The sequence below is a fragment of the Lampetra fluviatilis genome, chromosome 47 (genome assembly GCF_964198595.1).
Source record: "Lampetra fluviatilis chromosome 47, kcLamFluv1.1, whole genome shotgun sequence".
NCBI classification, from domain to species: Eukaryota; Metazoa; Chordata; class Hyperoartia; order Petromyzontiformes; family Petromyzontidae; genus Lampetra; species Lampetra fluviatilis.
This window is the reverse complement of record NC_136321.1, coordinates 9585234-9657322: the sequence shown is the minus strand read 5'-3', so window position 1 is coordinate 9657322 and position 72089 is coordinate 9585234. Positions and strand designations below refer to the sequence as shown.

The 72089-nt window shown below is 49.7% G+C and overlaps 1 protein-coding gene across 4 annotated transcripts; it reads right to left on the bottom strand.

Annotated features, from left to right (window-relative positions):
* Window positions 1-17321: 17321 nt before the first annotated feature.
* On the bottom strand, window positions 17322-66312 carry LOC144947945 (uncharacterized). Of its 4 annotated transcripts, none has more exons than XM_078877370.1 (15): window positions 65971-66312; window positions 57357-57449; window positions 55116-55279; window positions 41055-41175; window positions 39202-39309; window positions 33175-33305; window positions 32564-32691; window positions 32122-32384; window positions 30716-30842; window positions 29987-30167; window positions 28876-28980; window positions 28195-28251; window positions 27541-27628; window positions 25526-25739; window positions 17322-23838 (listed from the first exon to the last, which is right to left on the bottom strand). In XM_078877370.1, exons 1-15 carry the CDS (start codon window positions 65972-65974, stop codon window positions 23469-23471), a joined length of 2154 nt encoding a protein of 717 aa, XP_078733496.1. In that variant the 5' UTR covers window positions 65975-66312; the 3' UTR covers window positions 17322-23468. The 4 variants fall into 4 exon arrangements, with proteins under 4 accessions (XP_078733496.1, XP_078733497.1, XP_078733499.1 ...); XM_078877372.1 differs by having other exon boundaries at window positions 23650-23825; XM_078877371.1 differs by lacking the exon at window positions 39202-39309.
* Between the last annotated feature and the right edge of the window lie 5777 nt (window positions 66313-72089).

Sequence of the window (72089 nt, the reverse complement as noted above, 5' to 3'; positions counted from 1 at the left end):
TGATGGGTGGGACGAGTGGTGTGCAGGGTGGTGGAGGTGGTGATGGGTGGGACGCGTGGTGTGCAGGGTGGTGAAGGTGGTGATGGGTGGGACGAGTGGTGTGCAGGGTGGTGAAGGTGGTGATGATGGGTGGGACGAGTGGTGTGCAGGGTGGTGGAGGTAGTGATCGGTGGGACGCGTGGTGTGCAGGGTGGTGGAGGAGGTGATGATGGGTGGGACGAGTGGTGTGCAGGGTGGTGGAGGAGGTAGTGATGGGTGGGACGAGTGGTGTGCAGGGTGGTGGAGGTGGTGATGGGTGGGACGAGTGGTGTGCAGGGTGGTGAAGGTGGTGATGGGTGGGACGAGTGGTGTGCAGGGTGGTGGAGGTGGTGATGGGTGGGACGAGTGGTGTGCAGGGTGGTGGAGGAGGTAGTGATGGGTGGGACGAGTGGTGTGCAGGGTGGTGGAGGTGGTGATGGGTGGGACGCGTGGTGTGCAGGGTGGTGAAGGTGGTGATGGGTGGGACGAGTGGTGTGCAGGGTGGTGAAGGTGGTGATGATGGGTGGGACGAGTGGTGTGCAGGGTGGTGGAGGTAGTGATCGGTGGGACGCGTGGTGTGCAGGGTGGTGGAGGAGGTGATGATGGGTGGGACGAGTGGTGTGCAGGGTGGTGGAGGTGGTGATGGGTGGGACGAGTGGTGTGCAGGGTGGAGGAGGTGGTGATGGGTGGGACGAGTGGTGTGCAGGGTGGTGGAGGTGGTGATGGGTGGGACGAGTGGTGTGCAGGGTGGTGGAGGTGGTGATGGTTGGGACGAATGGTGTGCAGGGTGGAGGAGGAGGTGGTGATGGGTGGGACGAGTGGTGTGCAGGGTGGAGGAGGTGGTAATGAGTGGGACGAGTGGTGTGCAGGGTGGTGGAGGTGGTGATGGGTGGGACGAGTGGTGTGCAGGGTGGAGGAGGTGGTAATGAGTGGGACGAGTGGTGTACAGGGTGGACGAGGTGGTGACCTCCTCATTGTGTGATCTGCCGCGCCGGGAGATCGACCGAGCCACCGAAGCGGTCGTGCGAGTGGGGAACGCGTTCGACCCTCTCGCAAATGATGATTTGAATTCGCACACCAACGAGATGTCACGTGACGAACGGGCATCGCGACGAAGCAAATCTCGAATGTTCGAGCGGGGGGCGGGGAAGGCGTAGAGTTTGGATCACAAAAGCTCTCTAATCTGTTATGTATTTAAAAAATAAACGTATAAGATTATGACAAGCACATACACATTCATGTACCCACAAAGACAACGAGCCATCGATGTAGCCTTCACGGGCTGTTGTGGCAAGTGCTGTTGCGGAGCACCTGTGAAGGATGGCACGGCACACCAGGGAGCGACCACAGCACCACGCCCGACCGCCTTTGTCTCCCCTGTGGTGATGTTTACGCAACGCAGCAGGCACTCATTTAAGGCTGAGTCGACCATGCACACGACCTAACGCACGCACGCACACAAACAAGGAAGCAACAAGAACACGCTCACATGCGCGCGGACACAAAAACAATTCTCGCAAATGCACAACTGGACATCAGTGAAAAAAAGAGCTTTATGGCTCATCGGATTCCTCCGGTATAAATATTCTGATTCTGATGCATGTGCGATACAAATGAGGATTCTTCCGATGTCCGTGTTCATGCACAGTACAATGTCATTATTTTTTGCTTCGACAGGGAGAAAAAAAATCCCATCTGCAAAAAGCCGCGCATCCAAAACCAGGGCAGCCCACGTCCCCATTTGTGCAAAAAAATGAGAGGGCATCACCACCACCACCACCACCTCCACCACCTCCACCACCACCACCACCCAAAGTGGTTCCGATATATTTTTAGCCCAAGCAGATGGGCACACACACACACGCGCGCCCTCTCTCACACACCAGTGCACGCTGACAGGCATATAAATAAACACACACACACACATCACATCCCCACAGAAGCACCACACAAAAACCTCACCCCCTCCTCCACCTCCTGGAGCCTTCACAGACTGAATAGGGCAAGTGCTGTTAGCGAGCAGCACCTATGAAGGCCGGCACGGCGCACGAGGGGTTGGGTGTCCAACACCACGCTCAGCCGCCTTTGTCTCTCCAGTGGCGATGTTTTACACCGCACCAGGTACTCATTTGAGGCTGAGTCGACCTAGGGATGGCCCATGATCGGTTCAAATAATCGTCACCGGTGTAGTCCGTGAGCGATAAATCGAACTCTCGTGTCCAGGTTCGTGGCGCAGCAGCGCCGCTAACCACTACGCTACCGGCTCCCCCCCCCCCACACGCTCGCTCGCTCGCTCTTCAGACTGTAGTTTTCTTTCCCTGGGCCATCTTTCAGCTTAATTAATTGCCTGCCACAATCACTACAGCGGCCGCGACGCTGGCAGAGAAACTTGCCACACACAACATCCTTGGGCTGTCGGGCGTGAGACACATTCAGCTGAACAGGGGCACGCTCTCTCTCCACCCACCCAACACTCACTCACCACTCGTGCACACGCGTCTCTCTCGCGTGCGCGTGTGTGTGTCCTGTCCGTGTGACTGATGACAGGCAGACAGAGATGCACGTGGCAGGCAGCCAGCCGAAGCAAACAGACACGCAGAAATACAGTCAGACAGGCAGGTGTGCAGGCATACATACCTAAAAACGCATAAACGCTCACATGCAGACAGACAGACATACGGGTTAACAGAGAAGCTGGCAGACAGGCAGATGGGTGGACAGGCATACATCGATTAGCACGATTGGCTACGTACGGTGCGATAGAAGTTCCACATGCTCATAGGCAGAGAGACATACAGCTACTGGCAGGCAGGCAGGCAGGTAGCAGATAGGAAGACAGATACAGAGACGCATGCAGAGAACAGTGATTGAGAGACAGACACACACACGTGAACACATAAACAAAGAAACAACAAAGACCCCCCGTATAGCCTTAACAGACCGTTGGGGAAAGTGCTGTTAGCGAGCACCTATGAAGGACGGAACGGCACACCAGTAGGTGAGTGGCCAGAACCACGCCCGGCCGCCTTTGTCTCCCCAGTGGCGATGTTTACACACTGCACTAGGTAGTCAATTGAGGCTGAGTCGACCTAGGGGACGCCCAGGACCGTTTTAAATAATCTTCACCGGTGTTGGCCGTGTGCGCTAATCACTGCGCCACCGCTCCCCGCGCGCGCCCACGCGCGCGCGCACGTGCAGGCTTTGTTCATCTTTAGGGTGCTATTGATTAAAACCCAAAAGCCATTTAGTTTTACACAAAAGATTGATTTTTATTTTTCACATCGCTACATTGAAGCGCCTTCCCTTCCAGAGCTCATTGATTGCATTTTGAATAAGGACAGAAAACAGCAAGCTGGGCAAACCCAGGGTGTGTCGAGCCTCATGCCCTTGTAAACATGCAACGTTGTAGTAATCCACGAATGCCAGCGGACGGGTCTTCATATTGTTTATATGTTTTCATATATATGCTTTTTTCTTCCAGATGAGGTCCACTGAGTTGGTATGTAGGTGTTCTTCAGTGAGCCTCCTGGCCCATGCCAAATGACAGCTCAACGAAGCGGGCTCATCATCATCATCACGTGGACATTTACAGCGGACAAAAATTCTGAAACTGCGTGGTGACGCTTATTCTGAATGTGGAGGGGAAACCGGAGGACCCGGAGAAACATTCAAGCGGCCACGAGGAAGAGAGACACGCAGGCTCCAAATATAATACCGTAGCATATTACAGCAATAAATATGTTTTGCTATTACGATCAATGATAATTAATCTCGGATTGAAGCTTTCGTGACTGCAGGAATTACTATACTCATTGGTTCTTTCGGTAAAGTCACGTATGTAGAAATAAAATACAAAATATAATAGATCACGACGTTTTGACCGCAACTCAAGCGCTCGTCCTCAGGTGAAAATGGCGTGAACCACACAGCGAGGGAACACACGGAGAGACATCACACACAGCACGCAGAGGGACATCGCACACAGCACACAGACATCACACACAGAGGGACATCACACACAGAGGGACATCACACACAGAGCACACCGAGCACGGCAAACTGCACAGAGGCAAATACAGCAAGAAGATGGGAGACGCGAACTCAACAAACCTTAGAAACATAACGCGATGCAAACCAGTCGGCCAACAACACAGTTAGACACTAACCTGGTTGACCACGTATTTCAAAAGACTGCTAAATCTTGTGTTCATCTTCTAATGATAATTATCGTATCGTCCGTTTTTGAAACTATCGTCACACTGCGAATATCGCTGCATATTTCATGTTTACAAAATAATGTCCCAGAAATGATGATTACGAAATAAATAAACAATCATCAAAGGTGTTACAAAAATAAAAGATACTCAATTAATAACAATGCCAACTCGTAAATACTGCGTCCTTGCCGTGCGGAATCCGCTCCTCGCTCTCGAAGAGAGAGAAAGGAGATGACTCGGAGAGAGGACGACTCAGAAAGAGAGGACGACTCAGAGAGAGAGAGAGGACGACTCAGAGAGAAATGGGACGACTCAGAGAGAGAGGACGACTCAGAGAGAGAGAGGACGACTCAAAGAGAGAGAGGACGACTCAGAGAGAGAGAGGACAACTCAGAGAGAGAGAGGACGACTCAAAGAGAGAGGACGACTCAGAGAGAGAGGACGACTCAGAGAGAGAGGACGACTCTGAGAGAGAGAGAGAGAGAGAGGACGACTTGGAGGCGCCAGGAGGAAGAACCACGGACGAGGAGCGGGAAGGCAGCAGCAGCCCCCAAGCTCTGTGGTCCTCTACATATTAAGATGCTTTCAGCCAATTAATGAGTATCTATACAGGTGGGAGGAAACCACAATAGCCGGAGACAACCCACGCCTGCGAGGGGGAAACACTGTATCCCATACAGACGGAGTCCGCATTTTAGATGTACTGCCTGCCTCTGGCCCAAAATTAAATGATGAAGTCACTAACCATGTGTATTTATTTAGTTAGGTAAAATTTACGAAAAAAATCCACGCGAGGTAATTTAATCAAATATAAATGACTTACTTGCACTAATTTCTTTAACTATAATTAGTTTTTTTTTTATAGAAGCTTTAGCTGCTGTGGCAAAGCCACGAATGCTGTCACGGTCAATTTGAAGACGAAGAATGTGGCGATGGTCGGGCTACTTTACCGTGCAACGGAGGGCCTAGAGGAGGTTTCCGAGCGGTGGATCCGGCCCTGCTCAGCAGGAGTAGAGACTCAACAACGAGTTAAAAACTATCTTTGTGTGACCAGGCAAGGCCTACCAAGCTGGGTAGCTCTTCAGAAGCGAGCTGGTCATGGACGATAACTCAACCAAGTGGCTGATCACGTGGGAAATGGAGAGCAGCCACATACTCTAAAAGGCACGTTCATTCTAAATGTCGAGGGAAAACAACCGAAGGACCCGGAGAAAAATCCACACGACCAGGGAGAGAGACACGCAAACTCCAAATATACAGCAGCAGGTGTCAGGGTCGGGATCAAACCCACGACCTCCTGCATACCGGGCGAGGGAGTTAACATCTCCTAGCCACCGTGGCACCCACAGTGAGCGGTTCACAATCGGGGAGTTCCGAGTTCACATCTTGGTTTGGGGGGGGGGGGACTCGGCCCATCATCCCTCACTTCCGTGATCGATAAAGCGAGTACCAACTTCGTGGAGACGCCAACAGTGGTCGACCTGAGTGCACAGATTCAACAACGCGACTGGGAGTGTCGTCGTGAGTACACACAGATGCAAATTGTTGAGTACCAAATCATGTTCAAATGACATACAATCAACTCTTTAACTTGACATCCATGAGACAATTTAGGTGATCTGGCAAATCGTGGCTAATTCAAATGTTATGTCGTCTGGAAAGTGACTTCCATAGGACATTAAAACCATTATAAAATCAAGTGTTATTTGCGTAATTGTCGCCAGCCAAGCGTGTCATTCGGCACGTGTCGTTGGTGTACGTTCACAATAATGAGTGGTGAGCCCTGACAATTAATATATTAACGAGCATAGCAATTCACAGCTCTGTCAGCATGTGTGTGTGTGCGTGTGAAAATGTGCCTGCAATATAATGTCCTGCGATGACTCATTTGCAGACTATCCGAAAAATGTTAACAAATTCGAATCGTCCATAATAGAGTTTTTTGGGTTAGATCGCGTAAATATATAAATGTGTCGTTAAAACCTGCCACCACCCGACACAGCCAACTAGCAAGGGTTGTTACGTAAACAGAACATGCCAATTCGTCACTAGTACAGCAACACCGGTGTGTTGGAGAGCAAAGCCACAACATTTACAATCTGAGTCCTCGAATCGTCCAAGATATTTCGGTTCAATCCGAGCTAAAAAAAAGAATGACAAAAAAACCACACTCCGACTATAAACATCAGTTGTGCTCGCGAAAGAAATCAAAAAGCGTTCCATTGCGGCCAAAAACTCCACGTTGAACCGTTCAGCCACTTAATATCCGCTCTCAATGTGTTACGGGGTTTTCCTTGGTGTTAATTCAGTCAAGCGTGTGGGTGCAAATGAATGGGTCATGTCTGGGTGTTAATGGGGGAAGCGAGAGGCTCACTTCAGCCACTGGTTTTTCTCGGACAGAGTCTCATTTCAGTTTTCTCCCCCCCCCCCACTCAATCTTCATTTAAACCCCAAGCCCGCGCACCGCGAGAACACGATTTCTCAATTAGGAGAAGGTGAAATAATTGGAGAATTGATACGTGTGCAATCAAGGTACAGCGAGCGAGTGTGAGGATTGTGTACGCGTGTGACTGCGGTTGGCGCGGGGAGCGGTGGGCGCAGCGGGCAGGAGCGCGGCCACGCCATGGAACCACGAAGTCGGTGGCACGAAATTCAATTCCCGGCCTCCGCAGCGAACATCGCCGGTGATTATCCGCACCGGGCCCGGGCATCGCTAAAGGTCAACTCAGCCCAAACGAGAGTGCATGGCGCGGTGCGTCCTCGTCGGCGTGGTGGCGCTGGCTGCACCAACCCGCCACCCACTTTGGTGCGCCGACAGCCTAGGCCACGTCTACCGGACTGGGCCAGGTCTGTCGGACTGGGCCACGTCTACCGGACTGGGCCAGGTCTGCCGGACTGGGCCACGTCTACCGGACTGGGCCAGGTCTGCCTGCCTGGGCCAGGTCTACCGGACTGGGCCAGGTCTGCCTGCCTGGGCCACGTCTGCCGGTGAATTTGCCACTGGCGGTCCACGAGCATTGACACGATTGCGAGCGTTGACACAATGAGAGACACGATGATTCCGCCAGTCATCATCGCAGTGACATCTGGCACCGTCCGTTCTTCGCTCTCTTGCTTTTCCCCACTAAGGCTCGTGAACGTTTATATTCACACATTTCTATGAATGCCACCGTAGCCCAACGTGTCACTCGCCGCACACTAACTACACTAACCACAGAGTAACCACACACTAACCACACTAACCACACACTAACCACACACTAACCACACTAACCATACACTAACCACACACTAACCACAGAGTAACCACACACTAACCACAACACTAACCACACACTAACCACACACGAACCTCTTGATTAATATCTCGCCGAGATGTTAACTTCCTCGCCTGGTACACAGGAGGTCGTGGGTTCGATCCCGACCCAGATGACGCCTGCTGCTGCTGCTGTATATATGGAGTTTGCGTCTCTCTCTCCCCGTGGTCGCATGAATTTATCTCCGGGTCCTCAAGGGTTTCCCCTCCACATTTAGAATCGACATCACGCGTATAGAGTATTTGGCTGCTATACATTCAACGTGATAAGCCACTTCGGTGAGTTATCATTTGTGGCCAGGTCGCTTCTGAAAAAGAGCTGTATAGCTCAGTGGGCCTTACCTGGTAAAAAATAAAAGGAAGTTTTTTGTTACATAGTTTACATGTTTACTGGGACGGAAGCCAGACAAGCCTTGGCTTGCACAGCTTGCTGTGTTCTGTCCTTATTCAAAATGCAAAGTATGGCTCTGGATGGGAAGGTGCTTCAGTGCGGCAATGTGAAAATACGTATTTTGTGTAAAAACTAAATGATACACATTTCATGATCTACGCATATTGTTTTTTACGTGTGACGAAACGTTGCCTGTCATGTATTGTTTTTATTTTAAGGCCGTAGTGTTATTGATGAATGTGTGGACTTACTAAAAATATACATTAGCGATGTCGTTTTCTTGGCTTTCGGATCATTCCCAAACATCGCTACATTCTGATCGTCCGATATTTCCTAAATATCAAGACCCTGATTTTCTTAGCTTCTTCGGACTAATCCCAAAATCAGGAGCACATCGCGGCGATTCCAAGCGCCGGCACACACCGGCACACATCGCCCACACGACGCTGCAGACAAAGTGTCGGCTCTGAGTCCAGCAGTCGCTGCAATTTAGGCCACACGGCATCTGCCAAAATCCATATCCCTGTTGATTCTCTCGCCATTCACCTGTCCACCCGTGGCAATATGCCACAGTGTGGTTGGTGCGGTGGGGGGGGCGGGGGGCAGAATTGGGGGGGGGGGGGGGGTTGAGGGCACGATGAGCGGGCAAGGGTCAGGAGGAATAGACAAAGTGGTGGAGCGCATGGCCCAAGACGAGCAGCAGCAGCAGCAGCAGGAAGGAGGAGGAGAAGCACCGGGCAGGAGGGGAGGAGAAGGAATGACCGGGCCAAGCCATCGGGGATGAACAGAGCGGGTTGGTGGTGGTGATGGTGATGATGATGAGAGCGTGATAGAAGGGAGGGAGGGAGGGTGAGGATAGAGAGGAGCGAGCACAAGTCAAGCTGCACGGGGAGGGGGCAGCCACTCTGTGTTCCTGCCGGAGCGGGCAACGGGGGCTGAGCAGAGCGATTCAGAGCGGGGGTGGTCACGTGCTTTACCGGAGGCTTGAGCTGATGACGTCACTGAGCGGTGGTGCCGCTGCTGCTGCTGCCCGGATGGATTAGGGGGCAGCAGCAGCAGCAGCGGCAGCAATGCCACCTGCTGGGCACGACCGGCTACAGTAGACGGGCGACAGCGCCAGGGGCCACCCAAGCCTCTGCTGTTAATGGGTTGGCGGTGACCATTGAGTGGGGAAGAGGCCTTCATCCAGCAGTGAAATGACAAAGGGACGTGTACATCTAGGAAGGCTTTCGCAGTCAGGGGGAGATTTTGTTGCTGCTGCTGTTGTGTGATCCCTGGGGATATTTCACCGGTTCCATTGTGTGTGTTGAGTGCAGTGGTTCTTCACCCTGACTTGCTGCCTTGCACCCCGATGGTTCTTGATCGTTACAAAGTACAATGTTAACACACGCTAAGGGTTTGATGAAACAAAGTGAGTTGTCACTACGTGCCCGTGCTTGGTTTGTGTTTGCGATGATTTACCTTCTAAGACAAACCTCTCCGTGTCTCGCACCCCCCAGAGAGGACATCCCGCACCCCCAGGGAGTGCGGCGTGTCACCCCCAGGGAGTTCGCGGTGGCACCCCCCCAGGCGAAGAGCCGCTGGTCTCGTGCGCTAGCGGTGACGGTGACAATCCCTTGAGACAGACGCGTAGAGAATTTGGCGGCTTCGCAAGACGCCTGATAACGCGCTCGGCTCACAGCGCAGCGTCGCGACCCGCTGCGCCGTCACTCCACCACCCCAGAACACCCGTCAGTTCATCTTCTTGGTTCTTTCGGTAAAGTCACGTAGAAGGGAAATAATAAAATAATAAAAATAAAACATCATAAAATAATTCTCACGACGTTTCGGCCACAACGCAAGCAGCCGTCCTGCTTGCGTTGTGGCCGAAACGTCGTGAGAATAACTTTATTGTTTTATTTTCATTATTTTATTACTTCCATTCTACGTGACTTTACCGAAAGAACCAAGAAGATGAATCCCTGCAGTCACCAAAGCTTTAAATCGAAATTCACCCGTCAGTTGTAGATTTGGTGCTGGGGTCACTCTCCAACACACAGCCCGTGTGCTGAACGAAGTCACAAATTGACACGTTTTGTGTTACGTGACAGACCTTCCTAGTTGGCCGTGTCGGGTGGTGGCGGGTTTAACGACACATTTATATTCACGCGATCTAACCCCCCCCCTCTCCCCCAATACAAAAACCTCGATAATCAATCCACCTTCATTTCACACGCGGGCCTTTCCCGACCAACGTGGTCGTGATCCATCGCTGCGTTTCTACTGGGGTTAAACCGTCGCAGTCGGCTTTGACTATAACCACCCAACAGCCGACGCTGCCAATCAGACGAAGTCACCACGGTGTGGGAAAACACGCAAATCGATTCTGTGTATCAGCAAAACTCGGAATGTTGGAAAGCAAACTGTTTAACGCCAGAGCTGAGCTTCCGTTAAATCGGCATTTTATATTGAGCTTAATAATGCATTCCACTCAATAATAAATGACAACAAAGTAATAATGAATTAGAACATAATTAAAACGAGGATTATTTAACAACCGGGATATTTACAACCTCCACCGATCGCTTTAGTGGCTAGCACCGTTGCCTTTGCAGCAGTTGACCTGGGTTCAAATCCCACACTTTATATCATTATATTAAGTGATTTATAGAATACCTAATGCCAAAATTAGCGATGATGATGATGATGATGTTCTGTGAGTGATGATGTTGGCTAGGATACACGAGTGATGATGGGAGTGATGGTGATCACGTTCATGATATGCGAGCGGCCAGTTATTTTTTCTGTTCCTAGCTGGTAAACACCAACCACCTCCACAACATCATTTCCCTGCAGCATTTCTGCATTCAGCCGACTTCCACCAAACGAGGCCCTTGGCTAACCTCGGCTGAGAACAATCACAATAATGGAGCTCACATTGCCCATAAGGGCATCATAGACTTTGGAAATGAGACGCTGGCAAGTTCGTCGGGCGGAAGAGAGGCTTGCGGTCATTTGGCGCCGACGCAAAACGGTGTCTCTCACAGACTATTCAATGGCCAACGATATCCTGGGAAAACCCTGACAATTGCGAATGAGAGGATGAGTCAAGTGATTCGCTCGTAGCCCTTTAATATGTTTGGCATGAAAATAATATTGCTAATAAAGAGGGCTGCTTAGGGGAATGTGTGTTGGTGTTCGTGGTGGGGGAGCCGTGGCGCGGCGGTTAGCGCGCCACCGCTAAAGGAACCGAGTTTGATTCCCGGCCACGGCCACCATGAATATCTGAACCGGCTCTAGGTCAACTCAGCCCTAAATGCTGCGTATACACAGCAGTACTGGGGGAGAGAAACGGTGGCCGGGCGTGGCACTGGTCACAACATCGCCCCTCGTGTGCATTCACGAGTGCCTGCTGACGCCACTTGCCCCTAACAGCCTGACAAAGGCCTTACGAGGGCACCTTTGTCTTTGTAGTGATATGTGCAGTGGAATCGGATCCCAAGTGACCTGGGCTCAGTGCACGATGTGTTGGAGCCTGGTCCGAGCGTCTCTTGGGTAAACGCCGGCGCAGGAGCAGCCGCGCAGGTGGCAATTGACAATATAGATATAGATATGCTGCCAGACGGGGAGAGGAATCCCTGCAGAGGGTCACTGGGGCCTCCTCTGCCACGCGGGCCAGACGTCTTGCGAGATGCGGGGGAGTACACCGATACTTGAGCCCTCGCCGCACAGACGTGCCCATCAACAGTGATGCTAACCCATTCATACAGTGGACTCTAGATTATCCGCGCTAATGACGGTGAGGGCGGCCGCAGATATGCACGTTTTCCACGGATCTCTATGCCAAAAACCACTAATATAGGTATACATTATGTTTGAGTTAAGAAAATGTAGGCTATTTAAAGGTCTAAATTATGTTTAAGTTCAGACAATTGACAATATATATAGATATAAATTATGTTTAAGTTCAGAAAATACGAATACTAACGATCGACTGATGGCTGCACGTGCCCAGCGATAATAGCATGTCCCTGCTCCCATGCAGAAGACTCTGCCCACTAAGTGGATAGCAGCCACGCCAATCAACATCAATCAAACTCCGCCCACTGTTGTAAATATTTGCAACTACTGTACTGTAGAGGCGATCACGTGGATTTCTGACTAACCGGAGCAACACATTTGTTCGGTTTAAGCACGTGACCTGTAATAAACATTTCCAAGAATAACAAAGCATCACTGATTTTAGATGATTAATTTGGGCTCGAGGGAAAATCCACGAGTTTATTAATTTACGTCAAAATCTCGGGTGCGCGGTTAATCAGCAAATCGAATAAACCGCACGCGGATAATCGAGAGTCAAATGTACCTCTGGGTGGACAGAGGCTTTGATGTACAAAACCGTTCCAATCGTTTCAGCCGCCGCTCCGGTTTGGTCGTGTGCTGGGCCGTCAACACAAACGGTAGCTACCACTACTACCCACGCGGAACCAGGCCCTGTGTTTCTGCACGTCGTGTTTAGTGATCACGGGTACCCGGGCCATCCTTGAATTATGTCACTTTACATCTCAATAAAATGTTGAGAAGAATCGATGGTAGGGTTATTTATTTATTTAATTCCCTCGCATCAGCATAACGACAACAGCCCAGCGCCGCATTCATAACGCGTGCTGCGTTCCGGCAATCGATGGAAAATACGAAGCCATCATTGGATGTAACTTGTCACTGCGAATTCATTTCCCATGCCATTCTGCCACCTACATCAGCAATGCAATATTCCACCAAGGTTAATAAGATTTCCATGCTACGTCGATGCTTCAATGAAAAGCAGTAAGGGTCAAATGGAACGAACGATGGTTAGAAACGTGGTTATCGCGAAATGTCCTTGAGCGAGTTTTAAAATGGATATTTAGACAAAAGATGTCAAATCCCATCTCCCTGCGCGGAAGTTGGAATATTGCGCAAAGTTTGTGATGCGCCCCCTCCCACCAGTAGGAATTAATACCAGCACAGTAGCAGGAATTGATACCACCACAGTTGAATCGATCGGAAGGTCTCGCGTGGTGGGGTCAAGTGTGGGTGCTCACACCTCTTCCAAAGAAGGTGTGGGCATCTTCTTGGTTCTTTCGGTAAAGTCATGTAGAAGGGAAGTAATAAAATAATAAAAATAAAACATAATAAAATAATTCTCACGACATTTTGGCCACAACGCAAGCAGACGCTGTCTCCCCGACAGACCTGGTCTTCACCTGAGGACGGCTGCTTGCGTTGTGGCCGAAACGTCGTGAGAATTATTTTATCATGTTTTATTTTTATTATTTTATTACTTCCCTTCTACGTGACTTTACCGAAAGAACCAAGAAGATGAATCCCTGCAGTCATGAAAGATTTAAATCGAAATTTAAGGTGTGGGCAGCGCGAGAAGAGGAGGCCAAGTGGCCACCTCGACTTCCCCTCTCGCGGATTCCTCGCCACCAAGCGGCGGCGTTGAGCGAGCGATTTGCAGGGGTCCCGGCGCCTTCGGCCTCCATCCGAAGCGAGACCCATCGACGATAAGCGAGACACCTTGAAGCCCGCGGAGCCGGTGGAGTGGCTCCACAGAGCGCCCTCGCGGAAGCAAAATAAATAATTGCGTTCACGTGAAGTGGATGGGCGCGCCGTCTGCCACGGCTAAATCATTCTCCTTTGCAGAAAGAAACAAGATTCCAAGAGCTCCTTAATGCGATTGAATCGCTGTTGATCACCGTCGGTCATGATCTATCCACCGCCGGATGAAAGGCTTCCCATGCGAGCCGCCTGCGACGCAGTAATCCACCCGGCAACCTCACCGCACGCGAGCTGGTTTCGTCGCTCCGCCTCCTCCGTGGACGTGGTCTCTCTCCGACGCGTCCCGTCGCCTCTGACTGCCACTCCGTCACGATTCCTGACCGTCGTAGGGCCATCATCGCTTCTGGCCCGTGCCGCGTCCGGCCCAAGTCAAAACTCCCCCAACAGTCTGAATGATGATGACATGAACCCGAGCAATTTTCTCTGAGCCACGTGTTCCTCGTCGATCGGTGTCATTTCTTGGTGCACTTTCCAGTTTTTTTTGCAAACCTGCACGGGTGAAATATCGTCAGAATTCTAATATTTATTTAAACTGGGGGAATCCGATGAGCTATAAAGCTCTTTTTCACAAGAACGTTACAACAACTAGCAATACAAAACAAGATATAACAGCCAAGTACAATAAAGGTAAACAGATTACCCAAACACATACACCATACACATCACGCGAAACTATCCCCTGACCGACGTAACTCACCCAAAAGATACGAACATCATCACATAGTCTCTACTTTTTCTAAACCTTTGTTCTCTGTATTTGTCAACAGTGAGCACACGGAGGCATGCTCCCACTGGGCCAGCTATCGGCTTTGTGCCAATTTGCCTAAAGGCTTGGATCACGAGGCAGCTTGGAGCCAGCCTCTGATGATTTATTTTCCTGGGCAGAATTGGACTGAGAAAGCACGTTGACTGGCACGGGTAACATTAAGGATCTGTTGGCTATGGGACCTGGTGTTGGCTATGGTCCTACGTTGGTCTATGGGTCCGGTGTTGGTCTATGGGTCCGGTGTTAGACTGTGGGTCTCATGTATTTATTTGGGCCCGTGTTGGATATTCGAAATGCGCAGAACACCCCGTTATGGGCAGACAGAAGGGACAGACGGACAGCGAATGCATGAAGGCATCCAATCTTAATTGAAAGAGAGGAAAAAGAAAACTCGACACATTCGTCAATAACACGGCCCTAATTGATTAAACATTAACAAACAACCTGAAAGCGGGAACCCATTGCCTCCGCACAAATGCGTTCACAAATTTCGCCCGGCGATACGATTCGCTTGGGGTTAGACGGAAGATAGACGGACTGCCTCTCCTCTCTGTTGACATCGGGGACCATCCGTCGTCGGTCCACACAGGGCCGCCTACAGCCCGACAGCCCACGACTCTCTACGCGTCACCGTGCCCACAGCGAGAGGGCAGTTTGACCCCCCCCCCCCCCCCCCGTTCTCTCTCAGTCTAAAACACAGGAATCTCATTCCATCTCCGCTTCCGTCGCTTGCGCGTACGTACGGCCGACTTTCGATCATGCGCGCTAATGACGGGGAGGACCGACGCGGATAATTGAAAATAGCGGATCATGAAAAAATATGAATTTTCCGCGGATCTCTATGCCAAAAACCAGGAATATAGGTGTTAATTAAAGCTCACGAAATAAATGATCGTATAAATCACTCAAAATGAAGCACAACTGAAGATGTTGACTATTACTCTTTCAATTTGGAGCGGATACTAACGATCACAGCGATCGATGAGCGTGCTCAGTGATAGTAACGCTTCCCTGGTCCCGATCAGAAGACTCGGCCAGCTAAGGGGATAGCAAAGGCACGCCAATCAACATCAAACTCCGCCCACTGTTGTAAATATGTGCAACTACTGTACTGTAGAGGCGATCGCGTGGATTTCTGATTAACCGGAGCAACACATTTGTTCGGGTGGGGTGGGGGGAGCACCCCCATTCCTGCACGTACTGCAGGGATGGGGCATGGCAGCCCCCCACAAAGGGGGACGCGTGGCCTCGCCTTTGGCCTCTCGCGGGGATGGTAGGAACGGGGGGGGGGGGGGGGCAGCCTCGTGTCGACAACCCGAACCTACCGACTCCAGGCCATGGCACGACTTCAGTGAAATCGTCCGGAGCTTCGCGCATGAACCGTTCCAACGTTTATTGTGGAGCGCGAGACCAAGCTTGTGCCTTTTCAGTGTGATTTTTTGTCATTGAACTTTCACATATTTTGTGTGCCCTCGTTTTATTTATTTAAAATGTTCTTGCCTCGGGAGGGCGGCCGAGACCTCGTGGAGGGAGAATCCCTCCACGAGGTCCTCGCCGCAACTCCCCACGATTCATCGTGCCAGAAACTGTTAATAATTGTACTTTGTAAAAAATGAAAATTAATTTAGTATATGAACCTTATGGATACCATCGTACCCCGGCTCTCGCACAATGTCCGTGATGCAGTCACTTTGAGTCTCTGTTGATGGTGGGCGATGCAGCAATCGACTCATTTCGCGACGAGCTGTGCACGATCAGCACGATTCAAAGTTGAATTTTTCGAGAACGGATTTTGTTCTGCTGATGTTTGGCGTTTCGACATCAGGAAGTGGCACCGATTTGGGATTGATTGGTACCCCAGTCACGGAGTGAAGTACGACCCTGGAAAAAAATAGTGTCCCAGAAATAAAATGTTGAATTGCTTCGGCCATTTTGTATTGTTTAGTACCCCGGGGTACCGCCATAACGATCATATAATTAAAGATGTTTTAAATGAAGGCTTTGTCTGTTACGCAACTCCCCACAATGCAATGAGCCGGCAATAATATAATTATACTTTTAATGTAAATTAGTTAAATTAGTATATACAAAAAGTGTTTTATGTTACGCAACAGCTAACTATTTATGTGCCTGTTAAAAAAAAACTAATCATAAAATGTTTTTTTTAATGACGTCTCACGGTGATTGTTGCCGTCTCCAAACCACGAGGGCCTCGTTCAACCCCCGCGAGTGCCATTGTATTTTGCTCGCCACACTTGAGCGAGGCGCGCCACCCCATGGCTGGGAGCGCACATTCACTTCACCTGCACATCGCTCTCGGGGCCGCCCGCCCACAAACTCCGCAGCCGCGTGCGGCTCTTCGCGACGTCGCTCACCAAGGGGCCGCCGTTCCGGTGTTCACCGCTGCAGTTTCACAGCGGCTCCTAATAAACAATTATAATTACGAGTTTTGTTACCAAATTCGAGATAATAGAAATGTCCCTTCTCGTTATTTCAGTTTGCCGACCGCCCTGGCGACATGGTAGGGCGACAGCCTCTCCCTGGGCAGGACGACTCGCGCGGTGGGGCCGACTTGCACGTCCATGCTCCCGTCTTCAACCAAGCCACGCCGCCCATCGTGTGCGGTCACAGAGACCACGCAAACCAGTTGGCGTGTACCCGCTAAACAAGACGCATTGTTTCATCGTATCGCACGAAACCCTCAAGAGCGAACACCCATTTAGAACACATTCCTGCGGAGGGAGCTGGTAGGAACGTTGGGTTGCTCGGTCAATGGCCAGGGTCAACGGCGGCGTGGTGTATTCCGCAAATATGCCCGACTGTGAGGGCGGGCACAAGCCGGCGTGAGTAGGTTAAACGTTGAGTTTTATAAGGGCACGACGGGGTGACCAGCCCCTCCCCACCCTCCCCCTCTGAACCCAGCCCCACCCCTCCCCTTTTTGGATGCACGACGGACGGACAGAATAATCCCCTGTGGGCTGGTGTAACCAGGAGGCTCCTACCAGTATGAGAGAGACTGAGAACGTCAGCTTGAGTGGGTATATTTATTCACATGGGGAAAGTGACCGTACAACCTTCCATACATAACCACAAGGACTTAAACCACATTACCTGCGTAAACAACGTGGTTTCCATTGCATTGCTATATTGCGCAATGCTTTTCCCCACTCGTATTTTTCAGTGTAGCAAGGGACAAAGCTGTAACACACACACACATGTTATAATTGTTGCTATTTGTATTGCAGTAGTTTGACATTTCAAACATTCAATGCAATTTAAGCTCAGTTTTGATGCACATTAATTATATTGTCTCGATAGCGGTGTAACCAAGTTTGCTCGATCTCTTCAAGTTTCGCAACACTAAACATACGATATTGTCCAACGTATTAGACACACCACTTCCCCCCCCCCCCCTTCTATTTTAAAGCAAAACCTGCGGGCGTGTCTTGCAATCCAGAGATGACGTTCTCCATACTCTCTAGTTCTTTCGGTAAAGTCGCGTAGGTAGAAAAATAAAATTAATAAATCACTTATTTTATTTTTCTACCTACGTGACTTTACCGAAAGAACCAACGAGTATGGATTCCTGCGGTCACAAAAGCTTCAAATCAAGATCACGTTCTCCGTTAAGATGTCGTGTTTTAATCCAGTTGTTCAGACTCATCTACTGGAAGACCGTTCGTTCTCCGTAGCCGTACGTGAGCAGAAGACCAATCAAGCCATTTTGCTGCCTCTCAAGAACCACCTTCCAGAAGACAACTCTAATCATCTTCTGGGAGACGTTGGTGGTGGTGGTGGCTCTCCGCCAGCAATACCGAATTCTCCAAGATGGTAAAACACGTGGTTTATTTTGTTTGCAAAATGTCCCCAAAGTTTCGGAGCGTCTCACAGTCTTGAGTACGCGGTTTACTTGTTCCGCATTTGGGGGGGGGGGGGGGCACGTAAAATTAGTTTCCATGCCGCGTCCTGCCAACATTACGAATTCAATGGCAGTGCTCACAGTCAACCCCGAATGTCAATGCGAGACATCGTGGGGGGGGGGGGGGGTCGCGGCAGCGTCACGACCGGCCGCTTCCGATCACACGGACGAAATTCTCCCAATCGCTACAGTATTTCAATTGTTCCATCGGCATCGACGCTGTCGCGGCACGCACTAAAATGATATTCGTATGCCAGAATGGCCAGAATGACCCTAATAGCGCGCTGGAGGAGGGGGAGGGTGTCACAGATGCTGCAGGGGTCACAGGACCGCTTCTGGGGGTCACCACAGAACCGCTTCTGGGGGTGACGCGCCAAGCTCTCGTGTTCAGCGATCCGCAACCAGGCCCGTGGCAAATTACCACCCTGGCCGCATGACTCCCCCGCAAGCTGGAATTCGCAGACTCGAAAATCCGAACATTTTTTTAACGGCAATTTGTTTCGTTTTGTGCGCGCGCGGTGCTACATTGTGGGACGCAGAGGGAAATGCTGCACGAGCCACTGCTGCACCGTCCTATGCTCCCACAAGTATGCTCCACACCACCCAACTGCGCGGACCAGCGTGGTGGAAGTAAAGTAATGACCGGCACGGCAAGGCCCTCGCACAAACCGCGGATTGGCGTAAGGGCTGTGCGTGTAAGTTTATTTGTGCAATCATTGGTGACCAGCAGGGATCATTCATCACAGGCAGCTGAAACACCAGAATTCAAACCCAAGTTCTCAGCTCAGTGTCTCCGACTGAGGGTTTAACCCCATCTGAGCTGCCTGGCCACCTCGAGTTGATCTCAACTACCCACGTGTTCAAAGCTGGGCACTTGACATGCAATCAAAATCTGTATATGGCAGTTGCCGTGAAGGCCTCAATTCTAAATGTTTTTTTCTAACTGGCTTACGAAGATTTAGAACCGACTTAGAAGATTTATAACGAACTTATAATAACTGAAACGTTTGACATAAGAACAATATTGCCCGAGTGATGCTAATGTGTACAGCTGCTGATGATAATTCAGTTGATGGTGTGTTGACTTTAGATAACGATTATGGCGAATGATATATTTAACGATGATGTTGGCATGTCAAATATAGTTTTGACTTGTAGATATATAATTGATGTTAATTGGTACATTTGTTTATGATGATGTCTAAGTAAGGGTGATAAGACCACTACTTCGCATATATAAATATTAACTTAAAATACGTTTAAATAACTAACCTACAATAACAGGAACGAGATGAGATTAAGCGGCAGTACGCACAATAAATCATAAAAATAGAACTCTTTGCTGAATAATATTCAATGTGCATGTCTAATTGTTTCTATATAACACACCCATTTAGTATTCACAATTTAGCAATCCCTCAATTTCAAGTAAAACAGGAAAACGCAATAATGTATTAAATACACAAGCCAGTAAAATAAATCGCATAACTACCCGCCAATAACACTACCTCGTCATACAGTGTCCCATTACCATGAACATATGTCCACATGAACTTGTCCTATTTCTGGATTATATTACAACTTTGCAAACTGAAATTAAGTCATTGGGCAGATAGATATCCATTCAGTATTGTTGCTGAAGGCAGTGTTGTTAGAGTACAGCCTCTGGAAGGTGACAACACAGAACTACTACTGAGGTCCCTACTGATGACACACGTTCATGGCATACAATTAAAGCAAAATGTGTAATTGCCAGGGTTGAAATTTGCCCGAGTGCAAAGCACATTTGACATTTTTTTTGTGTGTGTGCAGTAAGTCATTTATGACCTGGCTGAGACCATGAATTCACTACAAATTGAAAAGCTGGTTTAATTAAAGATGACTGAAACCTGGACTCGAACACAGTTTTTCTGCAGCGTTGCCCACTCAATTCTCTAACACACGAGCTAAATGGTCACCTAATATCATATCCACTTCGCATTGCGATTATACAGCTGTACTTGGTTAGCTTATACGATTTGCTATTTCTAACTTAACACCTATTGCGTAATAATAATTTAGCAGTACATTTAAAGCATTTTATTTCATTCAGGTACGACGCTATATCTGTATAATAACCCATACACACACTGCGCAGTCATAAATTTCCTACTGCCACGGACACAATGTTTCACTTCTGTGGCTATATTTCGCACGTAAATTATGTCGTATAAATGAATTCAGCGAGTTGTGTGATATCAACGCTTACGTATTTATCCAAGTTTACATTATCGACTGCGACGCGGTGTCACGGTCAGCAGCAGCAGCAGGGCGCTGGACTTACGATCCAGAGGTCGCCAGTTCGATTCCATCTCCCGGCATGGCGGGTGAAACAACGGTGCGAGTTTCTTAAATGCCCCCCCCCCCTCCACAAGCTCTGCCCAACCAGCGGCGCCAACGGGTGTACGGCGCGGCTCGTCGATTGCCAGGTGGCGCGTGGTGGGATAAAGCGTGGGTACTCCCAACCATTTACAAGACATCTGGCCAGCGTGCAAAAGAAAGAGTAGGCCAAGTCTGCTCCAGAGGGCCTCTCTAGAGCTGCCTCCTGTGGAGGTCCTTTTCGCCAGCAGTGGTGTGAGCAAGCTGTTGCGGGGCTGCGCTTTTACCTTAATAATATCGAGTACAGAGAACATATTGGCGTGTCCTCGGAGTGCAGCATTCCATGCTTAATTGAGCAATTTTCAGTTTATGTGAAACATTTTTGTTAACGACCGTGTTACTGAACCACACGTAAAAAGCGGATAGCAGACACGGATTCCGATCATAGTAATAATTTTACCAATCCACAATGACCAGCGTGGTGAAGTATGGTTAAATAACTTCTTACGACCCACATGGCGTGAGGAGGCTCTCATCCAGCAGCGGATTGGGAAAAGGGCTTCAATTTGTACGTATATACTGATTATTTGCCTGTATTGAGAATATCCTTGTTATTAGGGGGCGATATTCGGGATTAATTTTAGCCGGGTCTGTATGGGTTGGAGACCCACGTAATGTTTCCACACCCGGCGCTTCACATCCAGCGTACCCCGCGCCATGGCGACTATCAGTCACGTGCCTTCTTCAGTCGAGCAGCTACCTGGAGAATATCCACCGTTGCCTCGGGCAACACAAATGCATCGCCTATACACCAAGTAACGCAACATCCGACATCGGAATGATTTTCCCTATTAAATAAAGCATTGGGATATTGGAAAAAACACCAAAGCATCATCCAGGTTGATCACCGCCTAGTGAATATAACACACGGCCGTCTCAGACACCCGCGCACTCACACACGTGCTTAAAAGCGCATGCCATCGCAACAGTGATGCCATCGCAACAGTGACTCATTCGCATGCAAGTGACCCCTAAATCCAATTGACACAAAAATTACTTGGCAGTAACCCCCCCCCCCCCTTAACTTGTCATAATTTACAGGAGATATTTACTAGATGGCTCTTCGAGTAACTCATACGGTAGCTAAATGGTAACTCCCACGCACGGGCAGTGCCCTTAAGATTGACAGCCCAGGGTGGTGTTGCTATCAGAGTGTGTGCAAGGCGCTGCACCCGCACCGGTGCCCACAGGCGGCATGGGACAGAACGGCGCACGAGAGGTGGACGATACAAACGATGTAGAAATTACAACATTGGGAGTACAAAGCGGGCAGCGCAATCGAAACGGTACAATTGACACCAAAAACAAGAACAAAAAATACGCACATCAATGGAACGGCACAATCGAGACAAACGGTACACGATATACGGAAGGAACGAATGATGATATAGGTAACACGTAGAGATATAAGGAAAACACATAAGACGCAGACTACAGGCCAGGGATTAACTTTAGCCGGGGTCTGTCTGTGCTGGCGATATTTTCCACGCCCATCACACCACAAGCGGACTACACCTCTCGCAATGGCCGTGACCACTACTTTTGTCAAGTGCCACCTACTCCAGTCTCACCAGCGATGTGGGAAACACTCAAGTGAGAAATTAAGACCCTGACGATCCGGTACGAGAGATTCTTAAATTGACCTGCGACAATTCACGGAGAATCTTGTGGAAAATTGCAGGTGGTGAACTGGTCGCATGCCTATGTAGTCCGTCCTACACAGCAACGTTTTTCAACTACACTTTCTGATGGGCTCTGGAACAGAATTCGGCGTGTGCGAGCGATTCGTGCGACGTCACGTGACACACATCTGGGGCGTCGCGACGTCGCAACACGTCCGTACACGCGACCCCCTTACACGCGACCCCCGCTAAATCTGCATCTCTCACCTGCAGCTCTCTCACGGCTCTACCTTGTTCACCTCTGTTTAATTTCTGTATCTCTCGTCGACATCTCAGACATCACTTATCTCTTGTTGATCTCCGCGTCGCCCCACCGACCCCTATCTCTTGATGTCTCTGTGAGCCGGACCTCTCAGCAGGGGCTCTGAGAAACTTGGCGGGCCACGGCAAGATTCTCCGTGGGCCTCATGCCGGGTTCAAAACGCTGCTCTGCAATACCCACGGGTAGGAGAAGGCATTCACTTCCCCATCACCCGTACTGAATATTCCCCACAGTGGCTCATTGCAGATCTACTCACTCTTATCGATTCCAAAGCAGCTATGAAGCAGTCAAGATCGCATCACCACCACCACCACTCGTCAATTTATAGGTCAATTAAAACAGCGGTGGAATTGATGCCCCCGTCTGACGTAGGCCGATGCTGTTGCTCACACTGTAATTCGAGCGCTGCGTTAAAGAACATTTGACGGCTATTTAAAAACAAACTCTGAATTTCCATGCTTGTAGAATTAGTTTGCTTAAAGCATGGGTAAAACAACAAGAGCATTATATTTATTATAGATTTGATGGCAATTGTTTCTCTACTAGTGGCGAGAAGCTTGCAGCCAGCCTCAGATGGAAGATGTCAGAAGCAGCGTCAATGTGTTCAGCCATATTACTCTAGGACTCCGTTCCATAAATAGGAACTCTCCAGCCTGAGTCACCAATGATGGTGCTGTCGGTTATCATGGGTGCAGGGTGGAGCAGGTCAGGTCGCTGAGACAGGCACTGGAGTGGCAGCACTCAAGAGCTCGGTGACCATGGGGAAGAGAAGATTGAAAGAGCCAGACGGTGGTGCTGGTGATGGTGGCGATGAGACTGTAAGAGCGGTCCCGGGTAACACCGCGACAGGCGGCGGCCGCAGCAGCACCCCCTATCCTCCCCGCGCCCTACGGGACCTAAAGCTCGAGCAAGGATCCGTTTCCCACGCTGGGAATACTCGGACAGATGTCGGAGGAGGACACAGCGGACACGATCACAGACGCGGGGACGACGTTGCTGTTGGACATGTCGTCCGCGCGGTGTGCGCCCGGCGGGCCGAAGTCGGCGGCGAGGGACGCGGGCGGGGGGCGGCGGCGGCGTCCCAGCGGGCTCCCGCCGCCGTCGTCACCGTCGCCCGCGTCGTCCTGGTCCTCGGCGCCGTCGCCGTCCCCGCGGGAGGAGAGGAGGTCGTCTTCGTCGCACCCCGGGACGCCCGTCAGTGCCGGGCCGGGCTCGTAGAGGGGGGAGAAGTCGGGCCCCGACAAGCCGTCATCCTTAGAGACAGGGCTGGCAGACAGCGCACACATCGGTTGGCGTTTGGGGCCCAAGACAAAAGGACGCCCAGTTGGCCTCTGGCCACTTTGGTGGCACTGAAGCTGTGCTGCTGCCTGCTGCTGCCTGCTCCACGTATTTGAGTCGACACGTTTGTTACCTGAACTCAACAGGGAAGGTTAACCGAATGTAGGCCCCCCTGTCAATTCCTCTATGCCCCATCCCCTTACTCATGCCCCATCCCGTTACTCATGCCCCACCCCTTCCTGTTTAGACCCCACCCCTTTATGTTTAGACCCCACCCCTTTATGTTTAGACCCCACCTCTTCACATTTAGGCTCCTCCCCTTCCTAACTCGGCCCCTTACGGATTAAAGCCCCTGACTCCTTCTTAGACCATATATTTTTCTTTCGCTTCGGGTTTCGCGCCTTTCCTTTTTAGAACCTGCCCACTTTTTAGGCCCCGCCTCTTTCTGTTTAGGCATCGCCCCTTCCTCTGGCCACAGGCCTCGGCTGGTCTGCGTAGTGGTTGGGGGGGTGGGGGGTGAGGACAGTCAGGGTTCGGCAGCTTCACGACGACGAAGACGACCAAAATCCCAAATCCCAAATGTAAACACCTATTTTAACAAAGGTGATAACTACGTAAAACCAAACAATTCAAGGTGCTTACCTAGGAGGTGTGTGCAGTGATGTCAACCGTACTTCATGCCAGTCAGTGTCGGTTGAAGGCAAGGAGCATAGGCGTGGTGGCACAGAGTACAGTACAACATTGGAGTTCTACTGCACTGCCTTCTTTGTTGGCCACAACCGAGGCCCTCGCAGCGGCCTATAACAACCTGCCGTGCGTGCTGCTCGCCCATCCAGGCACTATCCAGGCTCAACCCCGCTTCACCTACGCAATCTATGGAGATCAGGTGCATTCTGGATGATTTGGCCATGGGTTATAAAGCTATCCATCCACATATTTGACTGTACATCGGCACAGTGGTCAGTGTGGGTTGGTGACGGTGGAGAGTGTAGCAGCACAGAAGTACAGCACAACAGTGGATTTCTCTGCACGGCTCTGCTGCCCACCAACACAGCCCCACTGCCGACGAGACCTGTTATGCAATGTGGCCGTCACACCCGAGGAAATGAAGAGGCTAAACCCTGCTCAGCTTCCGAGATCCGAGCACAGCTCCTCAAGTGACATCACGGCACTGACATTGTTTAGAAACTGGCGGAAGTGACGTTCCGGAGACGTCGCTATACTCGGCGATCGAAATGGGTCAAAGTGCCGGTGGTAAAACCTACTCGTCATGCAGTCCACGGTCACCGCCGTGGCCCCTCTGCGGGAACATCGTGGCATCCGAATAGCAACTGCTGTGCAAACTGAGGCCACTTGTGTTTGGTGTCGTAAGTTCCGACATGGCGTGCTGCCGTATACCGGCACATTTACACCACTGGCCATGCTGCCATGATGATAGCTGTGACATTGATGAAAGCTAAATGATAATTGTAGGGTCAATCAGATTTACAGTTGTAGTTATGAAGACGAAATATTGTGATGTCGATGATGATGGTTGCCGATAATGACGGTGGTCACACGATGGCGTCGATGGTGGCGGCGTTCACGGCGATAATGGACGTGGTGTTCACTACGACGTTAATGACGTCGACGGCGATGACGATAATGGTGACGGTCGAAACCTTCGTCTCTTTACCTTACGTCCATCGACTGCACCTCGTCGAAAGCCTCCGCAACCGCTGAGAGGATGTGCCCAGGAACCTTCCCCAGCGCGTTCCCCTTATTCTCCGCCAGAGTCCCGTCGTCCGCTGCCAGCGCCGACCCCAGGGGGTCGTCCCCTCCTCCACTCTCACACCCGTCGGGGCTTCCGCCCAACAGGGTCTCCTCCTCCTCCTCTTTGTCCTCCTCAGCTGCGAAATCCGCCAGATACACCTTTGGTCAGCTCGTTCAATGTTGGCCACCTTTAGGCTGACGTTGCTGACGGGGGGGGGGGGGGGGGGGGGGAAGTTCCCCGTAAAGTAGAAGTCGTCCTCGTATGGGGCTTCCGTAGGCACGCGGCGGCGGCAAACGTTGCACGTGCTGTGTGTATGTTCAACTTCTTTCGCACCATACATAGCCAACCGTGCTAATCGGAGGTGCGATTGGTGACGGCGCTGGGCTCAGGGGCCCGGATGAGGACAAGTCCGGTGTCAAGTCGTGGCTGGTGGGATGGCCAAATATTTATAAACTCTTTGAGTTGGTGGTCGAAAATACGACAAACTGGCCACACGCACAGTGCTTCTGAGCTGGTGGTCTGAACAAGGCAGAGAGCTTCTGTACATGCAATGTACCACACCTATGTGCATTGCATGTTGTTAAAGGGAACTGTGTTTAAACTATGCGCATTAGGGTGCCAGTCAAATTTCAAGTTTGTTATTTTTAAGGTCACAGTATCGAGGCACAGAAGCAGGGAAGAACAGGAGGAGATCCTAAGTGAATAGGTGAGTGAATAGTTGAGTGGGTTGGCGAGTGATAGGTGAGTAGCTTTGTGCCACTCAATACAAAGAGTCACAGTATAGAGGCACAGACGCAGAAGAGGGGATCCGGAGCACCTTGTAGTCGACACGAACCCGAGGAGAATGAGAGTCTCAGCTGTTGACTTTTACACTCAAGGGTAACAGAGAGGAGGATGCAATCCAAGAAAATTTAAATGTAACTTTCCATATGCATCGTGAGTAGCACCCTATTGCGCATATAACGTTGCGTCTGTCTGTTCCATTCCCAAGAGGGCACTTGACACGCTACATTAATTTTATCCCTTTAGTATCCAGCATTTTGTAATACGCGACAAATTTTAGGCGTCGCGTCGTCACGAGAAGCAGAAGAATCCATCCATTGGGATCTCTCAAAGAGCAGCGCAGACCCTCCTCCGTGCTAGAGAGCGGCCCGCAGAAGTGGAAGTACCAGAGCTACCTCTGAGATCCCCTTTATTCAAGTGACATTCTGGTCCACACACAGGAAACGGGGGCAGCACTTGCCCACTCCGCTCTCGCGCACGTGAGAAAACTGTGCGTCCGTATCACACATTAAGCGCAGAAAGGGATTTAATTTGGTGGGGTTTTTTTCGTGCAGTCGTTGGTGAGTGATATTTTAATGTTTTCAAGTTAACTGATCGGGCCACTCGTTTCTATGTTTGTCCATCCATGGGTCACTTCACACGTTTTTTTTGTATGAAAACCACAAAACCTCTACACCAATCGCTAGTACCAACACAAGGTTTATATAAGTTGGCCTAGGAGATATGTTAGTCAGCTTGTTATATTTTATGTATATATCGTAGAATATATATATTTAGTGATAATATAGTCAGGTTATATGACAAAAAATGTAACAAAGTGCTGTATACCTAAATATGTTTAATACAATGATCATGATGATGACGAAGTTAATAACAATGTTGTTGATAATGACAATGACATAGATGACGCGATGGTGGTGGAAATGCTAGCTCCAACGATGACGATAAGGCTGCCGCTATTATCGGTGCTACCGATGATGATGATGGCAGTGATGATGGTAGTGCTGTTTCTAATGATGATGCTGCTGCTGCTACAGATGACAGTCCTAGTATCTGTTAAGGGCATACTGACGTGCGAAAGTGGTTCTGTGGGCATTGTGTTGGGACGTGTGTGTAGGTATGCGTGTAGGCATTGTTATCCGTGTATGTTTAACCTTCTGTTTGTTCACTACCATCCTCCGAAATAAAATCCAGGCCCTTGTTCTGTGATTCTTCAACGGCAACGATGGGTTCCAGCACAGACTGCAACGAGAGGAAGCATAGCTATCCATGATGATTGATAAGACTGCAAGAATCAGAACTCACCAATTCACTCCAAACAACAACCACCATTCGCCACGAAGTGGCGGTGACGTCACCACGGCACTTGTGCCAGGCTATGTGTACCTTGAGGCCACGTGAAGTGTCAAAAGCTTGCTGATAGGTCACGAGACAGACCCAGGTGCCATGGGTTGACTGACTGAAGATGACTGGCAGATGCACCAACTGTGCCCCCTACTGTGCTTTGTTTTAGCTGCCTGGCGCTCTGCTCATTGCTGTGAGCGTCTTTTCTCTGACCTCCATTGTTGCTGGAGGGCGACTGCCTCTAACTGCCCAGTAGTAGCGTCCATCACGAGCCTCCTCCACAGAGGCCGATCTTGACACCGCTTGTACCACTCATTGGCAAGTCCACTCAGCACCATATCCTCTTGTACTATGTCATTCCATTCACTCCAGTCACTCGCTCAGCTGGCTCCTGCTCACCCCTGTAATGCGACTACCACGTCAGTAGATGAGTGTAGAAAGCAATGCTGAAGAGAGAGTCTTACCTTCCCCACGTCCGCTTTGTACGGCTTGCGGGTCCTGCTCATGATTTGTTCCAAGCGCTGAAAACAGGAAACACAAGAAAACTGCTTTTGTAATCGGAGTACCCTTAGCCACATCTGGGTGAACCCAGTTCATATCTTGTCTACAACGCCACAGCAGCAGGAATAAAAAAAACACAGCGGGGATTTGTTTAACAGGCCTGACTGCTGGTGAGACTCCGTTGCAACCCCATCCAGTGTGGTTTGCTGTTTAAACAAACGCAGTTAAACGTAAACTTGTTTTGTTTGTTTGTTGCCCAGATGCCGCTCAAGCTCACAATCTCATCAAGCTCTTAGACGCCCAGCCAAGTCTGCATATACTGCTTGCATGGGATGACCACCACGCATAAAGCAGGTGGCATAGGCTGCTGCGGGGTTAACTGGTAAGCAGAGGGAAAAGCAGCAAACTCCACTGTTATATTGCACCGTCCTCCAATGCCCACGTTCCCCGCGTTCATCAAACCCGCACTGACCATCGTGGTCAAGGATGGTCGCACGGCTACCGTGGCCCGCAACGGCGCGGGAGGGGCCCTCATCCAGCGGTGCATTGACACAACGGCCGCGCGCCTCCACCGGTGGCAACAACTATCGAGCGAGCAAGAGTGCAGGCGGTGCAACTGCACCGGGGAAGCCGCACACGCGCACCTTCTTCCTCTCCTGTCGCTCCTGCTCCTCCCGCTGGAAAACCTTCTCGCGCTCCTGACGCTGCCGCTCCGCCTCCTCCAGCGCCCGCGCCTCGGCCTCCTCTCTCTGCCACCGGCGGGGGGCAGACGGTGGAGGGGTGCGGAGAGGAGGAAACGCGTTCGCGGCGTCGGCCACAACACCCCCCTTCGTGCGTCGTGGTGGCACGAGCACACGAACGAACGGACGAAACGAGCTTGCACGTTTATGGCGCGCTCTCCCGTCATGGAACGAAACGCCTCCGGAGCGCAGATCGCCTCCCTAATGGCAGCCGTCCCCGAGCGGCACACGGTCGCCCGGCACCTGCCACGGCGATGGGTCATCGGTCTGCCAGTAGGGGGCAAAGGGCAGCTCGCGAGGCAGCACTCGGTGGCTGCTGCCGCCGCCGCCTTTCCCCGCTCGTCCGCTGGTTCCTCGCCACGCGGCCGAATCGTCCTCTCTCTTTGAGAGCGAGGAGCGAACGCCGCGTGGCGGTGGCGGTGCGTTACGAGTCGATGTTATTGTAACTTTTTACGTATTTATTGCCTTTTTTATTGTAACTCCACTTGAGCACGCAGCAAGGCACCAATCACGGAACAAGAACAAAAATCCCACGCTCAAGAGCCCGAGATCGGTGTGAGAGGGCTCAGCGGAGGGAGTTAAGTTGGGCTCAATGCCACGCCCAGGTGGGGAGGTTCTCTAGCAGAGAGGTTAAAGTTGATATAACACACGTGTCAACCCATACGGTTTACCCGTATTCTTGCGCAGGAAAATGTAGTTTTCAGGTCCGTATGGCGTACAGCCGTTTCAATACGGACAAAAAAATAATTTATTTGTGTTTCTGCCTTGTGATGGGACTTTATAAGATGAACGTTGAGATTTATAAGGGCGCGGGGTGACCAATGAGGTCTGAATTAGTCTGTAATAAGGTAGGCACTGATAAGGGGTTGTCAGGCACGATATAGAGGCGGGGCGGGGGGGGAGTACGGCGAAGGACATCTAACATAACAGGGGAAAAGAGACGATGATTATTATTATTATCACGAGCGTCGCCGCTGGTGACGTCGGCGGCGTCGCCGCCGGTGCCGCGCCGCACCTGCCGCTGCAGGTCGACGAGCTTGTTGTGCTCGTCGCGCTCGTGCTGCAGCCGCTCCACCACGGCGCGGGCCTCCCTCTCGGCCGCGTCCCTCGCCCGCTGCTCCTCCGCGCGGCGCGCCTCCTCCTGCCGCCGCAGCCGCTCCTCCGCCTTCCGGCGAGCCAGCTCCTCTCTCATGAGCCTGCGACGGTGATCGATCGACGAGTCAATCAGTCGGCCAGTCGACCGATCGATTAAGAAAACCAATCCGCCGCTCCTCAGACTTCCGGCGAGCCGGCTCCTCTCTCACGAGCCTGCGATGGTGATCGATCAATCAATAAGTCAATCAACTACTCGTACACCTTCTGGTGAGCCATCTCCCAGCGATGGTGATGGCGGTGAATCGATCAATCAGTCAATCAATCGATCAGTCTTTCCTCGCCCATGTGTGCGTGTGGAAAGCAACGATGGCGCAGTGGTTAGCACACTGCGTTACGAACCCGCTCATAACCAACATTTGTGACGAATATCTGAACCGGTTGACTCAGCGTGAAATGAGTACCTGGTGCAAGTGCGTGAACATCAGCACTGCGGAGACAAAGCTAGCCGGGCGTGGTGCTGGCCACCCACCCCGTCGTGTGCCGTGTTGCCCTTAATAGGGGCTCGCTAACAGCACTTGCCCCGCCAGTCTGATAAGGCTACACGGGGGATCTCGGTCTTTTTGTCTCCGTGACAGCGAAGGATTCTTACCGCTCGTTCTCCTCTCTGACGCGACGCTCCACCTCCTCCCTCTCACGCTGCTCCCGAGCCTGGCGTCTCTTCTCTCCCAGCAGCCTCGTGGCTTCCTCCGCATTACTGGTGCCAGCGCGGTTATCACCTACGTGCACACCACACACACCACACCACACACACCACACACACACAATGCACACGCGGTGAGCTGGTGGCCGGATGCGGCTAACAGATCAGGGCATTGAATGCCACGGTGAGCTCCTTGGTTAAAATCCAGATTTCAGCAGCCTGTCAAAGCAAAATTTAACTATTTATTTATTTTTATTTTACCAGGTAAGGCCCACTGAACTTTTTTTATTTTTTCCAAAAGCGACCTGGCTCTCACAAATGATAGCTCAATGAAGTGGATTATCATCACGTGGATATTTCTCGCAGCCAAATACTCTAAACGTGATGTGCATTCTAAATGTGGAGGGAAAAACCCGGAGGACCCAGAGAAAACTCCACGCAACCACGGTGAGAGAGAGACACGCAAACTCCAAATATACAGCAGGCGTCAGGGTCGGGATAGAACCCACGACCTCCTGTACACCAGGCGAGGCAGTAAACATCTCGCCACAACGACGATGACCGCACCATTGTTGTGCAACATCGAAAGTCAAGATCCCAAAAGTCAACGCCATTTTAAAAAGGAAGCATTGTTGGCGGCGCTCAAGGCCCCCGTTTACAGCCCCGAACCAGCGGTAGAAACTTCGACATTCCTATGGCGGAGGCGAGTCCATCCATGAGACAAGCGTTGATGACTTGCCAACAAGAACACAAAGGATTATGCGCAATATGTGGGAACGTGCCCCTTAGATAGAATCTGCCGCTCGTCCGTGGTTTCCTCCTCGCGCCACGCAAGCGAGCCGGAAACTGCGCGGCGGTAACGGCGCGTTACAAGTTGACTTTATAAATAAATACATTTACTCCAAAATGACAACATAAACGCCACGGTGGCGAGATGTTAAACTCCGGCGTCTGGTATGCAGGAGATCGTAGGTTCGATCCTGACCCTGACGTCCGCTCGCTGTATATTTGGAGTCTACGTGTCTCTCTCTCTCCCCGTGGTGGTCGTGTGGATTTTTCTCCGGGTCCTCCGGTTTTTCCCTCCATATTTAGAATCAATGTGTGTCTAAAGTAGTTGGCTGCTGCTATAAATTTGCACATGATAAACCATCATTTGTGGCCAGACCGCTTTGAAAAAGTGGGCTTTACCTGGTAAAATAAAAATAGTTTAGTTTAGTCTATGGTTCTGTACGTATCTCTATGGATCTCTGTGTGTCTCTATGGGCCTCTATGTATCTCGATGGATCTCGATGCCGGCCACGGCCTGAGAGTCACCCCCCAGTGGAAGAAAAAGGACGCAGGTGTGACACCGTTACCGGCGTTCGCCTGTTCAGCCGAGGCCTCGGAGGCCTCCTTGTCCTTGGGTTTGGCTCCGCGCGGCAGCTTCTTCTCGGGAGTGCCGGGCGATTTGACGTCTCCCGGCGTGGTCGCTCGCTCCTTCGTCCGCTCGCCCGATCGCCGCGCCTGCCGCGGGTTGCTGGGCGACGGCGGGCGATGGCGAGAGGGCGACTGGGGAGTCGCGTTGCCGGGGGACGTCCTGCGGCGTCGCGCGGGAGACGATTTCGCCGGAGAGGGCAGCCTGCGGAACAAGCGCGACCGTACGCCCCGCCGTTTGGCCGCGTGCCCGCGTGTGTGAACGACGCTCAAAGCGCCGGCATTCGCCCGACGCTCGTTTAGCTCCGACGCGCTTTTGTCGCGCGCCGTGCGTGCGCCCTCGCCCTCCGCGGCGGTGGATCACGGGGCGCCGCGCCGCCGTACCTGGCCATGCCACCCGCAGGCGAGGTCGGGGTTTTGTCGTTGGCCTCGGTGGCCGGGGAAGGGGAGCGCTTTGAGTGCGCCGCTTCGCGTCTCATGGCCGGCAGCGTCTCCTGACTCCGAGAGCTCGTCTGCGAAAACACGCGGCAAGAAAGTCGTCGTCATTATCAGCGGCATCAGCAGCAATAACATGGGCATCGGCATCATTATCATCATCAGCAGCAGCAGCATGAGCAATGGCATCATCAACAGCACCATTAACATCCGAGTTGTGATTATCGTCGGAATTAAAACAGGCTTAATAAAGGATAAACAACTGGCTGGCTGCAGGGTGACGTCCAGTCAAAAATGATGCATTGGCTGTTAAGGGGTTAATCTGAAAGCTGGGAACACATCGCGAGTGTGCGTACGCGGCGTGTGCATACGCGGGGGGGTACGTATGTGGTGTGTACGTACGTGGTGTGTACGTATGTGGTGTGTACGTACGTGGGGGGGTTCGTATCTGGTGTGTGCATACGTGGTGTGTACGTACGTGGGGGGGGTTCGTATCTGGTGTGCGTACGTGGTGTGTACTTACGTGGTGTGTACGTATGTGGTGTGTGCGTATGAAAAACCTCTAAGTCCTGGCTAGAGCCATTGTCTGAAGAGTCCTTGCTCAGTCTGTCTCCACTCCGGCTACGCAGGGGGCGGTTCGGAGGAATAACCGGGCCTCCCGAAGACCCAACACGACCTCCGGATGCCAGCCCTAAGCAAGGGAAGACGGACAGATTTATAGATGAACAGAAGATCAGACTATTAAAAAAAAAACAAGCGAATAGATAGAAAGCTACTGAGAGAAGCAGACACAAAGACAGATACAGATAGATGATTGAACAAAGGGGCAATAGACATGAGACACACTGAGAGATGAATAAACAGACAAGACAGTGGAAAAATTGATAGATGGACAGACATAATAACAGGTGGGCAGAGAGAGAGAGCAACAGACAAATAGATAGACAGTCGAAAGTCAGACAATCACCATTGGAACCTCCTTTGCCAGTAGCAAAATATAATAATAGGTTTTTTACCCTTTTATCTGGCAACAAAAATGACACCTTTTTTTATGCGCCTTTTGGCGTCATCTGGTCCAACACCATGTGAGACTAGGCTCTAAGAAAATCTGTCTCGGGTGTGGACCAATCAACTTCAAGGACAGTGCATACATTATCAGAGTTGTGTTTTTTGTTTGCATTCCAACCGCAGGTATTGTGGTCAATGAAATCATGACTCCTTGTAAAAAAGGTGTCAGTTTTGTTGCCATATAAAAGGGTAAAAAACAATTATCAAGTCAGACAATGATAGCACAGATGTATGGATGGATGAGACAGATACAAATAGACAGATGGACACACGTGAAGACAGGCGAATGGACAGATAAGCAGACAGACGGGAAAACCAGATCCACAGGCAGATGGACAGGCAGACGGATGGGGTTCATGGAGAGGCAAGTACATTGTACTAGATAGATAGACACATAGATGGGCAGAGAGAAAGCTGGGCAGACAGATGAACAGAAAAAAACAGATGGATGTGAAACCAGATAACATTACAGCGCAACACACAGAAGACAGATTGACATACATACAGACGGACAGAGATACAAATAGACGGAGACCGACAGAAGTACAGATGAACAATTAGACAGACTGGGAGTTACTAAAGAAACGTTAAAAGCACGATAAAAACACGGCCATCACTACAATTGTCAACGGTTCATTGTAAGTGAAAAATGCAATTCGCTTTCAGAGCAGGGGGATGCAGCTTATCAGGACGCGTAAAACTATTCAAAAATATACTGACGCATCACGGGACCGCTTGATAAATAAAGCCTCCAAGCCTAAGGCGAGATGCAAATAAAGTCGGGCCGGAAATTTAGAAAAGTTAAATCCCTTCCCCCTGCCTGTTCTGATGAGTCCGGTGTGCCTGATACCGTCGATGCAACTGGTAGTGCCGTCCAAAATGTCAGGATGTTGCAATGTTATGATGTGAGGGAGGACGTGAAATCTAAATATTTTATATATTAGTAAAATATCGGCCAAGTGGTTGTTGAGGGCCGACTTTCGTATCGCAAAGACAAAGCGAACTAATACATTTAAAAACACGAACGACGCTCGGCTAAATGTGACCGTGGAATTGCGATATTGGCAACTTAATCAAATATTTCACAGCCCCCTTCTGTCGATCGACTCCACTGCTGGATGAAGGCGTCCCCACATGCTTTGTCGGTCATGGAGGTTGTTTTACCGTACACCGGTTTGAACATCGCTTTGTCACTGGTGTTAGCCGTTGCCAGGAATCGAACTCTGGTCGCCGGGTTCGTAGCGAGTGTGAGAACCGCAGCACCACTGTTCCGTAACAAACCGTCATCCTATATTTGTGGCAAAAAAGGTCCTAACCCAGGGCCTCAGTGTCCCTCACACGGCCATTATTATCAATAAGAGGTTTATTGGGTTAGATCGCGTAAATATATAAACATGTCGTTAAACCCGCCACCACCACCACCACCACCACGACACAGCCAATTAGTAAGGTTTGTCACGAAAACCAAACATGCCAATTCGCTACGAGTACAGAACACACCGGTTGTGTTGGAGAGTAAACCCACGACTACATTTACAATCCGAGTGCCGTGACGTTTCGCCGGTAATTAAAACAACCAGCATCATCAGACAACAGTTTTAAATCGACGGGGGATAAATGTGAAGTCGTTACTTGTGAGCCAATCAGGTGAGAAGACGAAAGGGGGATGGGGGAGGGTTAATGTATTCATATTAATTACAATGGATATCTATCATTGGGTTTAACGACACATTTATATTTACGCGTTTTTAACCTCCAAAAAAACCTCTTATGGATAATATTGGTCGCGTAAGCCTGCTACTATGTGTTAAATGGCTGCTATTACAAATCGGAATAATGGGGACACCCAGCCTCGGAAGTCAAGAAACCCAAACACAGATGTTCCGTCTTACTGTCCTTTACATAGCCATTAGGAAACCCACTGAAAACAAAAACACTCAGACCCAGTGTTCAATCCAAGAATCTTTTTCTCTCTGGCTCAGTGTCTTTGAACATAGGCATTGTGAAGCCACTGGGGAAATAGAGCACCCACTCAGACTCAGGGCTCAAACCCATAATCTCAAATGTGCTGGTTCAGTGGCTATGATGTGGCCATTATGGTCCCGCCTGAGATAGACAATTGGCGGGCGTTGTGGGCTGGGCCACGAGTTGAACCCTTCTGCTCTCACGCTTTCTCCACACGCACTACCGCGTGCATCTTCGAGATGTCCGCAGAGTACGACATCTTCGTGGAGTTGAGTGACGTCCGCAGTAGTTTCATGGGCAAAGCTTGAGAGAGAAAAAAAACTCACAACACGTGGCCTAACCTGTAAGGCCACGCTTGGGACTGCGAGTAGCTGGCGAAATCCCGTTCATGAACATAGACACCCGGCCACTTTCAAGTCAACGGGCTCTTTCAGTGTTACTCTCTTGCCACGCTGAATATCTCCATAGCTTTACCGGTCAGGGAGAGGACAGCACAGCTCCGGCTGCGTGCTAAAGATGAACGCGTTGGGGCCATCAACCAACTAACAACATTAAGGTCGGAAGGCTGGCGTTCAAACGAAGATGGTGCTAAACCCACGCACGTACACACGCGCGCGCACACACACACACACACACCATACGCGCACGCACACAAAAGAAAACAAAACAAGCATGAGATGGAACAAGATGGATTGTCATTTGGCTGTGTGCACAATTACGAAGAGCAAGAGAGTTTTGCTCGAAACGAAAACACAATCGGAGCGAGCGTTTAAAAAGTCGGTGGGCCCGACACGAGAGCGGCGCGACAACACAGGGCGAAAGCTAATCGCGAGCACGTGGCATTTAAGTGGGATTGCCGGATGTCACAGAATGAGATCGACAGCATCATCGCCGTCGTCATCATCATCATCAGCCATGAGCAATCAGATCCTGTGATGAAGGGATCCCCCCCGAAGCCACCGCCAAAGATGAATTGGACATATGGTAGAATTATATTTTTTGCTACAGGCCATTAAAATGGTCTCGCTCTGCGTGCTAAAAGGTACAAATTATCATTTTTGAAAACGTTTTTAATGGGATATAGTCAGACCCGGCTCCCGGTGTGCGCCTCCCAAATGTCTCCGCAGAAAGAGGATCGCTTGCCGAGAGGGAAGGCGATTTTCTCATGATTATGAAATGACACGTGCGATGAAAACGACGCCAATGATTACTTTAATGACCCGAGTGATGATAATTGTTTTTTTACCCTTTTATCTGGCAACAAAACTGACACCTTTTTTCAAGGAGTCATGTTTGCATTGGCCACAATACCTGCGGTCGTAATGCAAACAAAAAACACACAACTCTGATAATGTATGCACTGTCCTTGAAATTGATTGGTCCACACCCGAGACAGCTTTTCACTTTTGGCGTCATCTGGTCCAATAGAATGTGAGACTAGGCTCTAAGAAAAGCTGTCTCGGGTGTGGACCAATCAATTTCAAGGACAGTGCATACATTATCAAAGTTGTGTGTTTTTTGTTTGCATTACGACCGCAGGTATTATGGTCAATGCAAACATGACTCCTTGTAAAAAAGGTGTCAGTTTTGTTGCCAGATAAAAGGGTTAAAGATACAATTATCATATTTTGCTACTGGCAAAGGAGGTTCCAATGGACCCGAGTGATGATTGTGTTATGAGAGAGTGGCTTGACGAGTAGATTGGAACTGTGATGATGATGATGATGGACAATGCGGACTGCACTTCGAGGGAACTGTGTAGAGAAATAACGCAGCGTCGCCGAGGCCACTCGCTGTGAGGACACCGACTTCTCCAGCAACACTCGTATTAACAATGACGAGTGCACACAGCCAAACACGAACAAGCATGTAACATGATGTCAAGCAATGCAATGGATTGTAAATAACTTTGGAGAACAAGAATAATGTTTAACAGAAACAAACGGAAAATGGAGAATGAAGAGCGTTGTTGCGAAAAATAAACGCAGACATAAAAGCAATGCAATGCACGCGCAATTAAGTGTATTTTTTGCCGCATTATAAGTGCATTCGGAAATCTTACCGAGTCCTAATACCATACGATTGATCTACATCTGTGAATCAGCTCAAGCCACGTGACTTCTGCGTTGGCCACCCCAACTCCGAACCCATTGCCTCTGCCCCGCCGCCCGCTGTGAACAGAGACGGCCGCTCCGTGCGGCTCACTTCTGCTACTGGCTCTGGCCTTCTCCCTACCTCCCCCTCTCACCGTCACCATCTCATCCCCGACATCTATGGGCTGCCGCGGTGGCGGGATGGTTACTCCCTCGCCTGGAATGCAGGAGGGAGGGCGTGGGTTCGATCCCGACCCCGACTCCGACGCCTGTTGCATATTTGGAGTTTGTACCTCTCTCTCCACGTGGTCACGCAGTTTTTTCTCCGGGTCCTCCGGTTTTTCCATCCACATTTAGAATCAACATCACGCGTTTAGAGTATTTGGCTACTGCTATTAATTTCCACACGATAAGCCACTTTGTTGAGCTACCATTTGTGACATCCGGGTCGCTTCTGAAAAAAAGCTACATAGCTCAGTGGGGCCTTACCTGGTACAATAAAAATAGATTAGTTTTAGTTTAGATCTTGGCCCAGTCATTCATTCTCACCCTCTCCCCTGCTTGCCCAACGCTCCTTCTTTATGCTCACCTTGAGACCGTCACCGACTCACCTTCCTGCGGTGTGCCACGGGCGAAAGCTTTCGCGACAATAACGCGACGTGCGGTACGGCTCTCCGACGCGTTTGTAGATTTGCGCTGCTTACTGTCCTAAAATCCGGTTCCTGCAGAAGCTCCCGGGGGCTCGGGGAGCGTAAACTTTCCGTCGCCATACAAAACAACGCGTGGGCACAACCCGAAAACACGTTGGAAATAATATCGATGATGATGATAATGCCATTCACCCAAGAAAGACTCAGTGTCCTAAGACCTTTAGAGGCATGGTTGCGTAATTGGGGCGTTTAGCCAATTACATTCATGAGAGTTTGGCTTCATGTGGGAGGAAACCGGAGAACCTGGAGAAACCCCAAGCATTCGAGAGGGTAACAATCAACATCTCCATAGAGATAGATTTAAGAATCCATTTCTGTATTGCCACTACCTCAGCCTGAGTCTACAACGCCTGGCACTCCCGGGCAGTCTCCCATCCAAGTGAGCATCTGAGATCTGATAGGATCAGGCACATGCAGGGCGAGTTGGTCTCCAGCTGGGATGATTAGTCGATTAACTAACTATATTGTGGCTGGACCCCCTTCTACATGAAGGCGGGAAACTCCCCATGACAAGCCACAACCAGCCTGACAACACGGCCTGATGGTACTCATGACATCGTCAAGCACCGCCAATCACCTCCTGTCCAGCGGCACACGCGGGGCAAGATGACAAAAATAAGCAAAACTTTTTGTTCCACAACTATCTCTTTGTTATCCGATTAGTCGAGCGAAGCCACATGATAATGGGCAGAGCAATTGATTACCTAAATAATCGGATTAGATAATCCCAGCCCTGGTTTGGTCAAATCACCTCTGTCAGGTGACCCACAGATGCCTGCAGAAGAGGCCGAGAATCTTCTGTTGATGAAAGAATCCCCGGGCTTAGGTTGGCTCATGTTTGAGGCCAGGGATCTCCCTCCTGCAAGACAACGAGAATACAACTTGGACTGACCGAGCGACTCTAAAACCAGCGTCCCGACGCCTGCGGTCGACACATCCCAAACGCACTTGTCGTAGGTTGAAGGCGCAGGCTCCATTGCGATTCTATTCTCCCGACGTCGCAGTAAAAACAATGGGGCAAGTTCTTTTGTTTATATCCCAGCGTCTGTGCACCCAGCATCAGCGTAAAGCTGATGCTGGGTGCACAGTTAGTCCATCGGCAGGCCACGGGCGGCGGAGTAAAGACTGGGGACTCCTCCTTCCGAGACGCATGGACAGCGTGGAAGAGTAGACCAAACACCTTCTAGAGGGGCTCTTTAGATCTCCCGGGCACCTTCCTCCAGCAGCGGCGTGAGCTAATGAAGGGTTGCCCCCTTCATCTATGCGATGTGTATATATATATATAATTCTTTAATGGGGCAGAGATCATTCAATGGATGAGCACAATAACAACAATGACGTCAAGCCAAAGTCAAGTACCCCCCCCCCCCCCCGTTCAAACTGGCGAGCACGGTGCGACACCCATCGCAGTTTGCAAACTGTAACCCAGCGGCGGCGGAAACTCCATATTCAACCGCGGTGGTGGCCAGACTCTCAATCGGATAACCACTACCGTATAATAAACAATATAAGTTAACTCCGCAGATTACCAATCCGCCAGCAGATGAGGGCCTCTCTCACAGGATGCCATGTCAGCCACAGGGGGCTGTGTGACCGCACTGCGCCACGCCGGGGCAGTGCGGGTCGCTGGAGGGGAGCGAGGAGGCAAAGACCGGTCCCGATATTACGAGCCACTGACGTCAGTCGTGGCCGGGAATCAATACTCATCAATAGTCGGGTCGCCGGGTTCGCAGCGGGTTAACTACTGCACCAGTGCAAAACACATTTGCGAACGTCCTTACCTTTTCTGTTCTGCGGGGCCGCAGAATTTAGACGCAAACACTGGACCCTAAGATCCATTACGATTCCCCTCCGAAACAAACTTTATGGAGCACGAAAATAAATGAAACGCAAAAAACTTGGGTGCTTTGGAGTTGAACCGCTGGTGAGTATAGCACAACTGGCCCCGACTGCGGAAGAAACTGTGGCAACAACAAAAAAACTACTACCGTTCCTCAAACTCCGTGAGCCGCGCCTATTTCGGAATTAGCCACAAAAATGTGACCCAAACTGTGAATTCACAAGTACACAACAGCCTGGTGGCGGTGGCGACACGTTTCGCGAGCACTAGGGGGGGGCGTCGACGATTGCGTATTCCATCACAAACAAGAAGAGACTTGGCCAAGCAAGGGCAAACCTCGCATACCCGCGGAAACACGTGTGTCGTCGTGATGCGTCGGCCACAAGGCTGGTACCGAGACAATTTAACACACGAGAACGCTGCTACCTAGCTTTGGTATTAATCAGGGCTGGCCACGAGATGGCGATACTACGACACGTGATGAAAGTAGCACTGCAAGATGCCTCTGCAGTGGGAAATGCCGGCCGGAGATGAGAAAAGATGGTAACAGTTTGCTCTACACATTTTCGGACACGGGCCAAACACAGGATTACGTCCTTCCGGTGAGTGGTGCGAAATGTCGGACGTCACGCCGGACGACTCGCGGCATACGCACGTGAGGGATCGTACACACGCGATTCGTACAAACGGTACGTGACCATGCACGGGGGACACGGAGACACGCATCGCACCCGTGAACAGGCGAGTGGCCGCTGTAAGCTCACCTTCTTGCACGGGTGAGTTAGGAGTGGCGACCACGGAGCTGCTCCCTCCCCAGGACCAGCGTTTGCGCCGTGTGTCCAAACTTCCGCGTCTCTCCAATGACCGCTGGATGATCGGCTGCACCTGCCCATCGAGTGGGAGGGGGGGGTAAGAGTGGCAAAAGTAGAGATGACCCAGGTGGCTCAGGAGGTAAATGCCGTGTCAGCGACACCGAGCCCCCACCACTGAGACCCTGTGATTGAACCGAGTTCCTGAATGTGAGCGAGTCTTTGGCCTCAGCCTGGACACCAACGACTGCACAAAAAAAATATATATATTACACTTCATTTTAGCACCGAGTCGGCACGGCTGAGATAGCAGAGTTTGAATGTGCGTTCCAGATGCCCGTTATTAAACCATCTTGCCAAGTGGAGCGAGTTGATGTACGTTTGTTGAACTTCGTTCGCACTGTATGTAGCCAAACCTTGATATTCGGGAGATTGAGTCTCATCTTTGTCATCAATGACTGTACAAATATCCCCAATCAGGTTCATTTTGGAAATCTGGTGCTCACTTAATTTAGCTGCAATAGATTTATTTTGCCTGTCATGTGACAGGACACTCTTTACGGGGGATATGAACGGTGCACCCCCCTTGTGTGGATAAGAGGCAGGTCACGTTCCTTCAGACATTATTACATTGACACGTTTCACTTCATTGGGCAAAAATATCCAGCTCTCAGATCTAAAAATTGTCATTATATTTGACTTTTAAAATGACAAACACCCTCTCAAGTGGGGGAGGTGCATGAAAAACTCCAGTTCGCCTAGCACTGAGAGTTCACGGAAAAGCAGTTCTGAGATGTGGGTATGCGTGGATATGGGAGCGGCCACACGTCTGGAGCCTATGAGCGAGCCACGTACCAAAATCTCCGCGTGGCAGAGAGCCACAAGTCACACGGAGATCATGCCACCTTCCACGCTCAGGCTGCTTTGGCTGTGGAGTTTAGAAATGTGTGGAAGCACCCCCCCCCCCTCAAGCAACACTCGCGTCTAGCTACAACGCCAGAGGGAAGGCGAGCGGCCCGGGCCCACTCCCGCTTTGTAATAAAGTTGCGTTGAAAGGTGCGCGCAAAGAAGCACGGGGGAGATGACGCACGCTTGGAACTGCGTTGAGAAGCAGAATGAGGGAGCATGTGGGAATTAAGGACGCGCGCAGGTGAACGACGACACTCAAACCGAGTAAGTTGGCTTGGGAGGGACGCGCGGCTAGCAGAGACGGCGGCCGATGGTTTAGAATGACAACGGAGTGGCAGCCGAGGGACGGAGTGCGCGCGAGTACGAACGTACGTCGACCGATGAGATGGAGTGACAATATCGGCTCAAGTGCAGGATCGGGAGAGGTGACAGTGGCCTGAGCAGGCCTTCATCCAGCAGTGGATTGACAAAGGGCTGTACATTATTGAATTCTTGCATGGTTGTATATTATGTACACTGTGACCCAAGTGGCATGGGGAGGCTGCCATCCATGTTTTAAATGTGTATAATCCAGTATAGACTAAAGTATGAATTAATAAATGGGTGAACGTTTGTGTGAATACATGAATTCATGATTTGAGTGAATAAAACGAGGAGGGTATGAATGAGTGATGAGACGAGAAATAAATTAATTCATGAATGGGTGGGACCCCAAAAGAACCCCATTGTCCACGTGTTTTTTTACAAACGCAAGCATGCGGAATTTAAAGACGATCTTTGTTCGCTATGATTTGTAGGGTGACCGCGTAAAGCTCTGCACACTGGGCGCTGTGTTACCCAACAACACCCAGGGACTTCGCTGCCGGGCCAAGACTCTGCACACAGGGCTTCCCCCCCTCCAATGAGAAGCTATTGTCAACAAAAGCACTCAAAAGTCAAAGTAGAACACAACAACAATAACAATAATCGTGTTTATTTACCCACAGTCAGACCGGGCGGCTCAGCAGTCAAGCAAGTTCAAATCCTGGTTGTGGAGGGTAGGGGGGGGTTGATTCAGCCCATCATCCATCTGGGGTCGATGACAATAGGTACCACTTTGTGGGCAAGTCAACGGTGGTTGTCGTACGGACAAACTCGCTCCTGCCATAGGAATGTGGAATTTCCACGACTGGCTGGAAATCAATCGGCACCACTGACCTATGTATCCAGGAAACATGAAACTTTGCAAATTCTTCTTAAAGGAGAGATGTGCGTGTGACCTATAAAAAAAATGAGGATCCGGAGGAAACCCACCATGCATGAGAGGGGCTAACACCCAAAAATTTCGCGCAGATGAGTTCACAGGCCCACTTGCTGTACTGCCATCACATGGCCACAACGCAGCCTTGCAGCTTTTGGAGTTTCAATCCCCCCGTGGGTCCACCAACCCTTGCCGACAGAGAGAGCCTGATCAGCTTTGCGATGCAGCGGATTTGTAAATAATTGCGGGTAACAAAACAAGGTCCAACAGTAGCAATAAACGGGACTGCTGTAAGATTAAAGGTGACGATATAAAAGAAAAAACTACTCGAACATGAAAGCAACACAATGTAAGCACAATTAATGATACGATCCAAGTGCTTTTTGCTAATTAAAAAAAATAATTACCCCACCAAGGCCGACCACCAGGCGATTCACAATAATAATGTCAACAAGCCGGGGCCGCACCTCGAGCCACCAGTACAAACCACCACGCTCAACTCGGTCCACGCCTGCAAGGCGCTTTTTGTACCACATCTCGAGCGAGTAGTTTGCACAAAACACGGTCGCGCCGACCGATCGGCGTGCCACAAGTCGATCGCGCCGAATGGTGGAAGCCATCCAATGCCTTTGAATTTGTCTGCGGGTTTTTTTTTCAAGGAGGTAAAAAAGCAGCCCTGCAGCAATTGCTCACTCAAGTGGTATTTGGGACCTGCTCTTCCCAGCCGGCCAGACGTCTTCGAAGGGATACACATGCACCCACGCTTCACCCCACCACACGCGGCCTGCCCATCGACGAGCCCTGGTGGACCCGTGGAAACTGCTGGGTGGACAGAGACGGGGATGGCGGAGTTTAAGAAACTCGACAATTGTTTAAAATGCCGTGCCGGGAGAACGAATCCAACGAGCCACGTCCGGTTTGCAAGTCCGGCGTGCCGACCACTATGCCACGGGCAGCACTTGGTTCGGTTACAAACCATCGCCCGCTTCCCGGCTATGAATCGAGCGTTTCATCTCATCGTCCAACAAATATACACGGCACGTTACACAAGTCTCATTTTGTCCGTCCGAGCGGACGGTGAATGCATGGTGTAATTGTGTGTGTGTGTGTGCAAGCCGCGTCCACAACCCTGGCACACCCCACCCCCGTGCATCCTGGGTCAAACACACACTACGTTTGTGCCAAGACGCGGGGGACGTTATTTAGCTTGGTGTACGTTTCGAGACGTCGTTAGCCACGGCATTCACCGTGCGCGCGCGCGGGCTCACGTACAAAGGCGCGCGTGGCACCACGTAAAAGGCCTTTTGTCAATCTGACACTGGATAAGAGCGTGCTCCCCCCCTCCCCCACCAAGCCATGTGGGTCGTGGGGGTTGTTTGACCATACTTCACCATGCTGGTCAGTGCGGGTTGTTGTCATCCTTTTCCAACCCCCTTTAAATTAAGACCACAGCAAAACGAGCGCTCACAAGGTTATTTGGGGCACAGCTGGTGCTAGGCTTGTCCACGTTACCATGTCCGAGGATGAGAGTGGGACCGACACTCCAAAACGTAACAGAAAGGTGGGTCAAGCAACACCTCCGCTACTTTCGATCTATAGTGACAGATTGTCAATAGTCGGGCGTGTATATGTGGGAGTAAATTAGTACAGTACAACAATAATGTTACTGCTGTTCCTCCTCACAGCTCCACAAAGCTATTACAGCTGTCTTGGATGGCGGTTGCTCATCCGCTCACTGGTCAGGCTCAACTCTGCTTAGCTTCTGAGATCTGAAGAGATCGGATGCATTCTGGGAGATTTGTTCATAGGCTCATTTCTGAAACATTTCTAAACGTTGGGACACATTTCGTCCTATCTATATGTAGATACATTGTCTGAGAAATAATGCAAGTTATTTAATTCAAATGCCATTGTCAATCCACTGCTGGATGAAGGGCTCCCCATTCCATGCCGGGAAAAATTGTCTAAACATTTATTTCGTTCCGTCACGGTGCATTTTTGCATGAGGCCGAGTTGAGTAAACATGGGGTCCGTTTCGCCACGTCGAAACAACGTTCAGGTCCATCGGCCAAACGCTGCCGGCAACCAGTCGATCGAATGTGTTCGAGGCCACGCCCTGCTAACGACGGGATCAGATTGCCGAGACGGGGTGCTGCGGCTGGAGGGGTCCAGCCTTCCGCTTCACCAATTGTTGCTGGGAAACGCTGGCTCTGGAAAGGTCCACCGGGAATTTTTTTTATTTTTAAAGTGGTCGAATTGACTCTGGTACAGTGGTTGCCACGGTCAGCTCGGCACTTGACTTGCAAACCCAGAGATCACCGGGTTCAAATCGATCTCCCGGCTCTGTATTTGAGCGGCGACGGGGAATATTCCATCTACACCACCCGCCCCGCCGCCTCTGTCGACCGAGCAGGATGAATGGTTGGGGTAAAGTGTGGGTACTCCCACCGCTAGCCAAGACATCAGACCAAGCGTGGCAGAGTTGGCCAAATTCCCGCCCCCTCCCCGCGGCGCCCTCTTTGAGGTTACTCCGGTGCACGCCCTTCCGCCGGCAGTTGCATGAGCAGGCAGTTGCAGGGCCGCCCCTTCTCTACCTCTGTTCTCCCCTTCAAAGTGTGCGAACAGACCGTCGTTTGTTGACGATTTTATCCATCGGCAGTAATGCACTGCAAAGGCTCGTCAATTTAACAAAGCTTTCAGGATAAATTATTCATCGTCGGCGTAATATGTGCGCCGGTGTGATTGTATCAGTCGAAATCGTGTACGTACAGTACGTCCCAAATAACACACACATTCATCACATACATACCCAGCGAAGGCATTGTTAATATTTTAAAACATATACGCATTCGCGTTCGTTACGTTTTAACCACCAAAAACCCACACGTCATAACGGTGCAGCAGATGTGTGTATCGCCCAGAATGCCCCTGATGTCATTAAACCTCTGAAGCGAAGCTGTGTTGAGGAGAGTGCCAGGACGGGCGACCAGCGTGCACGACAGGTTGTTATAGGCTGCTGTGCGGGGCCTTCCTGGTGGCCAACAGAGGTAGGCAGTGACGCAAAGCCCCAATGTTGTACTGTACTCCATGCCACCACGTCTATGCTCCTCGCCGTCAACCCGCACTGACCAGCATGGTGAAGTACGGTTAAATAACCACCCCCCAAGGACCCGCACAGCGTGGGGAGGCCCTCATGCAATGTGCTGCACGGGTGCAACACATGCTGTTTACTCACATGTAGAGGAGCGGTGCCCACCATAGGAACGTGGAATTTCCACCGCTGGCCCAAGGCCACCAATGAATGGGCAAAGATCACTTCTCCGCAGCTTGGATGAGCCGGGAGAGACACTTTTGACGGGCTAAAGGGGCAGCCCTGCAAGTGCTCGCTCACGCCAATGCAGGCGGAGAGGGCCTCCACTGGCAGGGGACCTCAAGAGAGCCCCACTAAAGGGTGTTTTTGGCCTACTCTTCCACGCTGGACAGACACTTGTGGCTTATATTTACTTCGTGTCAATCTAGAATCATTATTATCGTTGCCAAATTCTGCACAGACTTAACAGGCCAAACATATGTGTGGTTTTATCTGGTTACTCCCATATCCTCCTACATGAAAACCAAACATCCCAATGCAGGACCCTCCTGAACAACAGCCTAGAGACTCAGCGAGACCACCGTGAACAAATACATGGCATTATTATGATCATTATTATTCACACAGCTTACAAAACCAAAGAAGACGAAAAACGCATACTGTACTTAATTAAAACTACGTAGGTTATACATACTACACAAAAGCACGTACTGCAATTAGACCAACACAGACCTTACCTGCAATGCTGTGCAGCTTGAAATACAATGTCTCGTTGTCTAAATTATCATCGATTTGAATTAGAACACTCGAACCTTTTCATAAACAGCCGCCGCGAATCGAATGTCCCCTCCGCGAGAATACGTGACATTTATTCAAAATATTTTGGCCGACGTTTCACGACATTGCGCTGGTCCCGTGTTCGGGCAGCGAGATCGGACGGCATGTACTGATACAAATTCCTTCCGATAACAAATCAAGCCCAGACTTGAGAACTAATCTCCCATCGCGTAAAACCAACGGGGGGTGGGGGGGGGGATCGACAAAGCCTATCGCCACCGGAGCAGTCCGCCGGATCGCCAAATCCTCACCCACCGCTGCAGTTAACCGTACATCCAATTAAGCCTGCGACGCAAAGCCTCCCGGCTACCGATCGCTGAGAGCGCTTGCACCAACGCACACACCCCCTTGGCGTGCTCCTCGATACGCCCGCTGCGGGCTTCTCGTCGCACACACGAGCGAGCGTGACGTCGCTGGAAAACGATTCCCTTCCGACCAGGGGCGGTGTCGCTCTCGGCTTCAGCAGGGAATGAGCAAGCGTGGGAAGGCGAGGAAGGGATGGGGATGGCCGGAGTGGGAGGAGGATTGCTTTGCGCGTGGGGGTCCACGATGGGCGTGGTTTTCTCAGACACACTGCACTGCAGAACATTTACTGTTGCTACCGCCTTGCCCCATCGATCGGAGGGGCACACAACAGGGCCTGCTACATTGTGCGTATTGAGAGCATCCTCCCCCCCTCCCCACATCATGGGTACCCTCAACATTCTGTCTGTATCTACGTTGAACTTACTTTGCACCACAAGTAGCCAACCGTGCAAGTCGGAGGTGTGGGGGAAGGACAATAAATTGTCTGTTGTCCGTCACTGTCCCTCTTCTTCTCCTCTGTGTCTGTCCGCCTGTGTGAATCTCTGTGTGAATCTCTGTGTGAATGTCTGTGTGAATCTCTGTGTGAATCTCTGTGTGAATCTCTGTGTGAATCTCTGTGTGAATCTCTGTGTGAATCTCTGCGTGTGTCTCATTATGTCTCTGTCTATCTGGGTGTCTGTGTTTTTCTCTCCCAACTGTGTTTTTTTTTGTCTATGTCATGTCTTTCTCTTTTCATGTATGTGTCTAATCATATCAGTGTCGGTGTGTGTGCGTCTATCTCTGTGTCCATCTCTCTCTGTATCTGTTTCTGCCTCTCCTTCTGTCTTTCTCCATCTGAATCCGTGTCTGTCTAGTTCCATCTCTCTCCACCTGTACCTCTCTTGGTATCCGTGCCAAAAGTCCGATTCCTATATCTGTCTATATTTGCGTCCGTGTATTTTTCGCTCTGTCTCTCTGTGTCTCTGTTTGTCTCTCTCCCTCACCACCCGCCTTTACATTTCTGAATCTCTCTTGTAGTCTTTCAGCTGTCTGTCTCTCTTCATGTCTCAGCCTGGTGTTTCTCTCAATGTCTGTGCATGCACATCCCTTTCTCTAAGCCTCTATCTCTCTCCCCACGTCTTTCTCTGTGTCCGTCTCAATGTCCCCGCCTCCGTCCTCTCCCCGACTGTCCCATGTATCTGTGCCATTACGTTTCTCACGTTTGTATTCGTTTCTCTGCATCGTGTTCTCTCCATGTCCCTCTTTCTCCAACCCTCTCTGCATGTCTGCCTCCAAGGATCCTCTTCCAAGGTGGGTTGCTCAGAGGTCACAGCTCTACAAAAGCAGCCACCGCTGTCATTATGGGACTCAATCCAGGCGCTGTGACTTGATGGGTCTCAGCCGCGTCACCAATGACGTGCAAAAACAAAAACAGTAAATTCGGTTACATTTCAGCTCGAATCATTTCAAGTGTTGGTTTGACTGCCGTGCGACGAATTTAACTCTCAGGTGCGAAGTGCCGTCTTCCCTACCGCGCGGAGCAGAGGGTCACTTGAAGAAGCCATCTCAGAGGCAGCTCTGGGATATCCACTTCCGCAGGCCGTTCCTGAACACGACGCATTGCACTGCTCTGCGAGAGGTGCCAATAGAAAGCTTGGGTCCTTCTGCACGATGCTCATACAATTTGTGGAAGAGACTATTGTTATTTATCAGTACGGCTCCTCTTCCTCCTTTGGCAAGGCGCTGCGCTTTGCACTGCGACGTTGCTGACATGACACGGACTAATGCCCCTTAAAACATTCCTCTCCTCGCACAACGAGGCAGCAGCTTCCAGGGCTGAGAGTCTGTTGGCAAGGCCAGGCTCTATGGAATTTTCTATTTGCGAGGGTTTTTCCCTAAAATGAACCAATCGACATTCATTTACTTATTTATATTTCGGGTGTAAAGGGCATCTCAAAAGTGCTTTGCTTTGAAATTAAATTCCAGCGAAGGAAGTCACAACCACGAAAACGGACGTCTCTTCTCCAGCAGCCACACACCGACATCTGTGAATCCGGGGGACCGTGTGAAACACTGAAAGCTTCCATCAAGAGAAAGAAACAAGGGGATGCTGCTGTAGTGTGACGGGCAGCAGCACTTGAAAACAACGGTGGCACGTCTCTTAAAATCTCTCGCGACCGCCTCCCTCCATGGAGTACAACCACAGTCAGCCGACGGGCGACCGGTCGCGTGTGTTGGGGTTAAAGCGTGGGTCTTCCCGCCTCTTCTCTGCACGTCCGGCTAAGCGTGGAAGAGTAGGCCAAAATACCCCCCCCCAGTGGGGCACTCTGGCGCTCCCTCTTATGGAGGCCCTTCTGCTCTGGATTGACAAAGGGTTGTACATCATTAGACGATATTAATAACAAAGATGCATGCATTATTAATAATGAAACAAACCTGTTTTGGGCCAGTGGACGCATGATGAATAATCTGGCAAGCCAGTACAATTAGTAATGGGCTTCAAGAAAACACACAAAGCCACCGTTGGCTTCCTAGGAAGGAGCCACTTAAGATTATCGATCGCAACGATGATGACGAGGCGAGTCAACCGCCAACCAAAATTTCCACTCGCAACCTTCCGACTGTGAGCGATGACCGCTACGCTCGGTAGAGGTGCTGCCCCGCAACTGTCTGTGCTCACGACACTGCTGGTAGAAGGCCCCTCCACTCGAGGACGCTCAAGACAGTACCTTGAGGGTATTTGGCCTACTCTTCCACGATGGCCAGACATCACGGAAGCGGTGAGGGTACCCACATTTTACATTCGGTGGGGGGCGGGGGGGGGGGTTTAAGAACCCGCTCCATCGTTTCACCTGACGCGCCGGGAGGTTGCGTTGAACCGTGTGCCTGACCGTTACTCCATGGCAGCATCCCTTCCCGCGATACGCTTCCGAGTCAAAAACAACGCACGTTCTGTACAATTGAATATTCGAGAAGGAAAAAAAATCACGCAAAATGTACGGAATATGTAGATACACGTCTCCAATGTACATTTGGCCTCGTATTTAACCGGTGAAGGTAGCGCACCACGACGAGACGATGGGGCGTGGTGCACGAAATGCAACGTCGCCAGATGATGCCATGCAATGACATCATCGTTGCATGACATCTTACAATGACATGACTCCTCCCCCGCCACCGTAACGTTGCAAGGAGTAACACGATAACGGCACGCCGTGGTGGTCAGAATATTCAGCTCGGCAATTTGCTTCAGCCGCATTCGTAAGGGGAAGAAAATATTCCGTTGCCCGTGGCCGAGAATTAAAAGTCAGGTCGTCGGGTTCATCATGCAGCGCGCGCCTGAGCTTCACATTTATTTCCCTTAGTCAGGCAGGATAAGTCTCATTTGCAAGAGTGATCTAGAGTTACCGATAATGGCAAAAAAAAACAATCAAAATCAGAACGCAAGTAATACCACAGCTACTACACCCGATGTGAATATTAATAAGGGAGACATTTGTAATCCGTAATGTTGTGCATCGCATTATGATTCATGAGAGGTTATTTCGGGTGAGATCGCATAAACCCCCCAAAAAAAACTATTGTGGATAATATTGGTAACGTGAAAGCGTACGTGTTAAACTAACATTATTATTATTATGGAACGTTGTGTGGAAGTAGCTAGGTGGGGGTGACTCATAGCCACAAACCATTAGGCATTTAATCTGCCCACATTATTGATTGCATGTGTGTACCATTAGCATGCCAGTGGTCCAGTGAGAGCCCGTGTATGGATGCATTATTCATTACAGGGCATGGCTGCATTATTTCACCAGTCCAAGTAATGCAACTCATCACCGACATATTACAACATTGGGAGCATTATATAACACTGCTGAAATAATGGGAGCAAGTCTTGTTTTGATTCCACCCCCGCACCACCTCTGTCCGCTTAGAATCATAAATGGGTAGACCAGTCAGCCGATAGGCAGGTTCACGTGCAGCGGGGTAAAGTGCGATGTGGAAGAGTAGGCCATAACACCCTCGAGTGGGGCCCACCAGAGGGCCTTCTGCCAGCGGTGTAATAAGAAGGCAACTGCAGGCCCGCAGCTGTGCGTTTTTGTACCGTTCATAATAGATATACAGCATTGCACACGTACGTTACACGTGCGTTTAAGATAGCATGCCCTCATTTGTACAGTACTTTTGTTAATGCACTGCGAGGTGATGGGTGTCCCCACGTTGTAATGGTCATGGGGACCGTTTGACCAATCTCGGTTAGTTGGGATTTGTCTGCATTTGTCAAATGTCTCCATCTCTTGTCGAAATCTGCTCAATCAAATCACTGGGCTGGTACCACCACTGGAGAGGGATGTGCGATCAAGAAGGGCCATTGCTCAGAATGTCAACCGTTTTAAATGTTTTTTCCATCTCGGCTTTTAAGGCAGTCAAGAGGTTTTTTTTACGTCTCTGGAGAGCAGGGGTCTGTCTACGTGTCCCGGTGGTACAGGACGCCATGGGCCAGTCCCCACCACTACAGAGGACAGGTCTCTGAGTGCGTGTGTGGCGGTTCACTATGGAGGATGGGTGTCTGACTGCGTGTGGCGGTTCAGTCTGGCAAAACAACCCCGCCTCCTTGTTGGTGCTGGACGGCCACGCTGTGGTGAGCAGTGCCGTGGGGGGAGGGCCAATTTAGATTGGCCATTCCCCTCATGGCGTTTGTAGCCACCACAGCAACCAAATGGGGGCTCTGGATGGGTGCGAGGGGTTGGTAACCCCTCCACCTTCAAATAGATTACGATACCATGGAAGACAAATCTAATCAAGCCTTTGCAGGAGGCCCCGGGGGGACAGGCGTCCATGACGTCTCCTGGCCAAACCCCGTTTGGCGGAGCCAGGAGGTTGAATCCTTACCCTCGGGGTTCCTCCAGAAACAACAACAAAACACTGCAGGGGGCTACGTGGAATGTTCCAACGCTCACTGCCGAGGAAAGGCTGCCACTTCCCATCAACCAGAGGCGAGGAGTGGTGGTCGTGGTTACTTATGCCCCACCGAAGACGAACATCCGTGGAGGGATGCAGGCAAAGCCGATGAGTCAGATTCCTTCTATGACCTCCTGTCACAGGTGCTAGCTAAAGTGGCCCCTCGAGAAAAAGTCATCCTGTTGGGTGACTTTAATGCCCGAGTTGGTAATGATAGTGGCACCTGGTCTGGAGTGATTGGAAGGCATGGGCCAGATCATCTCAATAACAATGGTAGGAGGCTGCTAGATTTTTGTGCAGCCCATAGGCTTGTAATTACCAACACGCTCTTCCGGCATCGGTGCATCCACACAACATCATGGATGCATGCCGGGTCCAAGCAAGAACATCTGCTTGCCCATGTCCTTGACACCAGGGCCTACCGTGGAGCTGATCTGCCCACTGACCATCGATTTGTCATCTGTAAGATGCGCCTGCCATTCTTCCACTCCGGTGGTGGGTGTACACCAAGGACCCCATTTAAACCCATAGTGGCCTGGTCTCAGCTAGGTGATGAAAATTGCAAGCGAGAATGTAATCATCGCTTGCGGCTGGGGTTGGCATCGTCCCCCACTCCTCCTGATGTCGAGGGGAAATGGGCGAGGTTTAGGACTGTGGCTCATGTAGCTGCAATGGCTGCATTGGGTACACCGTCCTAACCTCCCCAGAGAGCCTGGCTGACAGAGGTGTTCAGGCTGGCTGAGAATAAGCGACAGGCACACTCTCAACGTCTACAGCATCCCACATCAGAGAATGAGGAGACTTACCAAAACCTTCGCTCGGAGGTTCAGAGAGCCATGAGGCGCTGCAAGGATGGGTGGTGGTCACGGGTTGCTGAGAAGGAATCTGCCTCAGTGGCCTGCGATCACAAATCGCTTTTTAATTCCATAAAAAAGTAACGTGCAGCGCCACACATATTGCCATTATTAGGGAAAAGAACGGTGATACAATCTCCGATCCCCAGGAACAGGTTTGCAGATTTGCTGAGCATTACTGTGAGGTCCTGGGGATGGGAAATCCCTCTGCCTGGAAAACATCATGGGGAAAAGTGGGGATGACCCTGCTGAGGCTGCGGTGCCTAAAATATTGGAGGAAGAAGCCGATGATACGATCAGTGGGCCTGGGCTCTGGGTTGTTCTTCGTGCTTTCGGAGTCCTGACTCTCTGCTCATGATCATTAAGGACCTTCATGATGGTGAGTGGGCCCAGGTAAAACTACATGGCCGGGAGTCAGAGCCATTCCCTGTTCACCTTGGGGTGCGACAAGAATGTCCTCTGGCTCCCACATTATTTAACATCTATTTTGACCACGTAGTTCGTGAAGCCTTTGATACAATGGGAGGCTGATCCAAGCCCGGGTGCGGTCAAAGGATAGCTCTCTATTGGTCAACCATGTTACATATGCCGATGATCTGGTAATTGCTGCTCACTCAGAGGAGGAGTTGGAGGCGCTGCCACTAAGAAGTGGGGGCCTTACCATCAGCCCCACAAAAAATAGGCACCTGCCTGGGTATTTTGTACCATCAGACACTCCACCCCTACAACTCCCAATTGGTGATGGGGCAGTTGTGGAGAGAGTGGATAGTTCCCATAGCTGGGCAGTGTGCTTATGACCGGCTCCAATTTGACAGCAGAAGTCTCACTCCGAATCAGTCGAGTGGCAATATCTTTTCATCGGTTGCGTAACGCTGTGTGGAAGCTACCTGGTCTATCGCTCCGCACAAAGCTTCAGGTCTTCTCGGCCACAGTCATTCCCTCCCTTCTCTACGCTTGCGAAACGTGGACCCCCCTAATGGAGCATCTTCGCCGATTAGAAACATTTAGGCTGGCCTGCCGACGATCCATCCTGGGTTTAACGAGGCTGGATTGTGTGAGGAGCTCACAAATCCTTGAAAGATCTGAGCAAGATCCCATCGGTGAGCTCCTCTGGCAGGCAAGGCTGCATTGGCTGGGTCATGTAGCCCGCATGCCCAGCCACCGCATGCCTAAACAGCTTTTATTCGGCCGGATCGAGGGGGCTAAACGGGCGCGGCACGGGCTAGAGCAGAGAGTCATGTGGTACAGGAGGACGTGGAGCTGAGTGGACTTGCCGATGACTGGTACCAGTGGTGTCAAGATCGGCCTCTGTGGAGGAGGCTCGTGAAGGATGTTACTGGGTAGTTGGAGGCAGTCGTCTTCCAACAACAACGGAGGGCGGAGGAGCGACGCTCACAACAACGAACGGAGTGCCGGGTGGCTAAAGCACAGCAAGTTGGTACAGTAGGGGGCACAGGTGGTGCATCAACCAGTCGTCTCAGTCGACCTGTGTAATCTGGGTCTGCCCCGTGACCTCCTGCCAGCGGGCGTTCGACACTTCACGTGGCCTCAACATGCACAAAGCCTGGCACAAGCGCCGTGGTGACATCACTGCCACTTAGTGGCAAATGGCGGTTGTTGTGGCAGTTCACTACGGAGGACAGGTCTCTGAGTGCGTGTGTGGTGGTTCACTACGAAGGACAGGTCTCTGAGTGCGTGTGTGGTGGTTCACTACGAAGGACAGGTCTCTGAGTGCGTGTGTGGTGGTTCACTACGAAGGACAGGTCTCTGAGTGCGTGTGTGGTGGTTCACTACGAAGGACAGGTCTCTGAGTGCGTGTGTCGCGGCTCGTGCCGTACCTGCTCCACCGTGGTCAGGTGCCGCCGTTTCTCGTCGGCCGCCGCGCGCCGCTTCTCGTCGCGCTCCCTCTGCTGCTCGACGCGCCGCCTACGCTCCTCCCTCTGCTGCTCCTGGTGCAGGCGAGCGCGCTCCTCCCGCTCCTGCCACGCTCGCTCCCGGGCGGCTGCACAGTGCGAGCGCAACGGCACGGGGGGAGAGCGGTGTGAATGTTGTCGTCGTCGTTGCGTTTGTTTATCCGCCGAGTCCCGCGAGTCCTTTCCAGGAGGCACCTGCCATGTTGTGGTAGTGGCGGGGTGACGATACTTACATGGACTCCGATTGAATCATTTTGCGCGCAATGTTTTGAAATGTAATCAAATTCGGACCGCGATGCCGGTGGCCCACATTTGGCCTAACTTATGCGAATGGCGTCACGGGATCGTTAACGTCCACTCTAGAGGGCGCGAGTATCTTCGTGGTTTATACGCACACTGCAGTATTAATCAGGGCGGCCGCTGGGTATCGAACTGCGAACCTCTGCCAGGCCACGTGAGTGGCGGCCTTCGCCAGGGATCGATTCCAGTCGGGTCCGCGTGGGGTCAGTGACATAGAGGTCATCCCCCCCCCCCCCCAACTGGCAGACCAATGCCCGCTAGCAGGCCAGGTTCCGAGTCATCCTTGTGCCACACAGCGACAGCTGCCACTGGGGGGGGCTCTTTCATATGTTTGAGACAAGAGGAGATGCAAGTTGCCGATCGCCCGTAAAGCAATCAGCAAAAAAAAGCCATGATCAGCACAGCACACCTCGTGCTATGGTTGTGGCCACGACGAGTTGTGTGCCACATACTTCCAGTTTACCAGCTACCGGGAAAGTAGACAGTGAAAATTAACTCTGTCGCCGTTTCATCGTGTTCTCTGCATGCGGAGGAGATCCAGTGGTTAGGATTGTGCCCACTGCCGCTTATGATTCGCCGATTGAGTGTATCATCGTCCCCGGGTAGCCGCAGCAGCGATTGCAGTGATAGGGCAGTCGCGTCAGTACGACTGTCATCGTTGGCATCGTGATCATCCCATTGCAGCAACAGCAGCATGCTAGCAGATGTCAATATCATAATCAGCGGCAGCAATAATGGTGAAAAGGCAGCACTGTTAGCAGTAGCCGGATCATTAGTAGGTGTTAGCAGTAGTGTCATATGATGAAAGAACATAAATGGAATCTGCAGCATCATTATTATTATTTCACTTGTCTGCCCAGGAGAGCCCCACTCAGTCTCAAGACTTTTTCAGGATCCTTCCCTTGTATTCACCACAGCAGGCAAATGTGGCGATGCTTCAACTCAATTTATTATTTAAAAACAAAAATTAGCATTGGGATGTTTGGCCCATACCAGTTACACTGTATGTTTTTGGTATGACAGCCAATATCAACAATACCAATATCACCATCATCATTATCATCAGTAGCATAACCAGTACTGTATCAGTAGCAACAGAGCACTGTAGTAACATTACTCATAGGTTTTTTCGGTAAAGTCACGTAGGATTTTTTTTTCTATTATTATTGCTAAGATTTTTAGTGTAAAATGTATTATTTATTTATTTTTTGCCTACGTGACTTTACCGAAAATAACCTAAGAGTATGAATCCTTGCAGTCACGAAAGCTTCAACTCTAGAATTAATAACAGTGTTGTATTATTAGCATCAGTGCCATTATAATGAGCAGGAGTATTGGCAGTAGCGTTGTTCCTAGCAACAGAAAGGGCAGCAGCGATATGATCAGTAAGGGTATTATCATCATCAGCAGCAGCTTAATTAGCTGCAGATGCAGTATCAGTAATAGCAACTGCAGTAATCCTCTTAGCAGTATTTGCACTAGAATTATTTTTCATCATTAACATAGTCATACTAATTTGCACTGATAACATTTAATTTATTTTCCCGACAACAAGTGTATTTTATGATTATCGCAGACGGTCACCGCATCACGTGCTTTCAGATGCACTTCTGCGGCCGCCTGGAACGCCCTTCCTTCCGATATTAGGAAGCCACTGGAGCTATGCACTTTTAAATAATCTAGATTGAAAATTAATTTATTTACAACTGCTTTTAGTGTTTAGTTTGTTGTCCTTCCCGCACACCTCCGAATAGCACGGTTCGCTACGTGCGGTGCGAAAGAAGTTCAACGTACATACGTACGTCTCGCGTACATTCATTCCCCGTCCCATGGAACGGACACAATCCCACCGACGTCCCCTCTCACCCAGCAACTTCTCCTGCTCCTCGCGGCGCTCCTTGGCTTGTCTCAGCTTGTCTTCCATCTTCCCGTTGGCTCCCTCTAAGACGGAGATGGTTTCTGAGAAGGAGCACAGACACACACACGCACGCACACCATTGATCGATGAATAAATAACAATGCAGGAATAATAACCACGCAAAGCACTCCGACTTCGCATAGAACCACCACGTTTGGTTTTTGTCTGCCGGCCAACGGGGCCTTCCTCACCAACGCTGTCCCCGCTCCAATTTTTTAAGCGGGCTAACTCTGCGCTGGTTTTATAACTTTCTCATCAGCAGTCCTGCCTGTTAAAAAAGAAAAAAACCCAGCAACCCAAAAGCGACGTTGGTTAATAGACGTTCGAGCCAGAAGAGCACTCCACCTTGGCAATAGGGTCTGGTCACGACGGGTTAAGGGATCGTAGACGGTAGATAGCAGAGCAGCCGAATGTCAGGAACGCGTCCCCTTTATTCGACCAATATGTTTAAAACAATGAAAGTATCTGACGTGCCGTGGCTTTAGAAAGAGTACGGCCACTGCCAGCAACGCCGATGGTGACGCTAATCCGTTGCGACGAGGCGAAGCCCACACAGGCATGATCACCGCCTAAGCTTCTGATCCCTCGCGCAAGTGAAATTCACAGCAGCCACTCGGTTCGCATCGAGATGACAGACTGCGATACACTGCACCGCACTGTACAGACAATCGCATAGTCCCGTTTCGGAAAATTGCCGCCACACCGCCGTTGATTGTCTTTGCACGTTGAAATTTTCTAAAATAAAATTACCAACTCGAGAATTCATGTTTGTGGTTAGATAATGTAGATATTATGCATTTACATTAATGTTTTGCGTAATTAATTTCTGAGTAATTGACAGCATGGTGATTACTGGACGTCATAATTGTACTAATTTATATGCTACTGGCAGAACATACGTTATAAGATAGGTAGATTTAAATAATTAGAATACCTGCGGCTGGTAAAATGCAGTTGAGGAACTGAAGCATTTTTGTTCATACAGCAACGCACAAAGACTACGCAATAAAACGTATAAAAAACAATTACAAAGCTATGTTGAATTTATTTTGCACCGTACGTAGCCAACCACGATAATCGGAGGTGCGGGGGAAGGACAACGAACTAAACACAACAATATCGAGTATGCTGAAATATGACATCGAATTGTGGTGGTGCACGCACGTGACACAGCGCTGTGCAGTTGGGTTGGTGGATCGCCCAGAGATCACCGCATGGTGCGAGACTACCACTGGGCTGCGAGGTGGCCAGGAGATCGCAGTGCAACGATGCGGCTGCCGGCCCAGCCGCGTGGACATTTTGTGCGATGGCCTGTCTCTGGGTAATCCGTCTGCTTACCATGGCAAAAAAAGGACACTCGCTGTAAATGTAGATGGCCAAACATCTTAACACAGGAGCGTCTCTGTAGAGTCTTGACCCTTCATGAGGCTTTCTGGGTATGGATTTAATTAAATTATTCCCGTAAGCTATAATTAATGAATTCACTATATTTCAACTAACAGTAGCGTCGGTCGCATAACCGACTCGCTGGTAGTACATGTTTATGCCATTTATTGTGAAAATTCCGTCCCAGTTCCTATGATTGCTTTTTCATTGCTTTCATGGCTTTATTTTGGTGATTTCGAAAAGTGTATTGGTTTAGCCATGTTTGTTTGTTGTAGTACAGAGTTAGACTGATGGCCTTAATCTAAGTTGTCTTATGGTTGTTGTTGTTGTTTGACTTGCATCCCACTGGGATTTTTGCACACAGCGTTGGTGTACGGTGTTTTTTTCTGCAATATTTTGCTGTCTTTTCTTGGATTTTCTGTTTGCACTTAGTCAAATATTCACTTTAAGATGTTTTTTGTTCATGTTTTTGTTTTTTTCTTGTTGCGGTTGCACCTGATTCAAGAGCCGAATGGCTCACAGGGCTATACCTAATAAATGAACTTGAACTTGAGGGAAACGTGGATATGTGAACATCTATAGACAGTTAATTGGTCAGGGAGATGATGTGATAGTTGGATATGTGACGTTGGACTAACTTTCTAAAACGACAGAAGAACACGTTGAAAACTGCTGCTGTTACTTATGAATCTCATTATTGTACAAGCACATCGTCCGTGACAAAAAATAAACCACGGTGATTATGATCGAGTGCATTAATAATGCTCTCAATTACTCTAAAACTTCCAGTGAAGAGCATCACAAATTCGTCACGTTGCACGAGTCCGTGGGTGAAATATGACAGCGAATTAAGGGATGCCGCAGATTTCTACTGATGGTATAATGTTCCATTGCAGCACGAGGGCAGAACGTATCATCAGCCCCGCTGCTGCTCCCTTGCACAGGCGCGGAGGGGAGGGGGGGCTTTGCCGTTGTGTGTGCTGACTGCGTCTGCAAAATTAGCTTATGCCATTACGGTCCGCCATGGCCGAGCCAACTTGAATGGCACACCAACAAAAACCCCCATCCATTAGTCCAGAGAAGATTATTACAAAATTAAGCAAAGTACTGTTTGTGGCAGTGATGTCGCCGTCGTCATCATCATTATCATCCGCCGTGGTCAATCCACTGGTGGATGAAGCGCTCCCCGAGGTACAGCCATCTCCTGCAATCCCACCGACGTGACAATCTGCTTGACACCTGAACACGAGCTAATTTCAGAACTCCATCTCCGCAACGGACGTCCTCTACCACGCGTTCTGTTCCTTGGCTGCCACTGCGTCAATATCCTTCAACCAATCGGTCGTAATTGGCAACATGCCCTTCTAAAGCTCATGAATTTCTTATCAGTTCAAATTCCGTGATCTCTTTCCGTCTCCCAAAGTAATACCCAAGCATGCATTATCTTCACGCTTCTTGAATGCACTTTTAACATTTTTTTGTTCAATTTTTTTTGTTAATGTTTATGAACTGCGCGGCACCACGGGTCCAGCAGTTCGCCCATCGTGTACAAATTATAATTAAAATAAACTATTCATGCTGTCATGTCTTCATCGTCAGAAGCGATTCTCGAACAGCTGCTGGATGAAAGCCTCTCCCCGCACTTGTGTCTCCAACCCTCCGATGCCACAGTCCATCTCACTCCTGCACTTGACCCGACATCATTGCTCCATCCCCGTAGTGGTCGTCCTCCCAAAGCGGTTGATCGGAGGCGTGCGCCACTATGCCAGGTTTAACCGAGTGATAATGATCATTCTGTGGATGTAACTGGTCCCTGCCATGGGAATGTGTAATGTCCACGAAGTGGCAATACACCCAAGCGCGAGCGCATTCGCTGTTTGTTGCAGGGGTTTGTGTTTCAATTATTTGCGTGCAGTATATCCGATTTGCGGATTAACTGCGCACCTGACATTTTAACATCATAACTCATGGATTTTCCCTTAAGCCCCAATTAATAATTTTAAAGGTTAAACATTGTTGTGATTTTTGGAAATGTTTATTACAAGTCACGTACTTGAATCAACCAAATATGTTGCTCCGGTTAATCCAAAATCCACGTGATCGCTCTACAATACAGTAGTTGCAAATGTTTACAACAGTGGGTGAAGTTTGATATTGATTGGCGTGGCTCTGCTGTCATCCACTTAGTGGGCAGACTCTTCTGCGTGGGAGCCGGAAAGTGTTATCACTGAGTACGCACGAAGTGATAATAAACTGAATTTTAATAATAGAGTTTTTCCACTTTTTTCTGGCAACAAAACTGAAACCTTTTTACGAGGATTCATGTCTGCATTAACCACAATACTTGCAGTCAAAATGCAAACAAAAAACACACTCTCATCTGGTCGAGCACCAATTGAGACGAGGCTCAAAAGAAAGCTGTCTCTGGTGTGGACAATTCAGTTTCAAGGACAAGCATATATTATCAGAGTGCGTTTTTTATCTAACGATGTAAACTCAACTTTCTTAACCTAAATATAATGTATACTTATATTAGTGGTTGTTGGCATCGAGATCCAATTAATATTGATATTTTTCGATTATCCGCGATTTTCAATGATTCGTGGCTGTCCTCTCCATCATTAGCGCGGATAATTGACAGTCCACTGAAACTTTCATCTTTAGAAATTAAAAAATAATTGTTATTAGGAAATGATGACATAAGTGGCTCGGGTGAACGTGAGGAGAGCAGCTGCCAGTGCCCATGGATCGGATACACCGAGGTTAAATTAATCTAACATGACAACACATTAATTTCATAAGGGGCCGTCCATAAATGACGTCACGGGATTTTGGACGATTTTTTACCCTCCCCCTTCGTCACACGGCGTCACAAATGTCTGAACCCCACCCCCCCAGGTGAGTGACGTCATTTATGGACGGCCCCTAACGACTACACGTGGTATTTACGTTACTCTAAAAAGGTCGGGAAATCACAAATGAATGGTTATCAACCCAACACTTGTTAAACTACTTTTATTTTATCAGATAAGGCACAATGAGCTATAAAGTGCTTTTTCAGAAGCAACCTGGCCACAAATAACATTCCAATGAAGTGGCTTATCATGTGGAAATGTATAGCAGCCAAACACTCTAATAAGCGTGACGTTCAATCATAATTGTGGAGGGAAAAACCTGAAGACTTGGAGAAATAAGTAATATTAAAAAAAACTTTTTTAAAAACACGCTTTTATGACATGTGCTAGTAATAGCAGAACTCCACGACTCCAGGAAGTGGCCCCGAAGCTTGCCAATTACAGTGGACAATTAGACCCAAGCCGAAACATAACATATAAAAAAGAATGTTTAAAATCATATATTTTTTATGATAGAATAGACTGTAGTATTGTCATCAGTATGACATATGTATACCAAATTTGCAGTCGATACCACATTGGGAAGTGGGTTAGAATTGAGTTACAAGATTTAAGGATAAAACAACGACAACAACAGAGTGAGTTAAAAGAAAGCGTGAAAAATTCCACGTGGCCACGGGAAGAACATGCAACACTCCAAACTTAATTTTGGAGGTTTCGTGACTGCAGGAATTATTCTTTGGTTCTTTCGGTTAAGTCACGTCTAAAAATAAAATAATAAATTAAAATAATAGCGACGTTTCGATTGCAACACAAGCAATCATCATCAGGCATAAAAGAAATAGCAATAAAAATCTAACTAGAAAACTATAGACAGACATACAAGCAGACAGACATCACAAGGACACACAGAGAGAGGACACATATCGGCACAGAGAGAGGGGTCGTTTCTGTGACGGTCCCTTAAATATAGAGAGGGGGGGCGGGGACGCCCCCCCTCTCTCTGTGCCGATATGTGTCCTCTCTCTGTGTGTCCTTGTGATGTCTGTCTGCTTGTATGTCTGTCTATAGTTTTCTAGTTAGATTTTTATTGCTATTTCTTTTATGCCTGATGATGATTGCTTGTGTTGCAATCGAAACGTCGCTATTATTTTAATTTATTATTTTATTTTTAGACGTGACTTAACCGAAAGAACCAAAGAATAACACTCCAAACGTACAGGCGTCAGGGTCGGGATCGAACCCAAGACCTCATGAAGAGCTCAACGTCTGTCCGCTGCTGTTGCCCCCTCAGTGTGAAACTCTGTCCCTTTGCACATCTGTAACATCAAATGCACTTTGACTTTCACGAAACATCTAAAGGCCTCTCCTTCTGTTTAGTCAGGCTTTCGAGCAGCCCTTGAGCTTGGCTCCGCGCCTCCGAGTTGTTGACTCGTCTGCAAAATCTGTCGCCTTATAAATGTCATAATTATTATTACCAGGCGAGGCTTAGTGAACATCTCACCACTGCGGTGCCCTAATCACTACGTATTTGGTACGCCTGTGTGATTGAAAGCTGGGATGATTATTCTATTAAGTCGATTAAGCTAAAATATGTGTATATGATCGATCACTTTTTTTGTGGTTGATTAAATGAGTCCGTTTAAAATAGGCGCCTACACCACCACCCAAATTTTGCCTCCCTAAGGCAGGAAAACCCCGACAAAGCCACTCCCGGCGCCAACAATGATGCGAACAATGATGCCAATGACATTTCCAATCCCAAACCATTACCTCCCGTCCAGCGGCACACAATTTAACGTACAAATATATAAATAGCCGTGTTATCTCAATTAGTCAACTGGATTATTGGTAATCGATTGCTCACATGATCGGATAGCCCAGCTCTGGAAACGTTTCAGCCCACTTTGGCACAATTACCAAGCGTTGATTCAATGGGTCACTGGGATGACGATGCTATAATACTGTAATCATGATGAAAAGTATTAATGGGTTTGAGTTAATATAAAAAAAAATGCTCTCGTGGGTGCTGGCTGATTATATTGTGTAATAAACAGTTGATGGGGACATCATTTGCAGCGTTGGAATTATTGGTACAGTAATCGGAAAATAAGATTTGCAGTACTGGCCTCCTCCACCAAGCCCTGCGCTGTGACCTTGTGTTTTGATGTTGACATCTGAGAGCCACTAGCGGTGATGTCATCGTATCACAAAGACGACGATCCCCCGTGTAGCCTTCACAGACTGTAGGGGCAAGTGCTGTTAGCGAGCACACACACACACCCTTACCTACATGCATACGAACACACACACCCTTACCTACATGCATACGAACACACACCCTTACCTACACACATACGAACACACACACCCTTACCTACATGCATACGAACACACACACACACCCCTTCTCATGCGTACAGTTGTTAATGAAAATGCAAATGCAGTGATGAAAAGACACAAAGGCACACGCCCATTGAAAGACACAAAACAAATATGCATCTCTGAACAAAGGGGGTTGTTTGACTGAGACTACAGTACGGGGAATTACAGAACATACTGTATGTGTTTTAACATCACAATGAACCTAATATGCACAGACGTGCAATAACACACGTGCCAACAAGCACAGAGACACGTGCACACACTAGACCATGAATACGTACCCGCACACAATTTCACACGCATGAAAGACACACACACACATTGATGTGCACACCATATCGTGTACATCACATATTCAAACGCGACACACACACTAACGCACACACGACACACACACACAAGACACACACACGACTCATACACAAGACACACACTAACACACACACGACGCACACACACACACAAGACACACACACACGACACGCACACACAACACAAGACACACACACGTCACACACTAACGCACACACACACACACAAGACACACACGTCACACACTAACGCACACACACACACAAGACGCACACATCAACCAAATGCATTGCATTTACAGTGAACATTATTTGTTGATGATGCTGCTGCTGCGTTGGCAGTGATACAAAAGCACAAATTGCAACAAACCCAACACATTGGGCCAATAAACTCTCATTTATTTTTGTATTTAAAGCTTTCGTGACTGCAGGGATTCATCTTCTTGGTTCTTTCGGTAAAGTCACGTAGAAGGGAATCAATAAAATAATAATAATATTGTTTTATTTTTATTATGTTATTATACTCTCATTTATGTTCTCTGAAAAAGGGCCATCCCCCTAAACGTCGCCTATTACATATTGTTTTCCCCTTCAGGGCCACGGTGTTGACATTACAACAGAGATGACAGTACACACAGTATATACTGCATGTATTTGACAGCGTGTTTTAGACATTGCAGATATATAAATGTGCGTGTTATACAATTGTGCACGCTATCGTAGAGAATGTGGGGAAATCGACCACAATATTACATACTGTACCTCAATTAGTTACGCCATTAGTTTCATGCAAAGGCAATGAATGCACTATACACTTGATCTAAGTCTAATGAAGGACCTTTGCCCGAAACGTCGCCTATTAAATGTATTTGTATTGTTATTTAAAGGCCACACACGATATGTGCGTGTAACGTTGTTACAGGGCCTGTATTCGTGTTGTTGGTGTGCTACTGCCAGCAGAATTCTGTATAAATATCACGACGTTTGATTAGATATCCATGTTCACAGACAACAAACGTGTTTGATAATTGGTGGATATTTTGCTAAGATTGTTTCACGATACTGTACACGAGATATTCAACATTTAAACATCACGTGTACATTAGCAACATCCCTCGTGGTTTATCACGCGATTCGTGCAATGTCTACGACACGAATACTAAATATCGTTCACTAAATAAAGTTACATTCCCAAGGTCATTTTTGCATCGGCAAATTGTATTTGTACCAACCGAGCGACGTTATCAATTATTATAATAATCCGTGCGTTTAGATCGGCTAATTTAACATCATCGCATCGAACTAAAAACACAACATCCATACCAACCCGTGTCTCCGACGAATCTACATCATTGTCAACGTTACAAATTGTAAATAAAACACTTTATAATGACGCAAATATGCTGTGCGATCGTGTAGAGAAGGCGTCTACCACGGCATTATGTGGGCCACCATCGCAGCGAGCCGTGCACGATTTCACGAATTTCGTCTTCACAATCGTCAACTCATTCTTACCGCTGCAGTGTTGCCTCTTTCACGTGATTATCTTTATTGTATAATGATTAAATACAAACTAGACAATAATACACGTCCTCGTGGTGTTCACACACGCGCGCTCCACTCACCCATTGCTTGCAGGCGTGGTGTGTTGATGTCTTGTGGCTGGATTAGTGTCTCTAAATAATCTCTCTTCTCTCTCTCCTCTCTCTCTCTCTCCTGGACTGTGGCGGTAACTACAATAATCTCTCTCCTCTCTCTCTCTCTGCACCGTGGTGGTAACTACAACAGCGACAGGATGAGTCTGACTGGCTGAGTGTCTGACGAGACGAACACTGCCCCGAGGTCACCAGCGGGCTGGCGAGATGACCGGCGTCGCTGGCTGCCGGAATGAATGAGCGGCTTGGCAGGCGGGCTGGTGAAGATAACTGGCGAAGATAACTGGCGAAGATAACTGGTGAAGATAACTGGCTGGTGAAGATAACTGGTGAAGATAACTGACTAAGATAACTGGTGAAGATAACTGGCGAAGATAACTGACTAAGATAACTGGCTAAGATAACTGGCTAAGATAACTGGCGAAGATAACTGGCGAAGATAACTGACTAAGATAACTGGCGAAGATAACTGGCTAAGATAACTGGTGAAGATAACTGGCTAAGATAACTGTCTAAGATAACTGGTGAAGATAACTGACTAAGATAACTGGTGAAGATAACTGACTAAGATAACTGGCTGGCTAAGATAACTGTCTAAGATAACTGGCTAAGATAACTGGCTGGCTAAGATAACTGGCTGGTGAAAATAACTGGCTGTGTAAGATAACTAAGATAACTGGCTAAGATAACTGACTAAGATAACCGATTGGTGAAGATAACTGACTAAGATAACTGGCTGACTAAGATAACTGGCTGGTTAAGATAACTGGCTGGTGAAGATAACTGGCTGGTGAAGATAACTGGCTATTTCACCAGGTTGCTGACTAGCTAAGATAACTGGCTAAGATAACTGGCTAAGATAACTGGCTGGTGAAGATAACTGGCTAAGATAACTGGCTGGTTAAGATAACTGGCTGGTGAAGATAACTGGCTAAGATAACTGGCTAAGATAACTGGCTGGTTCCCCAGCTGCCTGACTACAGCTGACTTGACCGGCTGGCCGAATTAACTGACCGGGGGATTCAGCTATCCAGCTCACCCCACTACCTGGGCTGGCTCACCCCACTACCTGGGCTGGCTCACCCACCACCTGGGCTGGCTCACCCCACTACCTGGACTGGCTCACCCCACCACCTGGGCTGGCTCACCCCACTACCTGGGCTGGCTCACCCACCACCTGGGCTGGCTCACCCTACTACCTGGGCTGGCTCACCCACTACCTGGGCTGGCTCACCCACCACCTGGGCTGGCTCACCCACCACCTGGGCTGGCTCACCCCACTACCTGGCCTGGCTCACCCACTACCTGGGCTGGCTCACCCCACTACCTGGGCTGGCTCACCCCACTACCTGCGCTGGCTCACCCACCACCTGGGCTGGCTCACCCCACCACCTGGGCTGGCTCACCCACTACCTGGGCTGGCTCACCCCACTACCTGGGCTGGCTCACCCCACTACCTGGGCTGGCTCACCCCACCACCTGGGCTGGCTCACCCACTACCTGGGCTGGCTCACCCCACCACCTGGGCTGGCTCACCCCACTACCTGGGCTGGCTCACCCACTACCTGGGCTGGCTCACCCCACCACCTGGGCTGGCTCACCCCACCACCTGAGCTGGCTCACCCACCACCTGAGCTGGCTCACCCACTACCTGGGCTGGCTCACCCACCACCTGGGCTGGCTCACCCACTACCTGGGTTGGCTCACCCACTACCTGGGCTGGCTCACCCCACTACCTGGGCTGGCTCACCCCACTAACTGGGCTGGCTCACCCCACTACCTGAGCTGGTTCACCCACTACCTGGGCTGGCTCACCCACCATCTGGGCTGGCTCACCCCACTACCTGAGCTGGCTCACACCACTACCTGGGCTGGCTCACCTGACCGACCGGTGCGGTTTGGTGTGGCCTAGCTCTACTCGCTCCGTGCAGTGATGTTGATCGCAATAACAACAACAGCAGCAACAGCAGCAACAGCAACAAGAACAGCAGCAACAACAACAGCAGCAGTAACAACTACAAAGACGCCAGCCACCCCCTCGTTCAATGCGGAGCCAATGACATCACCCTCCCAGGGCTTGTTGCACTTGAAAAGCGTGGTGAGTGGGTGGGTGGGGGAAGAGGGAGATAGAGATAAAGGCAAAGATCCCCCGTGTAGCCTGTCCCAGGCTGTAGGGACAAGGGCAGTTGGCAAGCACCTTTATCCAAAGACACCAAGAGGGCAAAGCACGCGTGGCGATGTGTTTGTTTTGTTTGACACACCGCACCAAGGTGTGTTCATTTGAGGCCGAGTCGACTTAGGGGAGGGGAGGCCCCGGGACCGGTTCTGATAATCACCGGAAGTCGAACCTCGCTAACCGCTGCGCCACCGCTCCCCCCTGACACTGCTACTGCACGTGACAACACAAACACAACACACAACATACTACACACGTTTACATGTAGCCACAGTCACACCGCTACACACATCCACATACAATAACAACAACAATAATAATAGACAACACTTGGCAGTTTATGTCTGCGAGTAATTCGCTTTGTGGAATTTAATTATTATTAAAAAAAATTTGTATCTGCAAAAAATCCCAGAGTAAATATGGCCAAACGATGATGTATCGTCTCCTAGGAACGACGGTAGGATAAGAGGTAGTAGGATAATCTGCAGGAGTGCCTGGCCGCGTGAATGGGTAAGAGGTAGGCAGAGGTGGAACCCAATCAACGTGGAACGTTGCAGTAACGTTGGCCCGACGTTTGTCCAACGGTTCCAACCGCTTGCCAAACGGAGGATCAACGTTGCATGTTTAGTAAGTGGGTTGGGAAGGTAAGTAAGAAGGCATGCAAATAGGTAGGTAAGCAGATGAGTCGTATACTAAAAACTTAAACTATTTTGTATTTGACCAGGTAAGGCCCACTGGAGCTCTTATTCAGAAGCGACCTGGCCACAAGTGATGGCTCAACTCAGTGGCTTATCATCACCACGTGGACATTTATATAGCAGCCAAATACTCGAAACTCGTGTTTCTAAGTGTGGAGGGGAAAACCCGGTGGACCCGGAGAAAAATCCACGCGACCACGGGGAGAGAGACACGCAGACTCCAAATATACAGCAGCAGCAGGCGTCAGGGTCGGGATCGAACCCACGACCTCCTGTGTACCAGGCGAGGTAGTCAACATCTAGACACCGTGGTGCCCGAGGTATGGCAGCATTGAACGGCAAGGCGATGATTCCACCCGGCAAGGGATGTGGTGGCAGTGCAGTTCGCGTGCCCTCGATTCACATTCGGAAGGTCGACAAATCTCATCACCTCTGCTGCTCTGTGGGAAGTCATCAGAATCTCCGGTGCCCTTCCTGCATGGACTGAGCGCTGTTTTAAAGAATGTCTAAATTTCAACAGCACGATCAGGTGCACTCATGTAAATGAAAAACACAAGCGACCAGCAACGAACAGCACTCACACAGAGATACAACTCACCTCCCAGAATTCACGAATGCAGTATTGTGCCTGTATAATGGAATGTATTCTACAATGATATTCTATACACAAATGCGCAGAATTTCGCCCAATTAACCTCATCCCTATTGAGACGGAAGAGAGAGGAGAGATTGACTGGGTTCACGGTGGCAGTTGCCGTGCAACGAACTTTCACTGCGAAACTATCGTCCTGCGCCCGAATACACCGGCAACCCCTCGCTTAACGCGGCAGTGGATACGTTCCTAAAAAGTGCTGTGTTATAACAGGAGCGTTCCGTGTTATAACGGGGGCGTTCCGTGTTATAAAGGGCGCGTTCTGCCTTGTTTGCCAAAACTACAACTCAGACGCCGAGAGCGAGTGACCTTCACGTGTGAAATTCTGTCTGCAGCCACGTGGGAGTTGGAGGAAGGTCTCCTGCCACGCTTTGCACTGCGCCTGAATAATTTATGATCCACTCTGACACTGTAAGATTTAACGAAGCAAGCTGGGCAATACGAGATGTTAAGCGAGTATGTTGGGGTGAGTGAGTGAGTGGGGTCCGTGAGAATAGTTTTTTTACGTGCGTCAAAATTGAAACGCTCACACGTTTAAAAATATTAATATTTACCGGTTACAAATTTACGACAAAAATACAACACCTTTTCATACAACACACACACACAACCAATGCGTAAAGAACACGTTTTGTGAAGTTCCATTTAAACCGGCAGCAAGAAGTGCACCTGGGGACCTTTTGTCGGAGGCGACGATCAAAATAAATTCGAGCAAACGTGACCCACCAACAGCAGCTGCGTTGCAGTGATAGGCAACTGTGGTGGACTGGGATAATCCACATTGCGACTCATCATCATGGCATAGCCTGCCCCTGTCAGCTCGCAGTGTAAATGATGATGCTGCAAATACCCAACAGAACTATTACATTGTTTTATATTCACAATATAGCCACAGTATAATATATACATCTTTCAACACTTGTATATCTTTCAACACTTTATTATTGTTATGACATTGCATGGTTTATCCTTTAGTTGTATTCGCCGATGCGGCGTGTGGATCGCGACACGTCGGCTGACACGGGGATACAGCGGCATGGTGGGGAGGAGGAGGAGGAGGAACAGGATGTGCGCACGTGTGTCCACATCGCCCTCGAGTCTCAAGTGTCTCCTGGAGCTCCTCCACGCCCTTTTGGGGAACATACCTCTCCTGACACTCAAACAAGCAACCTTGAGCCAATGTTGAGACAACGTTGGTGACGTGGTTGGAACCGTTGCACCAACGTCGCCCCAACGTTCCATGTTGACTGAATGACTGGGTCCCAAACTCCCAACGCACCCCACGCAACTTCCTCGCCACGCGAATCAGCTGCTGTTCGGTGTGACACGAAACGCGAGCCCGTGGTCCTGTGTGTGTGGTGGACACGCTGACTTTCCCTGCCCCTTGTGTTAGAAGTCCAGGGAAGCGTGTTGCACTGACGATGTGTTTCTGGCAGGATGGAGATGGTTCAGTTTGTGTTTGTGTGCGTCTGGGTCATTTGTTTAAACCTTTCTTGAATTTTGCACGACTATCGTGTTTTTGTACCGCTTGTTGATGGGACCTTCCTATCCGGCCCGACTGGACATGTGAAAACGAGCTTTGTAGCTCATCGGATTCCTCCAGTATATCCACAATGTTCTGACTCTATTTCTATACAGTCAACCAGCACAAGACCACTTCGTAATAGTGTATACAGTCACAAGTGTTCATGCATCGCTCGGGGGATTTTTATCGCAGAGGCAACATAAGTTCCGAAAAGATAATCCTTTGCAAACCATTAAAATATGTATATATTCTCCACGACACTAATGAATGTACATCTAGTTATGTATTACTATATAATTTCACGCCAAACCGTGCGATTGTCCAGCTCACTGGCATTGATTGCAGCGACTCTGCTGATGAGACACTGTGCGTCGAAACCAGGCCACCGTTGCTGGTCTTGAATCAATGCCGCTGACGTTCTGCACCCCCGGGAGGCCTTGCGGCTGACGTGTGTCCGTGTAAGAAATACCTTTGCTGTTTTAGCGTGAAGACACGCGGAGGGTACACGTTCTGCTTGTGATGTTACGTCCACGAAACCTCAGTATGCGTCGCGTTGCTATTAAGCGACTAGGAAACCGGGCGAATTGATTTAAGGTTTTGCCAAAAACCTTGAGACAAAAAAACCAGTGGTAAAAATAGTTGCAAAACCAGCGCTAAAAGGTTGTGAATGAAGGTGCCTTCTATTCCTCCCCTCTCCCGCGAAATTTCCGCCAATTCCTCACATTAGTTTAACACGTGAAAGGCTTTCGCGATCAATATCCATAATACAGGTTTTTTGGGGTTCGATCGCGTAAATATAAAAACGTGTCGTTAAAACACGCCACCACCCGACAGCCAATGAGTAAGGTTTGTCACGTACTAGTACAGCACACCGGTGTGTTGGAGAGAAAATCCACAACAGATTTACAATCAGAGTCCTCACATTAGTTCAACAAATTATTTGGTGACAGAGACTGCGCGTTGGCGGTGGCGCACACGCACGGAGAACATCTTCCACCTCCCGTGTCTCGGCGTGCGCCGTCTGTAGACAGACAAGTG

Bases quoted from the DNA above. Each gene is read 5' to 3' on its own strand.
- LOC144947945 (XM_078877370.1), bottom strand. The intron at 55,280-57,356 runs GTGAGAGGGGAC...CGCACTGTGCAG, and splicing joins GGAGCAGGAGAAGTTGCTGG to CCGCCCGGGAGCGAGCGTGG. The intron at 30,843-32,121 runs GTAACGGTGTCA...GTGTGCACGTAG, and splicing joins GGCTGAACAGGCGAACGCCG to GTGATAACCGCGCTGGCACC.